Raw genomic sequence first — 70980 nt, 5'->3', positions numbered from 1 at the left:
GCGGACTTTCATTTTCGGGTACGTGTCTGTTGACGGCCATTATTTCCCATTTTGACCGTCAACTTCTCGGGAATAAAATGAGCTTCACACAATGTTCCATACATTTTTACTTATTTCTAACAAATTCCATAATTTTTGGATGAGTTGTGGGTGCAGGAACTAACATACCAAAAATGAGGCAAAACTGGGACAAACCCAGGCCGGCCGGCCTCACCTAGGCCGGCCGGCCTTGCACCTCCACTATGTGTGCCCCGTTTTTGGTACAAGAGTGAAGAGACATGTGTACAAAGCCTCTAAACCAAGGATTGCAAGTTGGTTTGATCAAATGGACCGAAAGGCCTAGCGCATGGATTAAAAGACCCACTTGCAGCACTTACCAAAATCTTTTGGGCCGGAACACCACTATAGACTTCATACACATGTGGATCAAGATGCCGGTGAAACAGGAGGCCGAGATGTGCCGGACCCAGGCCGGCCGGCCTACAATTTTCAGCTTTGAAGCCACGCAACACACACCGTCATCTAGAGAAGATCAGGAGCGTCCATGAGAAGGTCGGCACCAAACGGAGGGAATCCTAGGCCGGCCGGCCTAGGGGAGGCTGGCCGGCCCCACTTTGCAGCGTCTCAAGTTCATCTTCGCGTGGAAGCTACGTCAACCGACCCTCTTGCGTACAACCGACGCCTCGGCCAAATACCGACCTCTAGCTAGTAATAGGCCCCACATCCTCACTTGTGGGATACACACCAAAAAGGAGCTCTCTTCTCTCATTCTTAGTTTCTAGAGTAGGTTAGGTAGTCTGGGAGTTAGAGTTGAGTTGAGCTTGTCTCGGGATTTCGGAGTCGTCATCGAAAGTCGGGTATAAGCTCTTGTATCTTTTCCTTTGACATTTATCAATATAAGTTATCTTCTTTATCTTTTCGAGTCGGCTTTACTTCCCGCATTTATTTATCTTTCCAAGTTATCTTACTTGCGTGCGAAAGTAATTCTCTAGCTTAGGCTTTGTACCTAGCTTGTTTATCGGGATCTTATCTTACGGGTTTTCTCGCCCGGACTAGAGTAACTCAAGTTAGTTCTCTAGGTTGAGGGGGATTTCTCTTAAAGGCGTCAAGAGAAATCCTAACACCGAGTACGGACGGGGTGTCTGGGCTTAGTGTTAGCTAGAAAGTGTGTTCTACCCCACAGAACCGTTGTGTTGGTAGGTGGTGACAACCCTATCTGTCCTTTGTAGTCCACCACGTTCGGGTGTTTTCATAGCAGTAGTGCAGGTTGCTGTTGGACTCCCCTTTCATCCCTTTCTGAAGTCCTTTCTCTTCCAGCCGCCGAAGTAAGCTCTAGGTTCCCGATAACTAGTTAGAAGTAAGGTTTAGTCTAGAGAGGCTAGCTCGATAGTTTAGAAGTGTTTTAGGAATCTTGCTCGCTTGTTGTCCTCCCAGCTGCTTACCTCTCTAAGGATTAGAGTCTCCTGTGTCAGACGGTCATCGTCGGCCATTATCTTATCTATCATATCAGGCTTACCCCCACTAAGTTAGTTGGTTGATATATCTAGTAAAGTTTGTCATTCGATTCTTCGATACTCTTTAACCATAGTGCTTCCCTGAGGAAATATACGATACCTTGGAATACTCCAAGGTGAAGTGCTATAGCGGTGATTCTGTGCGCTTGCGGAATCCATATTCTATTGAGCGTATGAAACGCTAACAAGCATTTCTGGTGCCGTTGCCGGGGAAGCAATTGGCTAAAGATATCGTCGAATAGTTTGATAAAATTTACTAGTTTGTCACCGCTAATTTTTTGCGGGATTACCATTGCTCTTGGTATCTTTGTGATTTTTACAGAGCAGTGCAGGACCAAATTCGATCTACCATATCACTTCAACTCAGATCCAGAAAGAATTGGGTGAATTTGTTTTCTACTAGAAGAATTTTTCTTAGGATCAAGGTTTTACAATGCCAGCTTCAATACCCATGGCTCAGAAGACACTCCGCCAATTCTCAGCCCCGTCCAATAGCCATATCCCTACTGGACCTAACAATTACCAAGGCACTGATGGCTTTGAGATAAAGACTGGTCTTGTCAACATGGTTCAAGCAAGTCCCTTCTGTGGAAAGGCATCAGAGGATGCCCACGCTCATCTACAGAATTTTCTGGAAGTGAGCAGCATAATCAACCCAAGAGGCATTACGATGGATAATGTTCGTCTTCGACTGTTCCCATTCTCTTTGCTTGGGAAAGCAAAGACGTGGTTCTACACCTACAAGGACGCGTTCAACACTTGGGATGCATGCTCCAATGCTTTTCTGGTCAAGTACTTTCCGGTGGGCAAGACCAATGCCTTTCGGAATAGGATTTCCAGTTTTGAACAACTCCAGGACGAGACAATCCCGGAAGCCTGGGAACGTCTTCAGGAATACATTGCAGCATGCCCACACCACGGCATGGAAGAGTGGCTTATCATTCAAAACTTCTTCCATGGCCTGAACCAACGATCGCAAGATCACATGGACGTAGCAGCGGGAGGAGCATTCCTCTCCCTCGATGTTGTAGGAGCTAGAACGCTCATCGACAAGGTTGCTTCCAAGCAGAGTTGGAAGGGAGGTAGGTAGCCGGCTCATGCAAAAGGAATACATGAAATTGACAGTGTCAATGTGCTGGCAGCCAAGATGGATCTTCGCATGGAAAAGCTGGAATCTCCACACCAGTAGGTTAACCACACTATGGAGCCTCAGATGACATGTGAGAAATGTGGCAATACTGGACACTCGGGCAAATCTTGCCCATTCACTCAAGAGGGCGAGAACTCCATTGGGAACAACACTCCCAATGACTCAGACTGTCGTCCTCAGCAAGGTTGGAATCCTAAGCCCGACCTCCCCTTCGGCCAACAGCAAGGTATCAATTTTAATAATAGTTTTCAGCCCTCGCTTAAAGACTTCATGAATGGCCAAAAACAAATTAATGACAACATTAGTGAGAAATTTCTTGCTAATGATAAAATTCTTGAGTTTTTGGCTATGCAACTAGATGGGTTTAACTCTGTTATTAAACATCAGTTGAGTTTCAACGAATTGTTAGAAACTAAAGTAACTCAACTGACCTCATCCTATCTTAACCATGACACGGGGAAGCTATTCGGGCAACTAGAAGTGACCCCGAAAGAAAGTCTCAGTGCGGTAGCTGTGCGGGCAAGGCAATCCGCACAGAAACCACATTTTCCATAGTATGCAGGTATACCATCCTGCCTTAACCATGACACGGGGAAGCTATCCGGGCAATCGGAAGTGACCCCGAAAGAAAGTGTGAATGTGGTAGTTGTGCGGGCAAGACAATCCGCACAGAAACTACATCTTCCGTAGGATGCAAGTACACGGTGGAAGACCGTAACCGCCAGGAATACCTATGCTGAAGACGAACTGTTGGAGGAGGCCGAAGAATCCAACACCATTGCTACTCAGGAAGACCCCATGGAACCCCCTAGAACTTCACGGGACTATCACGATACAACCGCCTTACCGTTTCTAGAGCGGAGAAGGAGGCCGGTGGCCGATGAGCAATTCGGCAAGTTCGTCGAGGTAACTAAGAAGTTTTATGGCAACATACCACTTCTTGATACTATGCAGGTTCCCACGTACGCCAAGTATCTCAAGGATATCCTTGGCAATAAGAGGGTCCTGCCGACCACCGAGGTCGTGCAGCTTACGAATGACTGTAGCACAGCTATACTCAATCCTCTCTTGGAGAAGAAGAAACCAGGATGCCCCACCATCACATGTTTCATCGGAGCTCAACACTTTAAGCACGCTCTTTGCGATCTGCGAGCAAGCATCAGCGTCATGCCAAAGATAATTTATGATAAACTTAAACATCATGCGCTTGCTCCTACTGCCATGTGTTTGCAGCTAGCAGACCAATCAGTTCATCATCCCGCCGGGATCACCGAGGATATTCCGGTGAAAATACGGAATTTCTTCGTCCCCGTTGATTTTGTCATTCTCGACATGGAGGTCGACACTATGATCCCTCTCATATTGGGGAGGCCATTATTGAGTATGACAAATGCATACATTGATGCGGGAGTTGGAGTAATCCAACTCAACATCAATGGGCAGAAGGAGAGATTCGGTTTCAAACTGAAAAATGAAAAACGCTCACAGATCAAAAGTTTCAACCAAAAGGAATCCGTGAAAGAGCTGGAGAAGCCGTATTCCCTCATCGAATTCGTGGAGAATCTTCAAACTCGAGAGGAGATTAAGGTGTATAACTAACGGAACGTGAAGCGGAATATCCATCGTAAGAATTTTCTAGAATTTGGGAAGAAAGAGATCGAAGTAACTTTGCCTACACGGAAGGTGTAGCAGAAGAAAGCATCGCCACCAATGTCTCCATCAGGTGACGACGACCAAACCCAAAGTATGGATAGTCTTGCTCAGGACGAGAAACTCGAGCCCTTGCCATGAGGTACGTGGTAGTTATCCATTCTTGCATTTGCATATAGGATAGTTTATCTTCTTACATAGTCTTCCCTTTCTCATCATGGCATATTTAAATTCTCGCAAATGCATTCTTTTCACTTTACATTGCATACAAAAAAAATCTACCAAGATGGCAAACCTACTGAGCTTCATTCAAGCTTTGGGGGGGGGGTGCCCATGTATCCAGGTAAGTCATCCGACCTATCCATTCGTCTTGTGTAAAAAAAGTTAGTTTAAATCATTCAAAAACTCAACATAAAAGTAAAAGTATAAAATAAAGTAAAAACAAAACACAAAAAAAAAATGTTTCATGCTTTGAATAAAACTTCCAACTCATATGTGTGGAAATCCGTGTAAGCTCTTATCATGGAAATGATGTATAGTTGCTCTGTCCATGCTTTGCAAGCGCCTCGTATACAACTTTTTACTCTCCTAGTACTTGAACTAGTTGGCACATAAGTAGTTCCACTAAAATCTAGTTTGAGTGGGAGCATGAGCTTGATTTCCAAGTCTAAGTTGTTGTGAGATTTGAGATGGCCCGAACTGGAATAAAACTGCATGCTCTAGTAGGGAACCTCTCGGAATTTCTTTAAAATAAAACATGGTAAAGAATTCCCCTTTGGTTTGCATGTCCTAACCAGAGCCATAATGTTTTATCATATTAACCTATATAAGCTATCTTGAGTTATTTTGAGCTTTGCCGAATGGTGAGTTCGTTCAAGGAAGGTACTTGTCATCTACCGATCTTTTTCCTTTGCGTATCCATTGTTTTGCTACCCTCAAAATGTCTGGCATGTCAATTACCTACTCCGGGTATTGATATCCACCTTAGCCAGACAATTCCTTCACAACAAAACCTAAAATTTCCACAGTGAACCTATCCATCTCGAATGCTCTATCCAAGCAATGCTCCCTTCCAATAACTCTATCCTCATGGAGTATTGGTCATCTTCTTTAAAAAAAAAAACTGGAGCTGAAGCAATGAAAAATTAAGAGACAAGACCCATACCTCCACTCAAAAGAGTTGAAATAAGGGGCTCAAATAAAAAGACCAGAAATTCTCTAAGTGTGAGTCCATTTCCTCCCACTCCCCTAAACATTTTACCTTCCATAAGATCGGGATTTGATCGAGTACCAACCTCTTGCGAACCACTCTTCGGCTCGGCAACACAGATAAACAAGGTATGCTACACTCTCCCTACCTAAAAACTCCACATATCAGCCTTATAGTAGGAAGAAGATGGTCAAAATTTCCGACCATGGTGAGGATCATACACCTTGAGTCACTTGAGAGTACCATTGGGGAATTTTAAACCACTTTTGAAAAAACTTGCAAAAACTCCGAGATAGGAACCTGAACAGGAGGCAGAAAATATCCCGGTGAAGGTTGTTCAATCTCTCAACCGCCCAAGACGAGGGATGAAATGCGAGTAAGCCCCATCTCCAGAAACCAAGGTATGAGCCAACTTATTCAAAGAACATATGGGTTAGAGTATTATGTTGTGCATAAGGTTTCTGCAGGGTATGAGCATTGATGTAACTCCTGATCCACCGAGCCTCAGCTTTAGCTTTGCTCGAGGACGAGAAAAAGTTTAAGCATGGGGGGTGTTGACGGCCATTATTTTACATTTTGACCGTCAACTTCTCGGGAATAAAATGAGCTTCACACCATGTTCCATACATATTTTACTTATTTCTAACAAATTCCACAAGTTTTGGATGAGTTGTGGGTGCAGGAACTAACATACCAAAAATGAGGCAAAACTGGGACAAACCCAGGCCAGCCGGCCTCACCTAGGACGGCCGGCCTAGCACCTCCACTATGTGTGCCCTGTCTTTGGTACAGAAGCGAAGAGACATGTGTACAAAGCCTCTAAACCAAGGATTGCAAGTTGGTTTGATCAAATGGACCGAAAGGCCTAGCACGTGGATTAAAAGACCCACTTACAGCACTTACCCAAATCTTTTGGGCCGGAACACCACTATGGACTTTATACACATGTGGATCAAGATGTCGGTGAAATGGGAGACCGAGATGTGCTAGACCCAGGCCGGCCGGCCTAGGAGAGGCTGGCCGGCCTACAATTATCAGCTTTGATGCCACGCAACACACACCGTCATCTAGAGAAGATAAGGAGCGTCCACAAGAAGGTCGGCGCCAAACGGAGGGAGTCCCAGTCCGGCCGGCCTAGGGGAGGCCGTCCGGCCCCACTTTGTAGTGTCTCAAGTTCATCTTCGCATGGAAGCTACGTCAACTGACCCTCTTGTGTACAACCGACGCCTCGGCCAAATACCGACCTCTAGCTAGTATAAATAGGCCAACTATCCTCACTTGTGGGATACACACCAAAAAGGAGCTCTCTTCTCTCATTCTTAGTTTCTAGAGTAGGTTAGCTAGTCTGGGAGTTAGAGTCGAGTCGAACTTGTCTCGGGATTCCGGAGTCGTCATCGGAAGTTGGGTATAAGCTCTTGTATCTTTTCCTTTGACATTTATCAATATAAGTTATCTTCTTTATATTTTCGAGTCGGCTTTACTTCCCGCATTTATTTACCTTTCCAAGTTATCTTACTTGTGTACGGAAGTAATTCTCTAGCTTAGGCTTTGTACCTAGCTTGTTTATCAGGATCTTATCTTACAGGTTTTCTCGCCTGGGCTAGAGTAACTCAAGTTAGTTCTCTAGGTTGAGGCGGATTTCTCTTGAACGCGTCAAGAGAAATCCTAACACCGAGTACGGATGGGGTGTCTGGGCTTAGTGTTAGCTAGAAAGTGTGTTCCACCCCACGGACCATTGTGGTAGTCGGTAGGTGGTGACAGTCCTATCCGTCCTTTGTAGTCCACCACGTTTGGGTGTTTTTATAGCAGTAGTGCAGATTGCCGTTGGACTCCCCTCTCATCCCTTTCTGAAGTCCTTCCTCTTCCAGCCGCCGAAGTAAGGTCTAGGTTCCCGATAACTAGTTAGAAGCAAGGTTTAGTCTAGAGAGGCTTGCTCAATAGTTTAGAAGTGTTTTAGGAATCTTTCTCGCTCGTTGTCCTCCCAACTGCTTACCTCTCTAAGGGTTAGAGTCTCCTGTGTCAGACGGTCATCGTTGGCCATTGTCTTATCTATCATATCAAGCTTATCCCCAATAAGTTAGTCGGTTGATATATCTAGTAAAGTTTGTCATTTGATTCTTCGATACTCTTTAACCATAGTGCTTCCATGAGGAAATATACGATACCCTGGAATACTCCAATATGAAGTGCTACAGCGGTGATTCTGTGCGCTTGCGGAATCCATATTCTATTGAGCGTAAGAAACGCCAACAGTATCCACCGAGACAAATGTGCCAAGATTATGAGAGGATGCTAGGTTAGGGGCCTTGGGAAGAAGGAGAAAATGCTGACGACATGTGGCTAAAGATGGCGACATGTGTCCGGAAGTTGGCCTCAGAGGTGCTTGGCATGAGTAGGGGAGGCAAACAGGAAGGGAAAGACACCTGGTGATGGAATGACAAGGTGCAAAGGGATATTAAGGAGAAGAAGAAATGTTTCAAGCGCCTCCACCTTGACAAGAGTGCAGCCAACATCGAGGGCTATAAATTAGCGAAAAGGGCTGCAAAGCGAGCTGTGAGTGTAGCAAAGGGTAAGGTGTATGATAACCTGTATCAGTGACTAGGCATGAAGGAAGGGGAGGACATTTATAGGATGGCTAGGATCCGCGAGCGAAAGACACGGGACATGTCGGTGTTTACCGCCAAGCCTGCTTAGGGATACCCTTAGCAGTAGGGTTTGTAGGTAGGGATCGATGGCTCTGAAACTCGATGGTGCAAGGAACACAAAGATTTAGACAGGTTCGGGCCGCGAGTTGCATAATACCCTACGTCCTGTGTGGTGGTTTGTATTGCCTTAGGTGTAGATGTCTTTCGAGGGGGTCCCTGCCCGCCCTTATATATCCGGGAGGACAGGGTTACATGAAAACTCCTAGCCGAGTATAGTTGGAATCCTTCTACAACACAATCGGGTAGTTTCCTTGTACTGCAGCTAGTACTATGCCTATTCGGGTAGTTACAAAAGAGGTAAGGTATATCCATGAGATATCCCTTACTCTAGAATATTCTATGCCTGTGAGAAGTACCGCTGTCCCGGGTCTGACAGGACATCAACCAAATCAAATGCATCAAGGATGAGACAGATCGACTTCTAGTGAAGGATGACGAGATCATGGGCAGATGGCGAGAGTACTTCGACAAGCTGTCCCGGGTCTGACAGGCCCCCGAGCTCTTCGTAGCCGAGTCCTACAGGCGTCGAGTACTTGGCTGGGCGTCTTCGAGTATTTTGAGTAGTCAGAACATCCTTCCGGTTGCTTCTGGTCCTTCCTTCAGGTACGTCGAGTAGTGCTTCAAGTACTTCCGTTTGCTCCGAGGCTGTGAGGTGCTCAAACCCCGAAATCTTGATCATATATGGTGCGTGAAGTACTCGCGCTCCATATGGAGTAGCCCCCGAGCCTTAGGTTGAATCTTAGAATCAGGCTGAGGGTCACTTCAGTCTTTTTCTTCTTCTTTATTTTTCAAAAAATTTGAAAAATAAATCTCTGATACATATATTCCGCAGCCCCCGAGTCTTGAATTTAAATCCCTCCATTTAGATTTAAGAATCAATGTAAACTCGTGGCAAAAACTGAAAGCTTCTCTCAAAAGGAAAGAATCTGTTGGCATCCCAAATATTCACAAAATAGCCCCCCGAAGACCGTATAAAGCCGGTTGAAAACTTCCAAGGGTTTTACCCCTTGAACTCCTGGCAGCCATTAGACTCAGATTCACATTCGCCTCTTCTCAGTCAAAATCCAAAAGCTCCTCTCGTAAACCCCGAGCTAAAACTCATGACTGTGAGATGGCTCCCAAGAAGAACAAGTCCAAGATTGAAGAGGAAATGATCGCCAATATGTAAACAGGTTGGTGTAAAAGCAAGATGTCTGAATCATTAGTCCGGGAGTTGGACAATATGGGTCTCCTCCAAGAGCAGGGCGTAAGCCAGTGGCGCGCTGATAAAGGAGAAGATTACCCCATGGAAGGTACCCTTGAGACCATTATGTTTCGCGATTTTGTAGAACGTGGTCTCACTCTTCCCGTGTCAGAATTTTTCTTATTCAGAATCTTGCCAGCCAGTAAGTATATAATATTTTGTTGATTGTATCCCGTTTGCCTCAGCTTTCTTATTCAGAATCTTGCTTGGCTAGGATCCAACATCTTTCAGCGCATGAGAAAGATCAAGTCCAAGACTTCCGCAACTGGGTGTCGAGTGGTTCGGAAGGAACTAGTCGATCAGCCCCCGAATCTCCTGTAATTGGGTTGATCGAGACCCCTGCTCCCAATTTGCCAAGTGCAGACACAGCTGAGAATCCAAGCGAACCAAGCCCTGAAACATCTGATACTCCTGCGGCTGCTGAAGGAGCCTCCAATGCTGGTGGATCTGGGAGTAGTGGAGCAGAAGGGTCAAAAGGTCCTTCCGTTTGACTGGTACCATTCCAGTCTATGCCTTAGTCAGCCCAGGAAGAGTTGGGAAAGGAACTATTTGATGATCCTTTGTTGACTGTAGACAATATGAAGAAGCTCGCAGATTGTATGCAATGGAGCTTTAAATTTACCAAGGTAAGTCTTCTGCCGCTACTTGTCATCGTCGAGTAGCAATCGTTGTCTGATCAGACTTGCCTTGGATGTTACAGGATGTTGCCAATCGATCTTTCCTAAAGTCTCATGCTTTGTATAAGACTGTAGACAACTGAAAGATCTTGGAGGGGCAGAAAGCCATGATTGTCAAACGACTGGATGAAGCCCTTGGTGCTCGAAACAAACTTTATGAAGCAAGTCAGCAGCATCATCTGGAGGTTTGTGACATGAAGCGCCAGATTAAGAACCGTGAAGAAGAAAGATCAAAGCTTCAAGAGGAAAATTCCAGGCTTCAGAAGCAATTGCAGACTGCCCAAGCCTATAAGCACTCGATCTTTTGTCTTGATTTTGCTTTGTCAAATCAATTTCTGAGATATCTTCCCATCAAGTTCTCCGGAAGACCATACTCGACTAATAGCAGCAGCTCAAGCTCTTGTGGGTGTGGTTGATACTGAAAAAGAATCGTCAAGTGGCAAGTCCTTGGTGGAGCGTTTGGAAGAAGCTCCCCATAAATTTTTTGATGTTATGACGGATACTTCCAAGAATTATGTAACCCACATGATAGGAGTTGTCAAGTCGTACTTGCCTCAGTTTAATTTAGCTTCGATAGCTAAATGAATAGCTCCCAGTTGCTCTGATGAGAAATTCTGAGAGTATTGTAAGGAATCAGAAGTGATTGCGGAGGAAATTCTGAAGAACATGGCAGAGTAGACTGCTTGTAACAACTCTTATAATCTTCATTGGATTCATGTTGTTGTCCATAATTCGTATCATGTTGGTGTGTCTTCAGAAGCATGATCTAATACCGTAGGATAAATATGAACTAATCGAGCAGAATACTTGAATGGAGTAATCCATAAAGTTAATTATTTGGGGTGAGTCCCGTCAGACTACCCGATTTGAGAAACTTGTAAAGGTATCCATAAACTACTCGAGCAAGCAAATAGTCTTTCCTAACCAAGGACTGGAGTAATCCGTAAGACAAAACTGTTAGGTACGAACCCCATCGGGTTGCCCAAGACGTAAATGTCGTAGGGATATCCAAGGCTTACTCGAGCAAGGCGAGTAAGGTGTCCTTTGACCAAGGACTGGAGTAATCCTTAAGGCAAAACTGTTAGGTATGAACCCCGTCGGGTTATCCAAGATGTAAATACCAGAAAGATATCCGAAACTTACTCGAGCGAGGAAAGTAAGGTGTCTAACTTGTAGACTGGAGTAACTACTAAGATTGACCTGTTAGGGCGAACTCCGTTGGGTTGCCCAAGACGAACAAAATGTAGTAGTATCCATAACGTACTCGAGCAAGCGAGTAGTTTTGCCTTTACAACAAGGCTAGAGTTCCTCATAATTGACCTGTTAGGATGAACTCCATCGAGTTACCCAAGATGGACAACTAGTAAAGGTATCCAAGCACCTTTCCGAGCTAGGCAAGTAGGTTGCGCCCTTACATTAAGGGCAAGGATGCGGCTTGTGTAGTTATCCTGATGGAGAACTGTATAAGCTATCGTGAACTGGTGATGCTGTCAGACGAAGAGATTGCCTTTAATGTAGTCGATATACCGTTAAGGACCCTTGCTTCATTAAAGAAATCAACTGTCGACACTAGATTGCTTGGATCAAGGATAAAACTTGCGCAAGTGCTCGATGTTCCAGGAATTCGGTACCTCATTGCCATCTGCATTAGTGATTCTATATGATCCTGGTCTTGTAACCTTGGTTACGATGAATGGAACCTCCCATCTAGAATTTAACTTGTGCAGTCCTATCTCATCCTGAATCCTGCGTAGTACTAGATCTCCCACTTTGAAGGATCTTTGCTGGACATTGTGATCATGATAGCGTCTGACTCCTTGAAGATATCTAGCCGATTGAGTTAAGGCATTGATTCTAGCCTCTTCGACTGAGTCTAACTCAAGTTGTCGAGCTTTATCTGCTTCTCCTTCTTGATAGGCTTCTACTCTTGGAGATTTCCACATAATATCAGCGGGTAGTATAGCTTATGTCCCGTAAGTGAGAAAGAAAGGAGATTGTCCAGTTGCTTTGCTAGGCTGGGTTTGCAGCCCCCAGACTACGTGAGGTAGTTCTTGAATCCACTTGCCACCTTTCTTGGTATTGGCATCATAGAGTCTTTTCTTCAAGCCGTCGAGTATTAAACCATTGATGCGCTCAACTTTACTGTTTGCCCGAGGATGAGCTACTGAGGCATATTTGACCTCAATGCATGAGTTGTCACAGAAATCCCAAAAAGATTGTGACGTGAAGTTGGAGCCGAGATCTGTAATAATGGTGTGAGGAAAGCCGAATCGATGGATAACGTCAGAGATGAAATCCACTGTTATGTCGGATGAGATCTTGACAATGGGCTTGTACTCGATCCACTTGGTGAACTTGTCGACTGCTACCAGCACATGATTGAATCCTCCTAGAGCTACGGTTAATGGTCCGATCATATCCAAACTCCAACAGGCAAACGGCCATGATGGAGGGATTGTTATCAAGTTATGTGCTGGGACGTGAGTCTTCTTGCCGAAGAATTGGCAGCCAGGGCACTGTCTGACCAGGTCTTCTGCGTCCGAAATAGCTGTTGGCCAGAAGAATCCTGACCTATACGCCTTTCCGACTAGTGTCCTTGATGCAGCGTGATTGCCGCAAACTCCTTCATGTATTTCTCGAAGGATGTCTTTGCCTTCTTCAAGGGTAAAACACTTCATGAGGATGCCTGAAGCAGAGCGCTTGTATAGGTTGTTGCCAATGAGGACCAAACCCTTGCTACGCCTGATGATGCGGGCAGCTTCAGTGCTTTTAGGATCAACATGTGGTGGAAGCTTGAACTCCTTGATGAAGTTGATAAACTGAGTCCGCCAATCTTCTTCAATCATCAGCACTTCTTTGACTGTGGCCGGGGCCTCCGTGTCAGTGGCTTGTTGGCTTTGTTCCTTGACTGATGGGTGGTGAAGTTCATGGACAAAAACTCCTGGTGGAACAGCTGCTCAAGTGGACCCAAGTTTGGAAAGGACATCGGCTCCCACGTTGTTGTTGCGATTGACGTGGCGGATTTCCAATCCTGAGAACTTGTTTTCGAGCTTTCTGATTTCTTCAATGTATGCGTCCATTGTATCCTTGTTGATGTCCCATTTTTTATTGACTTGTTGAACGATGAGTAGAGAGTCGTCGTAGACAAGTAGTCGCTTGGTGCCGAGAGATACTGCTAGTCGGAGGCCGTGTAGCAATGCCTCGTATTCAGCTTCATTGTTGGAGACCTTGAACAAGATTTGAAACACATACTTCAATTGTTCTCCCTTGGGGGAGATGAACAAAACTCCTGCGCCGCCTCCGTCGATCTTGAGTGAGCCATCGAAGTACATCACCCAATGCTCTGGAATGTTCTGGGGTGCTGGAATTTGATTTTCCCGCCATTCAGCCAAGAAGTCGACTAGTGCCTGTGACTTGATTGCTGTTCTTGGCTTGAAGTTGATTTTCAAGGCTCCCAGTTCAACTGCCCACTTTGAGATTCGTCCAGTGGCATCCCGATTGTGGAGTATATCCCCCAATGGGAAGTCAGTTATGACTGAGATCTTGTATTCGTCAAAGTAATGCCAGAGCTTCCTGGAGGTGAGTAGAATTCCATACAGAAGTTTCTGAATTGATGGATATCTAACCTTTGATTCAGAGAGTACTTCGCTGATCAAGTAGACTGGTCTCTGAACACCGTAAGCGTGGCCTTCCTCCGGGCGTTCGACTACTATCGCGGTATTGACTACAAGGGTAGTCGCAGCGATGTAGAGGAGTAATTCCTCACAGGGTAGTGGAGCTGTTAGAATCGGCGGTGACTGGAGATGATGCTTGCGATTCTCGAGTGCTTCGGTGGCTTCTGTAGTCCACTCGAATTTATCTTATCGCTTTAGGAGTTTAAAGAAGGGTAATCCCCTCGCCAAGCCTGGACAAGAATCGATTCAAGGCTGCCATGCAGCCTGTAAGCTTCTGGATGTCCTTGATGGTAGCTGGAGCGTCCATGGCCATGATGGCATTGATCTTCTCTGGATTAGCCTCAATTCCTCGGTTACTGACGATGAATCCGAGTAGTTTTCCAGAGGGTACACCAAAGACGCATTTGGTTGGGTTGAGCTTCCAGCGGAATTTTCGGAGGCTGTTGAAGGTCTCTTCCAGGTCAGTAATGAATTGATCCTGGGTCTTCGTTTTGACAACGACGTCATCAACATAGGCTTCAACATTGCGATGTAGCTAATCGGAGAAGCACAGCTGTATCGCACGCTGGTAGGTAGCGCCAGTGTTCTTCAACCCGAAGGACATGGTCTTGTAGGCGTATGCCCCGTAAGGGGTGATGAAGGCCGTCTTGATTTGGTCTTCTTCTTTTAGGGTGATCTGATGATACCCTGAGTAGCAGTCGAGGAAGGATAACAGGACACATCCTGCTGTCGAGTCGATTACTTGATCAATACGTGGTAGCCCGAAAGGATCCTTCGGGCAGTGCTTGTTTAGATCAGTGTAGTCGACGCACATCCTCCACTCGTTGTTGTTCTTCTTCTGGACGAAGCTCGACAGCCTTGGCCAACCAATCAGGGTGGTAGACTTCCTTGCTGAACCCTGCTGCGAGTAGTTTTGCCAGCTCTTTCTTGATGGCTTCTTACTTGTCCGGTGAGAATGGCCGTAACCGTTGCTTTTTTGGTGTGGCTTTAGGGTTGACCTTCAAGGCATGCTCCATCAACTCCTTGGGCACCCCTGGCATATCCACGGGTTTCCACGCGAATACATCTCGGTTGGCCCTAAGGAAGTTGACGAGCTCGAGTTCCTATTTGTCACCAAGTCCTGCTCCGATGATGGCTGTTTTGGTGTCGTCTCCCTCTTGTAGCTGGATAGTCTTGGTGCCCACATCACCGGTTGGTTTAACCGAGGATTGGCTTGGCTTCTTTGAAGGCATCGGCTCTTTGAGTGAGAGTTTCTTAGCAACAGCAAGTATTTCGCTGACAGAACTAGGGACCCGGATTGTGGCCGCATGATCTATTGCTTTCTTGTCACACTCGAAAGACTTGAGGAGGTCCCCACGTAGTGAAAGGACTCCTGCGTTGCCTGGCATCTTGAGGAGCAGGTAGACATAGTACGGTACTGCCATGAACTTGGCTAGTGCAGGTCTTCCCAAGATAGCGTGGTAGGAAGATTCGAAGTCGGCTACTTCGAATTTGATATATTCTGTCCGGAAGTTCTGTTTTGTACCAAACATGACTGGGAGAGTAACCGAGCCAATTGGTGTAGAGGAATTCTCGGGGACGATGCCGTAGAACGGAGCCTTACTAGGAGTAAAAAGACTCATATAGTTGAGGCCCATCTTTACCAATGTGCTTGCAAAGATTAGGTTGAGCCCACTTCCGCCGTCAATGAGTACTCGAGTGAGCTTGGAGCCCTGAACGACTCGATCGAGTACTAGCGGGAACTTTCCAGGTTCAGAGAAGCTGGGCCACTGATCCTCCCTGGAGAAGGTAATGGGGACCTCGCTATATTTGAGTGGCCTCTGAATTGCTGGCTCGACTGAGAGGATCTCTCTGAGTAGGAGCTTCTGAGCTCGCTTGGAGAAGCTAGGATCTCCTCCAAATATAACGTTGACGATGTTTTGCTGATGTTGGAAACCGTCATGGTCTTTCTTGTCATCTTCATCATCTTTGTCTTGTTCTTTCTTTGGAGCAGCTGCAGGTGCCGACTGGAAGGATTTGCGCTGGATCGTGCACTCCCACATCGAGTGGTTGCTCTTGGGATGGATTGGACATCTCTTATTGTGGAGAATCTTGTCGAATTGGTCCTACGGCTTGTCGCCCTTCTTACCACGCGGGGTGCGATCCATAGTGCCGACTGTATCATCAGGCTTGCGCTTGCGCGCAGGATCCCGCTGGTTGCTAGGGCCTCCACGGTCGTTGTAGCGCTTCCCATTGTTGTCGTTGTTGCGGTGGGGGAAGCGACTGCGTTCTTCCTCCTCTTCGTCAGCCCAGCACTACATCATATCCTGTAAATCTACCACTATTTTGGGGCGATTATGCCCGAAGTCGCGGTACAGGGAATGGATGGTGATGCCGCTCTGGAAGTAGTCGATGACGTCGTCATCGGCGATGTTGGGGATGGTGGCTCTTGTGTCGAAGAAGCGCTTGACATAGGATCTGATCGACTCGCCTTGCTCCTGCTTGCACGTGGACAAGGCGTGTCGAGTAGCTACTCGGTGTAGCGACCCTTGGAAGTTGTCGATGAAGGCCTTCTTGAGGTCATCCCACGAGTGTATGGACTCGCGCGCCAAGCTTTCGAGCCACGTGAGGGGTGCGGGCTCCAGAGCCATTGGGAAGTAGAGGACCTTGGTGTTGGTGTCTCCCCCTGCAACACAAACAGTGGTCGAATATAAACATAACCATTGAGCAGGGTCTTGCTTACCGTCGTACTTCTGGATGTTTGTCGGCTTGAAATCCTTTGGGTACTCGATGTTGTCGAAGACTCTACTGAGGGCGGGGAAGCGATCGGAGTTGTCCGCAAGCTGTGCTCTACGTCTTGCGTTAATGATATCCTGTGCATCCATGATGGAGTTAGCTACCTCTTCCCTGTTATGCCCACAGTTGTTGTTGCGGTTTGGCTGAGGCCCAGGAGCTTGGTTTGCGTGCGGTTGGCCACCCCTGGGGCGATGACTGCTCGCAGCTTCCTAATCCTCTTGATTTCTTTGGTTTTGCTGCTCCTGCTGTTGTTGACGCTGGTGGCCTCCGGGGGTACGGCTTGCCTGAGGTATGACTGTTGCGGTAGCCCTTGATCGTGTGCCATGGAGTGACGACAACGGGTTTTGTCTCTCGTGTTGTTCAACAGCATTCTTGGTGAGATTTTTGACTCAGTCTATCTCTGGATTTTGGGGCATCGTCATGAGTCGTAGGGTTGCTTCTGTCATCGCAGCAATTGGTGTTTTGAAAACCGGATCTGCGACGTTGTTGAACTCGTTATTGAGGTTGCGTGGTGGAATTCGAGCATGTTCAGCTGCATGAACCCTGCGTGCTTCTTTTCGTTGATTCCTTGCCCTGCGGGCTATGCGAGTGGCTTTGTCTTCATCAGCTGGAGCGTCTTGGGTCAGATTGTCTGCTGAGATCCAAGGCTTCGTTTGGATCATGATGGCTTGGAGCACCCCCGGGCTGGATGATTACCGGAACCAAATGCTCGTGAGAGAAGCTTTCCAGGTCTGATTCGTAATTAGCTAGGACAGTTCCGCCGGAGCCAGTTTCCCTCTCAGTTTCGAGGGGAGTGCCGTGTTGAAACGGGAGATCATCAATGCTGGCGACTTCTCACAGATTATCGAGTAGTTCTGCGAGGGTATGGCCTCGGCAAGGTATGAGTTTCATCTTAGCCAGTGCATTGGTGATGAAATTCATGCTGTCTTGAGGTGACTCGACTGGATCTGGGTAAACATCAAAAAAATGGGCGCCTCCCGGCTAGTAGGCGATCCAAGCTATTTTCATAGGAGGATCTAATCATCTGTTTGTAAACAGACGATGAATTGCGCAAACCAAAGACAGGTTGCGCAATAAGAGTCTCAATCCGAGTAGAATTCGGCCTGAGATCGATCTGAGTCCGAGTAGAACCCGACTTGTCTTCGAGTTTTGGCTTGATCTCCTTGGCGAGGTCGGGAAGCAACGTGACGCCGCGATTACAGGATCTGGCGATCTTGTTGGAATCTTTTGACGTAGAGATCTTCGGTGTAGGAGAGTTGGTTAGGTGGCTGTCAAAACCACCCGAACCATTGACGACGCAGACCCACGAGCCGAAGATGAAGGTGGTGCCTCTGGGAGGCGTCATGGTGCTGAAAGCAAAAGTGGTCATCGAACTCGCCGATGAACTCGCCGAGTCCCCTACCTGGCGCGCCAGCTGTCGGTGTTTACCGCCAAGCCTGCTCATAGATACCCTTAGCAGTAAGGTTTGTTGGTAGGGATTGGCGGCTATGTAACTCGATGGTGCAAGAAACACAAATATTTAGATAGGTTTGGGCCGCGAGTTACGTAATACCCTTCGTCATGTGTGGTGGTTTGTATTACCTTAGGTGTAGATGTCTTTCGAAAGGGTCCTTGCCCGCCTTTATATATGCGAGGGGACAGGGTTACATGGAAAGTCCTAGCCGAGTATAGTTGGAATCCTTCTACAACACGATCGGGTAGTTTCCTTGTACTGCAGCTAGTACTACGCCTATTCGGGTAGTTACAGAAGAGATAAGGTACATCCATGAGCTATCCCTTACTCTAGAACATTCTATGCCTGTGAGCAGTCCCGCTGTCCCGGGTCTGACAGGACATCAACCAAATCAAATGCATCAAGGATGAGACAGATCGACTTCTAGTGAAGGATGACGAGATCAAGGGCAGATGGCGAGAGTACTTCGACAAGCTGTCCCGGGTCTGACAAGCCCCCGAGCTCTTCGTAGCCGAGTCCTGCAGGCGTCGAGTACTTGGCTGGTCGTCTTCGAGTATTTCGAGTAGTCAGAACATCCTTCCGGTTGCTTCTGGTCCTTCCTTCAGGTACGTCGAGTAGTGCTTCAAGTACTTCTGTTTGCTCCGAGGCTGTGAGGTTCTCAAGCCCCGAAACCTTGATCATATATGGTGCGCGAAGTACTCGCGCTCCATATGGAGTAGCCCCCGAGCCTTAGGTTGAATCGTAGAATCCGGCTGAGGGTCACTTCAGTCTTTTTCTTCTTCTTTATTTTTCAAAAAATTTGAAAATAAATCTCTAATACATATATTCCACAGCCCCCGAGTCTTGAATTTAAATCCCTCCATTTAGATTTAAGAATCAAGGTAAACTCATGGCAAAAACTGAAAACTTTTCTGAAAAGGAAAGAATCCGTTGGCATCCCAAATATTCACAAAATTTCGCCCGAAGACTGTATAAAGCCGGTTGAAAACTTCTAAGGGTTTTACCCCTTGAACTCCTGGCTACCGTCAGACTCAGATTCACATTCGCCTCTTCTCAGTCAAAATCTAAAAGCCCCTCTCGTAGCCCCCGAGCTAAAACTCGTGACTGTGAGATGGCTCCCAAGAAGAACAAGTCCAAGATTGAAGAGGAAATGATCGCCAATATGTCCACAGGTTGGTGTAAAAGCAAGATGTCTGAATCACTGGTCCGGGAGTTGGAGAGTATGGGTCTCCTCCAAGAGCAGGGCGTAAGCCAGTGGCGCGCTGGTGAAGGAGAAGATTACCCCATGGAAGGTACCCTTGAGACCATTATGTTTCGCGATTTTGTAGAATGTGGTCTCACTCTTCCCGAGTCAGAATTTTTCTATAGACTTCTTCAGTTTTGGGGAATTCAATTACACCATCTTACTCCCCAATCCATCTTGCATCTTTTGATTTTCACTCACTTCTGTGAGGCTTTCCTTGGAATTCTTCCCTATTTTCACCTTTTTCAACATTTCTTCTTCCTTGTTCCTGTCCCAAATGCCACCAATCCCGCCGTCGTCGGGGCATGTGAATTGGTACTCCGTCCAGAAACCCGAAGCGAGTACTTGGCTTATGATCCTGTGAATAAGGGAGCCGAATGAAAGAAGTTCTGGTTCTATGTCGGGAACTTTGAATCTCCACTTCCAGAAAGGATTGCTGGTGCCCCGCAAGTCCAAGAAAGCTGGTCAAGTAAAGGACCTGGTGGCAAGCAAGTTGAAGCCATTCTTCGTGCGATTGCCATTGTTAAGAAGAAAGGAGTCACTGGAGATCATGTGGTCTTCTCATTTATCGGTCGCTGGACACAGCCTCTCCAGCTGCGAAAGCATCCTACCTTTAGATATGAAGGCACGCAGGATCCCACTAGGATGTCCCCAGAGCCAATGGCTCAGTTTGAAGTAATAAAGAGATGCTGCAAAGTACTCGATAACTTCGACAAGTCTTTGACGCTTCCAACACTCTTCTCGGCACAAAATCCTCCTGAGAATGTCTGGGTACGTATTTTGGATACCATGTCGAGTACTTGTAGTTAACCATTTTTGATCTTCTGACTAAGTATTGGCTTCTTTCTACAGAAAAATTATAAATCCTGGTATTGTATACCTCCGACTTCTGTAAATGCTGATTTTGATGACAGCAAGAAACGGAAGGTGGCTCCCGGATCAATGTTGCAGAGGAAAGTTCCTCGTCTCCATGCCAGCCAGTAAGTATATAATATTTTGTTGATTGTATCTCGTTTGCCTCAGCTTTCTTATTCAGAATCTTGCTTGGCTAGGATCCAACATCTTTCAGCGCATGAGAAAGATCAAGTCCAAGACTTCCGCAACTGGGTGTCGAGTGGTTCGGAAGGAACTAGTCGATCAGCCCCCGAATCTCCTGTAATTGGGTTGATCGAGACCCCTGCTACCAATTTGCCAAGTGCAGACACAGCTGAGAATCCAAGCGAACCAGGCCCTGAAACATCTGATACTCCTGCGGCTGCTGAAGGAGCCTCCAATGCTGGTGGATCTGGGAGTAGTGGAGCAGAAGGGTCAAAAGGCCCTTCCGTTCGACTGGTACCATTCCAGTCTACGCCTCAGTCAGCCCAGGAAGAGTTGGGAAAGGAACTATTTGATGATCCTTTGTTGACTGTAGACAATATGAAGAAGCTCGCAGATTGTAGGCAATGGAGCTTTAAATTTACCAAGGTGAGTCTTCTGCAGCTACTTGTCATCGTCGAGTAGTAATCGTTGTCTGATCAGACTTGCCTTGGATGTTACAGGATGTAGCCAATCGATCTTTCCTAAAGTCTCATGCTCTATATAAGACTGTAGACAACCGAAAGATCTTGGAGGGGCAGAAAGTCATGATTGCCAAACGACTGGATGAAGCCCTTGCTGCTCGGAACAAACTTTATGAAGCAAGTCAGCAGCATCATCTGGAAGTTTGTGACATGAAGCGCCAGATTAAGAATATTGAAGAAGAAAGATCAAAGCTTCAAGAGAAAAATTCCAGGCTTCAGAAGCAATTGCAGACTGCCCAAGCCTGTAAGTTCTATAGGACAGCGATTCACCCGGAGATGTTATATGGTATTGAATGTTGGCCTACAAAAAGAAGACATGTCCAGCAACTGAGTGTAGCAGAGATGCGCATGTTGCGGTGGTTTTGTGGGCATACAAGGAGGGATAGAGTCCGGAACGAAGTTATTCGGGAAAGGGTAGGGGTGGCACCAATTGAGAAGAAACTTACCCAACATCGGTTGAGATGGTTTGGACATATCCAACGGAGGCCTCCGGAGGTGGAAGTGCGTAGTGAGGTGCTAAAGCGTGTTGATAAGATAAAGAGGGATAGAGATAGACCTAAACTGATTTGGGATGAGTCGGTTAAGTGAGACCTTAATGATTGGGATATCACTGAGAAGTTAGTTTTGGATTGGAGCGCTTGGAGACTAGCTATCAACGTGCTTGAACCCTGACCTTTGTGTCTTTTGGGTTTCATCTCTAGAGCCGGATTGGGTGACTTGCCTCTCCTCCCTCCATTCTCCATCCAACCACTCGCAACCATTCAAAGCAACTTGGCCGTGGGCCACTGGCCGCTCGGCTGCACGCCTGCGCGCCGCTCGGCCGGTCCACCCGCGTGCCGCTCGCCGCGTGCCTGCTAGCTCGCGGCTCGCCACTCGGCCACCTGCCCGCGCGCCACTCGCCGCTCGCCGCTCGCCGCGTGCCTGCCCGCTCGCGCGCCGCTCGGCCGCCCGCACGCCGCCCACGCTTGCCAGCCAGAACAGGCCGCCTGCCCGCGTGCTTCGTGCCGCTCGCCGCGCGCCTGCCTGCTCACCGCTCGCCCGCGCGGTGCCCGCTCGCCCGCGCGGTGCCCGCTCGCCGCCGGCGCTTGCAAGCCAGAACAGGCCCCTGACACCACCGGCCACATCGTCCTCGCCCGACGAGGGCGATTGAACTCTTCGTTGAAGTCTTCCATGGCCGCGTCGGGCGTGGACTTGGTTGGCAATGTTGCTAAGCGACACGAACACCCGTTCCCTGGGGTTCATTCTCCCATCCGCGCCGGCTGCGAGAAGCCGCCCTTCAGCTTGCCCGGCTCGACGAACAAGTACCTCTGGCGGCTGCTGGGCGTCCTCGGCTTGTCCGCCATCCACCGCTGCGACGCCGACTGCGATGTCCCGTTCTGCAGGCGTTGATCGAAGCCGTGGTCCGGCGCGGGGGCGGTCTTGGTGGACGACCGCGGGCGTGCTGCATGCCGTGGACGGTGGACGTCGCAGCGAGGAGGATGTTAAGCTCCTCTAGGCTGCCCTGCGTGGCGGCCTCGCGGACCTTGACGCACTCGTATTCATGGTGGAGGCTCTGCAGCGCGGCATCCTTGTCGGTGACGACATTGTTGAGGCGCACATTCTCGGCCTTGGCGAGCTCGAGCGCGTCCTTGATGGCATTGGCCTCGGCAGCGGCCCGCTTGAGGATGTCCCGGAGGCGCGCGATCTCATCGCAGATGACGCGCTGCGGTTCGACGAGCTTGGTGTTCTCCTAGCACACACGGTTCACCGAATATGAGGTCCTTGACCCATCGCCGGTCCGCGGCGTCGACGCCGCCGCGCCGGGCCGCAGCGCGGCGATCTCCATCTTGGCCTCTTCGAGCAGCGCGTGGCCCACAGGCGGGCGGCCGACCGGCGAACGGTGAGCGGGCGGGCGGCCGAGCTGCTAGCCGCGACCTAGCAGGCACGCGGCACGCGGGCGAACAGCCCAGCGGTGAGCGGCGCGCGGGTAGGCGAGCAGCACATGGGTGTGCAGCCGAGCGGCGAGTGGCACGTAGCCAAGTTACTTTGAATGGTTTTGAGTGGTTGGATGGAGAATGGATGGAGCAGATGGGGGCGCCAGTTACTTGGTGACTTGCCAGAGGCAAGTCACCCAATCCGGCTCCACCCCAACTTGTTTGGGACAAAAGGCTATGTTGTTGTTGGCCAGTAGCTTGTACAAAAAAACATTTTCTTACAATTAGATGCTAGCACACCAGGTTCAGAAATGAGTTAATTGTGCTGAACCAGATGCTCTACCAAAGAACTTGCATAGCGCATCAGTCCCCCCCCCCCCCCCCCCTCTATTATTCCAGGCAGTCTTGTTGCATTTTAGTATATTATTCAATACTTTACAAGTTTGACTACACATTTAATTGTCTAAAAGACATTTTATGTAGCTATGTTATACTTCTGTTATGCTCTGCTATTCTTGTTAAAAAAATCATTAGGCCATGCGCTCATGCTTGACGCCAAATAGTTTTAACAGCCGCTCATGCTCTGATCCTTCAGGTGCTCCTGCAGTTCTGCAGATTAATAAGTTTAACTTGGTTTTCAGAAAACCAATCAATTTCTTTGTGCTCGTTTTATATATTTAGTGATGAAGGTTCTGTTTGTGTTTGTTTCACTGGAGCAGACACAGGGGGACTGGGAGGTATGAAGCCCACCTATGGGACAATAGCTGCAGAAAGGATGGGCAGGCAGACAAGGAACGGAACGCAAGGTTGATATGTACTACACATCCAAAATAAATGATGTAGCAAAATTTATGCATTTATAACTCCTTCTGACATTTATAGCTCCAAATTATGAAATATAATTTATTTTCTGTGCTTCAGGTGGTTACGACACTGAAGATAAGGCTGCAAGGGTTTCATGTAACAAAATGGGAGTGCTGATGTTTATTTATTTAATAAGGTACAACACGCTTTGTTTGGAGGCCATGTATCCATTCTTTCTTAGTAGAATTATGGTATGACATGGTTATTGGTTAGCTGATCCTAGTGTATCAACTGTCTAGTGCCCATTGCCTCATGAGAAAATACTGATGCTAGTGGTGACAGAAGGGAAATACTGATGCTAGCAAATTTGCTTGTGATTGCTCTTAAGAACAGAATCAGCTGATTAGTACTCCATATGGACAATGATGGGAATAGTGTGCATGCATGCTCATCAGTCATCACTCATGGTAGCTAATGCAAGACCTTTTTAGGCAGTGTCTGATCTTACAGCTTTGAGCCATGACAGACACTCTGTCAAGACTAGCAAATTAACTGGTATGTCTTGCACAAAAGTTTTCATGCTACCAGCTGATTCCAGCTCAAGATAGCATCTTAATTTTCTAAGATAGCATCTTATCTTTTTCTGATGCATTTCCTACATGCTTGTAGATAACAGTGGCCTTGTTTGGATGCGCGCTAGAATACTAGCGCTAGAAGAGAATATTTCTCGCATGAAGGACTGAATGAAGTCTATTTGCAAAAAAATTTTAGGGATGGGTGTAACTTTTCGCGACGAATCTAATGACAGTAATTAATCAATGATTATCTACAGTGATGCTACAGTAGCCATCCTCTAATCGCGCAGTCAAAGGCCTCATTAGATTCTTCAGGGTCACTAGCACGGGGGTTTTGGAGTTGGTTTTGTAAACTGACTATGTTTGACACCGTAATAATCGGTCAAAGTGTCACTATTCACTAGCGCGCTACAAAACCAAACGGGGCCAATAGGAGCTCTGAACTTTGATAAGAGCTAGCTTGTAATGTCTATTCTGCCATTTTTGTTCACTTTTTTTTTTGAAAACAGAGCTCTGAACTCTGCAATCATGTTTGTCAAGACAGAATGGACCTTGCATCAAAAGGTTTGACAGCACAACAGCAGAAGGCAACAATCACTCTTGTATTATCTTGGAGAGAGCCCTGGTGTTTATCTCAGTTACATAATCTATAAATGTTCTGTGTATAGAATACGTTAATTCTGTTTTGGATTAAGCTATTGGTGAGCCATTGTTCGATTTGTTCTTCTCAGAGCCCGGAAATGATTTCACTTTGTATAGAATACGTTAGTTCTGTTTTGGAAATATAATTGATTTTGGATTTTGGCTATAGTGCAGTGGTCGCTATTAACAAGGGCAAACTGCTTGTCTGTCTTGCATGTATAGGTGCTTGCTTCTAGCAGCAGGCAAGCAGGCTGCATGAGGGCCGCAAAATTACTTAGCGATCACCGGGGGTTTGCGGCTGTCAAATACTGCCCGGGATGGCACCACCGGGGGAGAGCGCACCCCCGGGGTCCGATCGTGCAGGGGGCTCCCCCGTCGGGGAGCGATGCCCCAGGGATTAGCCCCCTGGCTTTTCCAAACTAGCCCTAATAGGGGAGTCCGCGTGGTCTCGAGCAGACGGGCGTCGGCGCTAGCAAGACGCGCGTCGGTCGCGTGAGGGCCGAGCGGATGCGGGATGGAAGGGAAATTGTAATTTTATTTTACAGACCTATGTGTATGTTTGTTGGTCTGGGCTTAGGGTATGCAGCACCAGGCATACCCGTGCAGCCCATTGGATACACCTATGCTTCCTCCATTTCTAGCAGCTCCTACTATTAGGTCTTTGTTTAGATGCAAAATTCAAAATTTCAAATCTATCACATCGAAAGAGAATTTTACATACATGGAGTATTAAATTTAGATAAAATAAAAAATGAATTGCATAGTTTGCTTGTAAATTGCGAGACAAATCTAATGAGCATAATTAAGATATGATTAGACACTAAATTGTGAGTACACATGCTCTAATGATGGATTAATTAGACTCATTAGATTCGTCTCGTAGTTTACAGACGAGTTCTGTAATTAGTTTTATGATTAGTCTATGTTTAATATTTTAAATGTGTAAATATTTTATTTCAAAAACTTTACGCACGCAAGGCCTAGATGATCTAGATCCGATGTCTGTCAAAAAGGTCTGCAGTGAGCGTGTGACAATGGTAACACCGCGGTGCAACGGTGGTGTGGCATGCAGAACAAGTGTTGTGGGCTGTGGAAAAATTGTAGGATAAAAGAAGGAGCCAGGCCTGTTAGAGAGATTGGGCCTAGCGAGAGAAGTGGGCTGACAAAGATGGGCCTTGGGCCTATGAGGGAATGAGGTAAAGCTAGTTTTTGGGTAACGAAAATAGTTTTGAAGTGATTTTAAGTATGCTACTCTAGCGGGTCCACATACTCTCTTATTGTCTTAGTAACAGCTACCACTGAGAACATCGACCTCCACGATATCTCCCTAAATCTAACAATATCAGGTATCCCAATCCCTAAATCCCCTAAACTAGACCCCATTTTATTTTGATATTTTCGTAACATATAGATTTTGCAGAAAGATCTAAGTCAGCTCTAAATCTATTCAACCTCCTGCTAGAAACCTCTCCCTTCTCTGTCATGCAGAACCTATTTTAAAACAAAGTGAAGTCGCTAGCTTTTACACAAAGCTCTTTGCATCTGTTGATCATTTCATAGTACGTGGCTGGTACATCACATATGTAATGCGCTTCTATTCTTCCTGTATATCAGCTTGTACAACATTTCTTTTCCTCCTGATGAAGGAACCTTTTACACTTGCCTCAAAACACTCCCTGCTGCAACATTCATTTCCTTCCAAATCACAACCTGCAACCAACACTGCTACAATAATTCAATTCATCACTCCAACTCCATAGCCGTGTTGCTTCCATACCTGCAAGCCCATGGTGTTGGAAATAAATATTTCAGTTAAGATATTGTGATCTTCACTATTAAGGAAGCGTTTAAACCATCTAAACGCGATTAAGGAAACCTAATGATATAACCCTAATGGGCTGTGATCAGCAGGCCCATTAGGCCCGTTTCCAGAGACTGGCCCCCAGCCCCACAGTGCCTATAAATATAAGGTCGTGGTTAGCACCTTAATTAACCTATTCACGTCATTCTAAAACCCTAGCCACCGCTAGTCTGATCGCTAAAGGCACTGGAGGAGTTTGGAAGGCCAAGCACTCCCGTTGGCGCCCGAAGGACGCCGATTCGCTGCTGCATCTTCTACACCGACAAGAACGCCTACTTCCTCTACGGATCAGGCGTAAATGGCTGCTACAACTGCTAACGCTGGTATAATGTTTACCAATTTATTCCGCATTAGATTGATTTGTCATGAACTAGGTTATGTTAAGATCTTGGGTTATTAGCCTCTAATGTTTAAGCCTGGCTAATTCTAACAATCGGTATCGTCGGTTTAAGATGCAAAACGTGCTGTGCAGATTAGATCTTATTGCACAGTTAAGTTTGATTCGCGGTTTAGATGCAATTAGATCCTGCAGAATGGCTTTTATGTGTTAATCATGCGCGATTAGATCTAAATCATGGTTAATTAAGTTTCTGATCACGAGATTAGATCTAATCTAATTCAGTTTAGGTCAAGTTTAAGATTAATCTTGATCTGTTAATGCTAAGTGTCTCGGATTAGATGCAAATCATTAATGTTTATGCTAATTCATGGTTAAACCGAGACAAATTGATGATTAGCTATGCAATTAAGGTTAGGGTTTACTGCTACTTAATCTGTTCCCCAAATTAGATCTCTGTTCATGTTAACTTCCGCGAAATTAAAGCCAAACTCATGAGATTGATGCATCAGTGAGCATTAAGAAAGAGGGGAAAAGCAATTTCATATTGCATAAGAAAATTCCCAAATCCGAACCCTAACCCTAAGATTAAGGAGCACTCACCGGACGCCATGAGCAACGCCATGTGCAGCACCCTAGTGGAGCCCCTCGACGGAACCACGCGCGACTTGATCGCACGCGGCGCCGGCGGGAGGGCCCACAGAGGCGCATAAGTGGCGGCTGGCGTTCAAGGCGTGCGCCGCACGCGCAGATCCGCTGCATGAGCAGCGCGAGGCGCACGCATGCTCCAAGGCGGCGGCCGGCGCTCGCGGCCGGGGTGGGCGCGCTGCCGGGCCCGCGCATCAGGTGGCGGCGGCCCCAGGCTCCCGCGGGCATGAGCGGGGCGCGCAGCTCCCGCGCGTGGCCCAAGGCGGCGGCCAACCGGCCCGAGCCGCAGAGCGCCCCAGGCGCAGCTCCCAGCTGCGTGCGAGCGGCGGCAGCCAGCACCGCCCGCGCGTTAGGCGCGCGTCAGGCGGGCCTGCCTGCACCCACGCGCTGCGACGGCCGGGGCCAGAACGTTACTGCCGGCCAAGGCACCGAGCGCATGACGCTGGCGCGCAGCGCTGGACCTTGAGGCGAGCGGCGGCTGCTGTCTGAGGAGAAAGTGGAGAGTGGAGTGAGGAAACTAGGGTTCCGACCGCACGCACTGTTTTATACTGCACCACATCAGTTCGTGGCCCTTAGATCATGACGGACGATCCAGATTCGCCCGCAGTTAGGGTTTTCGCGGGATGGGCCAAATGGGCCGACTGTGCAGTTTGGGCCGCGCGCATGGGGATGTTTTTGGGCTGTTTTTCATGAGTTTTAGCCCATTTAATGTTAAAGTCTTATTCTTTTACTGTTTCTTATGATTTAAGCTTAATTTTAATTGCTGTTATGTTTAAAGGATTTAATTATTTCTGTTGCACTTATTATTACCAGCATTATGTTTATTTAATTTTCCATGAGTTATATAAATGCTTTTAATCATGTTCTAATTGCTTTTATTCACTGAAAATTATATTCATCCACCATAAGCAATTAAGATGCACTCTATTTAAATGGAACCATCGGGAAGTTTATTTAGAGCACTTGTAATTAATTCTGACCATCGTTGATTTAATTATGAGTTTTAATGATAAATTTCGTTTGTTTTCCCCATCGGTGATGCAAATTGAAATTTATGTATGATTTTAATCAGACCATCGTAGGGTTAATATCATACTTCTTATGCGCATCTTAATTGTGAGTTTAATTAAGTTATTGTTCTCATGATTTTCAGTGAACACTGTGACGGGCTACCTGAAGTCCATTGAGCCCCTAAATGGCACCAACTACCCCAGCTGGTATAAAGATGTTCAGATGGCCATTGCTGTGTGCGAGTATGATCTCGCCTTACGTCAAGACAAGCCAGCAGAGCCCGCTGATCCCAATGGTGATCGTACTGCCATTGAGAAGTGGGAGAGATCAGACAGGATGGCCAACATGATCATTAAGAACACGATCACTCCGGCCATCTGTGGTGCTATTCCTGATAAGGACAAGGATGGTAATGATCTGAGCGCCAAGGCATACCTTGCCAAGGTGGAGGAGAACTTTAAGAGTTCTTCCAAGACTTATGCTAGCACCTGATCATGAAGATGCTGACTTCACAGTATGATGGGCAAAGTGGAATCAGGGAGCACATTATGAGCATGTGTGACATGGCAAATAAGCTGAAGACACTGGATATGGCTATCTCTGATGGTTTTCTGGTGCACTTCATCATGACGTCTCTGCCAGTACAGTACAATCCCTTCAAAATAAGCTACAACACACAGAAGGCGACTTGGAGCATAGCTGAGCTCATTAGCTACTGTGTTGAGGAAGAAGAAAGGCAGAAAGCTGAGAGGATGAAGGATGCTGTCAACATGGTCAGCGAGCGCTTTGGGCGTGTTAGCATGAGCAACACTCCTAAGCATCAGGCTGAGTCTGGCAGCAGCAGGCAGCATAAGAGAAAGTTTAAGGGCCATAAGAGCAAGGCCGTGTCACATAAGAAGACCTCTAATGAGAGGCTGTGCAAGTTCTGCAAGTCACCTAAACATGAGCAGAAGGATTGCCATGGATTTAAGGAGTGGCTTAAGAACAAAGGTACAATTACTGATTATGTATCTTTCATTGATGAATCATTCTTAGTGAATTTTTCTCCTAATACTTGGTGGATTGACTCAGGTGCCACTGTGCACATTTCCAATTCACTGCAGGTATTCAGTTCGATCCAAACTATAAGAGAGGGGGAGCGAAGTCTAAGAGTGGCTGATGGCAATGAAGTGAAGGTTGAAGGCATTGGGAGCTTCAATTTGGAGTTACCAGGCGGCTTCAACCTTAGTTTGCATGATGTTCTTTATGTTCCCAGTTTGAAGAGAAACCTTATTTCTGTTTCGTGTTTAGATAAGTCGGGACATATTTGTGAGTTTGGCAACTCTGTGTGCAACATTAAATTTCATAATTTAAGTGTGGGCCTTGGTCATTTGCAAGGCGATCTTTATTTTCTCTCTTGATAAAGTTTATTCTGCAATGAATGTGGATGATGTATCGCATAAGCGTAAGCGTGATGATGAGACTTCTTCGAAATTGTGGCATTGTCGTTTGGGCCACATTTCGAGGGGGAGAATTGAGCGTCTCATAAGAGAAGAGATACTCCATTCATTAGATCTCTCAGACTTAGATCAACAATGCGTTGATTGTATTAAGGGGAAATTCGCTAAGACAATTAAGAAAGGAGCTACTCGAAGTTCGGGCCTATTAGAAATAATTCATACTGATATTTGTGGCCCGTTCCCAGTAAAGTCTGTTGATGGTTTTGACTCGTTCATTACTTTCACAGATGACTTCTCTCGTTATGGTTATATTTACCCCATTCGTGATCGATCCGAGTCATTAGATAAATTCAAAATATTCAAGGCTGAAGTGGAAAATCAGCATAATGTCACTATTAAATTAGTGAGATCGGATCGAGGTGGTGAATATTATGGGTGACATGCTCCATTCGGCCAAGTACCTGGACCATTCGCTAAGTATCTTGAAGAGAATGGTATAAAGGCCCAGTACAGTATGCCGGGCGAACCACAGCAAAACGGAGTTGCTGAGCGTCGTAATCGTACACTAATGGACATGGTACGTAGCATGCTTAGTCATTCTACTTTGTCTGTGGAGCTATGGATGGAAGCATTAAAAACAGTTGCGCACATACTTAATCGTGTTCCTTCCAAATCCGTGCCAAAAACACCTTATGAGTTGTGGTTTGGGAAGAAACCGTCGCTTAATTATTTGCGTGTGTGGGGCTGTCCAGCCGAAGCTAAGTTATTTAATCCATAGCAAAAGAAATTAGATGATAAGACGGTGAGCTGCTGTTTCATCGGATACCCTGATAAGTCTAAGGGATACCGATTCTACTGTCCTGATCGTTTCACTAAGTTCGTTGAGACCAGGCAGGCTGTATTCCTAGAGGATGCAGGAATCAGTGGGAGCTTTCCGAGGAGGGAAATAAATCTTGAAGAAATACGGGCTGAGCTTCCCATCCCGGTGATTCAAGAAACAGTAACACCTTAGTTAGTGCCGCTGTTTGTTCCTTCCATTCAGAGTACACCTTCTGTTCAGATTACGCCTTCTGTTCAGAGTACTAGCGCTGCTCCGCCTGTTGAAGTAGCTCCTGAGCCTGCGAGCGAACAACAAGCTGAGCAAATGGCACCTAATGCTGAAGTTGAGAACCCTGTCGAGGTGCCTCAGACTGCACCTCAACCAGCACCTCAGCCTGTTGAACCATTAAGAAGATCACAGCGGGCTAGGAAACAGACAGTTTTCACTAATTATGAGACATACTTAAGTGAAGACATGTATGATATTGGGAAAGCTGATGATCCTAACTCGTTTAGAGAGGCAGTATCATGTGAGAACTCTGCCAAATGGGTTGAGGCCATGGAAGAAGAGCTTAAGTCCATGAGTTCCAATGATGTTTGGGATCTGGTAGATATTCCTAATGGAGTCAAACCAGTAGGCTGTAAATGGGTCTACAAGACTAAACGTGATTCTAAAGGGAATGTCGAACGATTCAAAGCAAGGCTTGTAGCCAAAGGTTTTACACAAAAGGAAGGGGTTGATTATAATGAAACTTTCTCCCCTGTGTCTAAGAAAGATTCATTCAGAATCGTTATGGCGCTAGTGGCTCATTATGACTTAGAGCTACATCAGATGGATGTCAAAACTGCGTTCCTTAATGGTGACTTGGATGAGACCATCTTCATGGCACAACCGGAAGGTTTTGTTGTGAAGGGCAAGGAACATTTGGGATGCAGACTTAAGAAATCCATTTACGGGCTTAAGCAAGCGTCAAGACAGTAGAACCTTAAATTCGATCAAGTGATTAAGAAATTCGGATTTAAGGAGAATGATGTGGATAATTGTATCTACACTAAGATAAAGGGTGGTAAATTTATAATTCTAGTGCTTTATGTGGATGATATCCTATTAGCGAGCAGCGATAAGCATATGCTGCATGAGACAAAGGGATTTCTTTCATCCAATTTTGATATGAAAGATCTTGGTGAAGCCTCTTATGTTTTGGGCATTGAGATACACCGAGATAGGACCAAAGGAGTACTAGGATTGTCTCAAAAAGCATATATTGAGAAAATGCTTAAGAGATTTAATATGGATAAGAGTAAGGCCACACCTGTTCCATTAGCGAAGGGTGATAAGTTTAGTGAAGCCCAATGTCCTAAGAACCAATTGGAATCAGATGAGATGAAGGACATACCTTATGCTTCAGCTGTCGGAAGACTGATGTATGCACAAGTCTGTACGCGTCCTGACTTGGCATTTGCTACCGGAATGTTTGGAAGATATCAGAAAAATCTTGAAAAGGTCCACTGGGTTGGTGTCAAGAAGGCATTACGTTACTGCCAAGGCACTAAAGACTTCATGCTCACATACAGAAGATCAGATAACCTTGAAGTTGTGGGTTATACTGATGCTGACTTTGCTGGATGTGTGGATAGTAGGAAATCTACATCAGGATATATCTACACGTTAGCTGGTGGAGCTATATCATGGAAAAGCTCTAAGCAAAGTTTAGTTGCAGCGTCGACGATGCAAGCTGAGTTTGTGGCATGCTATGAAGCAACTGGACAGGCTGTTTGGCTTAAGAATTTTATTCCGGGCCTCAGGGTAATTGACAGCATTACGGAACCTATAACGTTATACTGCGATAATCAGTCTGCAGTATTCTTTTCGAGTAACAACAAGTCAAGTGGTGCTTCCAAACACATCGACCTTAAGTATCGTGTTGTGAAAGAAAGATGCCAGGATCGAACCATTAAGATTGAGCACATAAGAACTAATTCTATGTTAGCGGATCCGCTCACTAAAGGCTTACCACCGAACGTGTTTAAGCAGCACGTTACTAATATGGGTTTGGTGGATAGTCTTTAGGTCCTGGTTTAGGGCCATTATGACTCCCGACTAACGAATAAGCGTTCTACCGAGGTGTTTCAGTGAGACTGTGGGTAATGGGGTCCCAGTAGTGCATCAAGCTACTGACGACGCATTGGTCCGGTACTTTCTGTTACTACTAAGGGTGAATATTAGTATGATACGAACATTAGCCTTAACCGTTCGATCAAGTGGGAGAATGTTGGAAATAAATATTTCAGTTAAGATATTGTGATCTTCACTATTAAGGAAGCGTTTAAACCATCTAAACGCGATTAAGGAAACCTAATGATATAACCCTAATGGGCTGTGATCAGCAGGCCCATTAGGCCCGTTTCCAGAAGCTGGCCCCCAGCCCCACAGTGCCTATAAATATAAGGTCGTGGTTAGCACCTTAATTAACCTATTCACGTCATTCTAAAACCCTAGCCACCGCTAGTCTGATCGCTAAAGGCACTGGAGGGGTTTGGAAGGCCAAGCACTCCCGTTGGCGCCCGAAGGACGCCGATTCGCTGCTGTATCTTCTACACCGACAAAAACGCCTACTTCCTCTACGGATTAGGCGTAAATGGCTGCTGCAACTGCTAACGCTGGTATAATATTTATCAATTTATTCCGCATTAGATTGATTTGTCATGAACTAGGTTATGTTAAGATCTTGGGTTATTAGCCTCTAATGTTTAAGCCTGGCTAATTCTAACACATGGATCACTCCAATTCCAACCTCCGTGATCTTTTGGGCCTCCTGATCGAAGCTGCAAGTGTCGTCAATGAGGATTCAGCCAGCTTGCCGGCGGGACAGCTAGTGGAGGAGGCTAGCGACGGGCATCCCGAAGTTCTGATACACCCTGATTGTTTTAGTGAATCCTTCACGTGCTGCGAATCAAATCGAATTTGTGTGTTGTGAATCAGTTCTTGTGCGAAATGATTGGCTGTGTTCTTGTGTGATTGTCATGTGGATGAACATGTCTCTTGTTTCAATTTGTGAAGCATCATTTGATTCTTGCTCATGATTCGATTGTATCTGTTGTGTAATTGGAGCTTGAGGCACAGCTGCAGGGGTGGCGGTAAGCAGGCAGACGGGTGGGGGCAAATTTTTAACCCTTTATACTAACCGGGACTAATGATTTTTAGTCCCGTCTGTGTCGGGACTCTTTAGTCCCAGTTACCTAAGTCCTGGTTGGTGGTATTCGAGAGCTCGAGCTATAGCTCTCGAATACCCACCAACCAGGACTATAGAATGATTTCTCGAGTGGTGTTATTTGGCGTGCATGCAAGACTTCAAACTTCATGTTTGGACCATAACCATCACAGGCTCATAATACAGTTATTTATTAAAACTTAAAATCTCAATTCCTCCATCATCAGGCAAGAGACAAGTCAATGAAGCAGCTGATGGAGAGGGATGGAGGTGAAAGAAGTTTAGCGGCAGCAGCACGCCAGGCCCCGGTCATCCATAACGCATCCTACGAAACTCATAGCAATGGTCCTGCACATTGAGGTACACAATGCTTCCGTACATGCATTCACTATTTGGCATATGGTAGGATGGTTTGCTTCCTGCTGGAAGGAGTCCCTGCTGATGGACACTGCCGAAACGAGGAGACACATCAACAGCTGAACAACAACAAAAGTAGTACTACTCTTGGAGAACGCTATGAAATGTGCCATGAGGTGACAGCTAAGACTTCGTTCGTAGGGGGAATAATGGTTTCTTGCTTGTCCTCAATTCCATAGGTACATACTTATATAAGTGTAGCCATAAGTGAAGTAAAGGTGGTACATAATCAATTCCTACCATTCACTCTTAAAACTTAAATGCATGCAGTTTATTTTGTTCCAGTATTATACGTATTACTTTTAGTGATTATTGTAACAATATTAATACGAGAACCACATCTTTATGCAACTTCTTTTTTTATATGTATGCATTTACAGCCTGCTACCAAATAAGGTATCTCTTCAATTAGGTACTATTTTTTCCAGTGTTATCATAAATGCTAAACGGTCGGTCACCTGCTATTTAGCCTATTATTTGGGCAAAATGGGTGTTTAAACGGGTAAAACGGCTGTTTAAACGGTCAAAACAACCGATTAAATGGACACAGCGTACCACTGTGTAGCGTTTAAGCGGTGTGTAAACGGGCTAAACAACCATTTTGGCGAACTGTGATTTTTTCTATGCCAACCTATTGCATCTAACTTGCCAAATGTTGACGGACACTAACAGACCATCTTTCAAGCCTACTTGAGTCAAACTCCAGCACGTCCTCTCCACCCCACCCCTAGACCTTAGGGTATCTAGGGAGTCCTCCATTTGTGGACCCCACTCAACAACCTCCTGTTGGATGGATGGGGGCTGAAATATGGAGGCTCTTACTGAACTTGGATGCATTATTTGGAGGCTGTGAGATGGGGGCCAACCCCAAAAGCTATATAAGAGCTGTGATTTGAGGGCTAAATGACTCAATCTAACAATATCATGTGTCCCAATCCCTAAATCCCCTAGACCAAACCCCATTTTCTTTTGATATTTTGTGACATATAGATTTTGCAGCAAGATCTATGTCAGCTCTACATCTATTCAATCTCTCGATAGAAACCTCTCCCTTCTCAGTCATCCACAACCTATTTTAGAACAAAGTGAAGTCGCTAGCTCTTACACAAAGCAGTTTGCATCTGTTGATTATAGTATTGATTGGTACATCACATATGTATTGCACTTTCTATCCTCCGTGTATATCAGCTTGTACATCATTTTTTTCCTCCTGATGAAGGAACCTTTCTACAGTTGCCTCAAAACACTCCCTGCTGCAAAATTCATTTCCTTGCAAATGAACCTTCAATCGACACTGCTACAATTCAATGCATCACTCCAACTCCATAGCCGTGTTGCTTCCATACTTGCAAGCCCATGGATCACTCCAATTCCAATTCCCATGATCTTTTGGGCCTCCTCAAGCTGCCAAGTGTCTTTTTTTTTCTCGAAAACGCGGGAGAGCTGCAAGTATCAATGAGAATTCAGTCTGCTTGCCGATCGGATACAGCTAGTGGAAGAGGTTGGCGACAGGCATCCCGAAGTTCTGGTACACCCTGATCTCCCCGCCGCGGCTCGCCGTCACCACCACCATCCCCCACGCGTTGCCGCCCTCCGCGCCGCCGTGCCACCGCGCGGACGACGACTCGCGCCGAGACAGCTGAGGCAGAAGGTGCGCGCCGGGGTACCCCATCGGCCCGGACTTGGGCCGCCGCGGCGCGGCGCCGCCGTCGCCGGCGTCCTGCTTCCTGGGCGTGTCGCTCCTGGCGCCGCCGCCCCGGGACGCCGCGTCGCACCGCAGGGACGGCGACCCGGGCCACGGCACGGCCACGGACACGTCCCGGCAGAAGAAGTACTCGTAGGAGCGGCTGGTGAGCCAGGTCTTGGCCCGGACGCCGATGCCGCCCCCCGCGCCGCCGCCGACGGCGCCGGCGCCACCGCCGGGAACCCGGCGCCACACGTAGACGTGCGAGTCCTCGCTGGCGCAGACGACGTAGCGGCCGTCGGCGGTGTAGGACGCGGTGATCTGGCTGCTGGTGTTCTTGAACCCTGGCAGGAAGAAACACGGGTTCCCTTTGGGTTGTGGAGCTTGCGCGTGGCGTTCTTGGTGCGGGGAAGGGGAAGGCTGGGGCGTGAGCTTGCCGCCACGGCGCGCTTACCTTTGAACTTCTGGAGGACGGTGATGCCGTTGAACACCCGGATCTGCGAGTCCGCCGACGTGACCAGTATCTCCGACGGGTTCCCCGGCGCAAACTACACAGCCAACTACACAATCAGCTCGAACTCATGCCACGCAATTGATCTGAAGTCTTAACAGAAGCTTGTTATAATTGTCGTCCTGAATCCTGATCCTTTCAGAAAAGAATGTCGTCCTGGACAAGTTGTAGTACCTGGAATCCGGTGATCTTCTTCGCCTGCGACCGCCGCTTCTTCGATATGCTCATGTCGATTTGTGCCTCCTGGTTGAGCTTGCAATCTGACATGGATCAAGTGCTGATCATCAGCACGGAGACTGAATGAATCAGCTGAGCTCTGCTGTGCTTGTAATACCTGTTGTCTTGTAGAATCGGCAGCAACCCTTGTGGGACCCGATGATCGCAGCCTTGGAAAGCCGGTAACTACCAGGTATCAGTGACGAGGCCACTCAAGAATGAGAGAGCTAGTATGCGTCGGCCACGCACCTGGCCGTCCGGCGTGTAGCACCCCGCGGTGACCATGTCGTTGAGGTCGCTCCAGTCGACGACATGACGGCCCGGCACGCTCCAGATGCGCACCTTGCTGTCCAGCGAGCCGCTGATGAAGTAGCCGTCGTCCACCGGGTTGAACTGGACGCAGGTAACTGCGTTCACCGGTGACCGTGATGAGCCCGTGATCAGTCATGGCCCTGCTATGCAGCAAGAGCAGCTTGCACAGTATGTGGTCGCTCACCGTAGTCATTGTGCGGGAACATCTTCAGGCACGTCTTGGTGTCCATGTCCCAGAGCCGCACCGTCTTGTCCATGGACGACGACAGCAGCTGCTGCAATCGAGACAACAATGGCGCGTTACGGAGCAGCAGCAGCAGCAGGTTGCAACAATGGCGAGCGAGGCGTCCCCGAACCTGGGACTTGGACCACGAGAGGTCGAGCACGTCGTCCTGGTGGCCCTCGAAGGCGCACGCCGGCTGCTCGGCGAGCGCGAACACGGACTCCGGCACGACGATGTGCTCCGGGAGCGCGTCTTTGGTGCTCCTCCCCCTCCTCATCCTCCTGGACAGCTGCGCCGCCAGCCCCGGCGCCGCTGGCCTGCCGGCGTCCGCGGAGGCAGGCGGCGGCGGCTGCGGAGGCTGGGACGCCGGCGAGAGCTCCTGCGCCACGGCGGCGGACGCGCCGCCGTCCGCGTCCACGACCTCCCAGACGCGCACCACGTGGTCCTCGCCGCCGCTGGCGAGGAACCGGCCGTCGGGGCTAAACTTGATGCTCCAGATGGAGCCCTCGTGCGCGCGCACCTCCTGCCGCTGGTACAGCCCGGTGAGCTCCTTGCTGGACTTGCCGCAGTGGTGCACGTGCACCTTGGGCCGCTCGGGCCCCGTGGCCGGCGACACGGCGGCGTTGGCCGACGCCGACTTGGACATGGTCGCCGCCGGGGCCGCCCGCGCCGACCTGCTGCCGCCGCCGTCGCCGTCCTTGTCCTTCTCGCTCCTGAGCCCGGCGGCAGAGGCGACGAGCTTGATGTTCCTGAGCCAGCGCGTTCTCTTCTTCTCGGGCGGCTTCTCGCCGCCCTTGGCCGGCGCGCCGGTCGGCACCGGCTGGCTCTGGCTGCGGCGCATGAGCTGCTTCACGAGCGGCGTGGAGCCGATGAACCGCTCGAACTCGTCCAAGTTCAGCGGCACGCCGCGCTGGGCGACGTTGATCTGGGCGTTCGCCGTGCGGCAGTCCTGGGCCTTGGTCGTGACGCCGGCGCCGCCCGTGTCGCCGGCCTTGCCGATCCCAGCGTCCTTCGACGCCGCCGACGGCAGCGGACGCGCGCGGGGAGCCTTGTTCGCAGGCGGCGGGGCCTGCAGGAAGTGCGGCATCGAGTACACCCGCCGGAGCGACGGCGGCTTCCTGGCGGCGCCGCCGCCGCGGACGGCGAGGCGGGTGTCGGACCGGGACCGGTTCAGGACGGCGCCGGGCTGGCGCGTCGCGATCTCGGGAGGAGGAGGAGGCGGCGCCGCGGCCGCCACGGCTGGCGCATGGATCGTCGCGCTCGGCGGCGCGTCGCCTGCGGCGGTGGGAGGCTGCTGGTGGTGCCGCCGAGCCGCGCAGCGGGGGATGTCAGGCGGAAGCCTCGCCCTGGCGTTGCGGCTGCGGAGGAGGTCCCTGCTGCTGGCGAGCCCCATCCCCTGGAGCAGCCGGCGGCGGCGCTCCTGGATGGACGCGGGCTCGGTCGACATCCACATGCCGTAGTCATATCTGGACGTGTCCTCCTCCTCCCCGTCCAGGTCCAGCTCAGCCTGCTCCTCGAGGAGACGGTCACCGTCACCGACAGCGGTGGCGAAGGAGCAACGGACGTTGTCACTGTCGCCGCCGCCATCCTCGTCGTCGGAGGGGAACTCGGCCCTGGCGTCGTCCAGATGCACCATGCCGGAGGGCTGCTCCTGGTCATCAAGGCACTGGAAGAAAGGCTCCTGGCCACCACCACGCTCTCCGTCTTCCTCCGCACTGGCACCGGCCCTGCCGCCACTGGTTGTGCCACGGTCGTGCTGTTCCTGGACACCATGGCTGTTGACGACGACGCCGGCAGCCTCCCCGTCGTTCTCTTGGCTCATGGTTCGTGACGGATCTTGCATGGTAGTGGCGAAAGCGAAACGAGTGGCCGACCGCCGGAGCCCCCGCCATTGCTCTCATGTTTACTAAACTTAGGTGGACATGCTTTTGTAAGGCTGCGGTGTTCGTTTTCCCATGGCAGCCTTAATCCAGCACGAGCTAATGATTTTTTGGAGGGAACACTGAATATTATTTCAAATTTACACTGTTTAAGGAAACGTAGTGTTTTCTCTTTCAAATATTGAAATTTCTCTTTCAAAGCGGTGGTCAAGTTGCTTCAGTTGGCACTGTTTTAAGATTAATCAGATTTGGAGGGCAAGGTTGGTTCTCATTTTTATCCACCGGCATTGCAATTCAACTTATTGGATATGAAATTAATGTGAACTCTTCCAAAAGGAAAAAAAATAAACAAACTATGCGGCTCTCTTCCATCATCTAGCCATTGCACATTATTTACACTAGTATAGTGCCCGTGCGTTGCTACGAGTAATATAAATTTTAGCCAGATCTATATGAGACCACCAATTTAACTTATGCTCTTTCACTCCGTGTAGCCGTAATTATCAGGGTTTTGATTGGGATTCGAATTGATTTGTTCAGGTTCCGATTAGGTAAGGAGAGACCACTGCCGAGTTTGGCCCACGAATCAAAATGCGGGCCAAGCCTAAAACGGACAGAAGAAACAATCCTTGCTTTAGAAATAGATAATGATATTACGTACAATTCACACACCCCGGCAGTTGAAACAGTGTAGAAAGGAACAAATATAAACTCAAATATCTGAAACAATTGCAGACACGGTACGAACACGATCCCTGAAGAGGTTGCATACGACCACGGATATTCTGCTTACTTCATTTGTAATATTTACAGAACCAATCCTTAATAACCAACTAATGAATCCTTAATAACCAACTAATGAATGAATCGAAGCCAATAATATACAAAAATCATGCTTGACCTGACATCCATCGAATGGATGAATACATCAGTAGTTGGTACACTAGCATTTCTAACTCTAAGAAACCAAACCCAAGAAACCTACATATATAGTGGCCTACAATTCAATTGAGGGGATGTCACTAGCCTGTTGATATGTATGTACATACATCCATGAACTCGTCGCTCTTTGGCGGCGACGGCGACGGCACCGGCAAAGGATCGGCGGGCATTGCTTTCATGGTCTCTTTCGCCTTCTGCTCCCTGAGCTTTACAACCTTCCTATGGCGATTGGAGTGCTGGTCGCTTCGGAAGCTAGGAGCAGTGGACGGCCGGTACTCCGGTAGCAGCTTGTTTGCGGCGTAGCGGATGCCGCATGCGTTGCAGAGGGTGCCTGGCCCGTCCGGGCCGGCGCGCCACTGCGGCGTGTCTGGGGAGTGGCAATGGCTGCAAACCCTTTGAGCCTGCCGGTTCCTCTGTCGTGGCACGGGGCGGCGCCGGCGGATACCACCGCCGCCACCAGCATTGTCGCAGCTGTTCTTGGCTTCCTCGTCGCCGTTGTTGTCTCCGGGATTGTCCGGAGGAGCCGCCGGCAAGGCGTGGAGCGGGAATTCCAGGCACCAGGGGCGCTTGCGGCGCTGGACTGGTGAGCGCCGCCTCTTCCTCGGCACGACCCACGCCAGGGGTCGCCACACAGGCGCCGGCGACGAGGTCTCCGATGTCGTCGGAGTCAGGCAGCCCGAAAACGCGCGGGACGCTGGCAATGCCCAGGGCGACGGCGGGGCGAGCGCCCACGACGGCGCCGCGTCGTTAGAGACAGCGCCGCCGACCAGCGCACGGCATGCGTGAACTAGAGCACCCGCGGGCACGGGCAGCGCGACGTCAGAGGCAACGCCGACCGGCGCGCCGCACGAGTGAGGAGGAACGCCACCCGCTGGCATGAGCGCCAGTAACGGCGGTGCGACGTCAGAGACAACGCCGCCGTCGAACGCGCGGAACGTGTGCTGCAGGTGAAGCGCGCGCGCGGACACGGGCGGCAGCAACGGCGGCGCGCCATTGGGGACAACGCCGCCCAAAGCGCCGCACGCGCGAACGCCGCCAGCTGGCACGGCCGCCGGGACGCCCCCCGTGTCGCGGGCCGGGTTGCACACGGCCGCCTCGCCGCCGCCGTCCGGCGGGACGCTCACGAGGTACTTGCCGACGTCGACTGGCACCGCGTCCTCCGGGGCGCGGCTGGACTCCGGCTCCCCGCAGCCGCCGCCGCCAAGAAGCCGGACGCCCCCAAAGCCGTTCTCTTGGGCCCACCCCGGCAGGGGAGGCGGCTGCTCCTGGCGGCGCGGCGAGCCGCGTATCCCGAGGGCCTCCAGGGACGCTTCTTGCGGGGAGGGGGTGGAAAAGAACTGCAGGACGAGGTCGAGCGGGTCGTCGGGGCAGCACAGCCCGCCGCCGGGGCGGAAGCAGCCGCCGTCGCAGTCCGGGAGGTCCTCGGGGACATCGAGGAGGGAGAGGTGGAACCGCGTGCGCATGCGTGGCGGCGGCCGGCCGTCGCGGCGGGAGACCAGGCCAAGAAGCAGCTACCTCTCACCTCCGCTCCTCAAACCGAGTCCCGAATGTCTAGGGTTGGCATCGGCGCCCAAGATATCCGGAGGGGAGAGAGAGAGGGAGGGAGGGGAACGCGATGTTTCGGTTCGAGGGGAGAGGGAAGAATTATGGATTTGGGGGAAGCTTCTAGAGACATCTCAGTTTTTGTTTCACATTGACACGGTTTTAATTCCCGATTAGCAAAAATTCTCCGTGGTCACGGATAAAATCGAAAACTTTTCCAGGACTTTTGAGTTTTCCGGCAACGAAATTTCAAGAAAAACTATTCTTAGAGTAAAGTCTCAACACACATCCTATACTCGGACACCTATAGGCGGCTGGGCAGTGAAGGTTACAGGATCGCCGGACTTAATTAAGGCGCATGTTTGGTCATGTATTAAGATTGTCATCATTCGCCACATGATCTTATCAACCTGTCTAAGGTTGGTTTTAGGGTGCATGCAGTACGCGTAGCCTTGGCAATAGTGGTTGTTGGGCTAGCTGTGGTTGATAGTTAGTGTTGATTTATTGTGAGAGAAAAGTATTTTTTGGCCAGTTCGTAGCTGGCGTTGATTTGGTAGAAGAGAAAACTGGCTGACAAGCCAGCCGAACAAAATCATATTTTAAAAGGTCACCTCTTAAAGAAAAATGAAGGATCCAGCCCTAATCTTTTCAGCAATATAATCTGATTCTATGTTCTAGTAAATGGCAAATTTAGTAAAGTGAATTACCTCCCTAATTTGTGATTTATCAAACCAATAGACCTTGCTCCCAACCCCGGGGGGCTCTAGACGTGATCCTTTGTCGTGCTGGGTTGGGCCAAAAAGCATTTTTCCCTACATCCTATGTATGGGTGGGCAAATTACCCGAAATCCGATCCCCGAACTTAAAAAATTCGAGCCCGAACCCGAAAAACCCGAGTCCGAAAAACCCGATCTCTACTTCGAGTTTCAGACCACGGTACTCGAAATTATTATGGTTAAATCGGGTAGCAGACCACGGTACTCGAATTGTCCGAATAACCTGAAATTAGCCCAGCCCAAGTACTTTCAGAGCCCAGCCCACCAAGCCTTTTATCTCCGTCCGAGTAAACCCTACCCCAGTCCGAGTCCTGCCGCCCCGCCCCCAGCCCCCACACGCAGAACCTCTAGAGGCCGTGACGGCGGATCTCGTCTTGACCAGGCGACCCACTCGACGGACGCTACGAGCCCGCCACCGGCGCCGGCGGCCACCGCGGCACCGCCCAGCGGCAGATCGAGCAACCACCGGCCGCCAGCAGCACAAGTGTGCGACGGCGACGGAGGCGCTGTCCTTACCCCGGCCTCCTCGTCGACCTGCAGGCCAGCAGCGCCCCCATCTTCCCCATCGTCATGTGCATCTGGGGCCCATGTCCGCACGGCGGCAGCGCATGCGCATGGCCATTGCTGCCTTCAAGTCCATCGGTATTGGCCTGCTGGTCATCTAAGCACAAGGTCTTCCAGGGAAGCTAAGTCCATCATGGATTTCTTGCTTGTTCCTCCTATTCATTCTTGGCGTGGCGTGGATAGGTGATTGGCGGTGGCGGCCGGATCCGAACAAACCACCGATTTTTTTTTGACCCTAGCATTTTTCGACCCAATGGCCCGACACGTGGTTGGATGGTCAGGTAAAATCTGATTTTACTGTGCACAAATTATAATGGTACACTACAAACCTCCCCCACTACTACAGATCGGGCCATTTGTCCCAGTTCCAAAGGGCCATTTGTCCCGGTTTTGGAACCGGGATTCGGTTGCCGGAACAAAAGCTCTGGAGGCTTTTTGTCCCGGGTGATAGAATCGGGACAAAATGTCCCTCACGCTAAAATTTTTTTTGCGCCCTGCGGGATTCGAATCCAAGACCTATTGCCTGGCGCATGGCTTCCTTGACAACTCACCTAAGTAGTACATGTGACTCAGTAAAGAATAATTTCCTTTTGAACTATCACGTGGAGGAGTCTTTTATCCGGATTGGTGTTACCAACCGGGACAAAAGGGTCCTTTAGTCCGGGTTGGTACCACCAACCGGGACAAAAGTGTCACTCTTTAGTCCGGGTTGGTGTTACCAACTGGGACAAAAGTTTCTTTTGAACTATCACGTGGAGGAGCCTTTTGTCCAGATTGGTGTTACCAACCGGGACAAAAGACCTCTGCCCCCCGCTGGCCCGGCTAGCCGTTGGACCCGGGACAGAAGCCACCTTTTGTTCCGGACCCAAAGACAGCCGGGACAAATGATTTGGAACAAAGACCTGTTCTGTAGTAGTGCCAGCACATTGACTGTGTCGGCCCAAGTCTTAAAGAACGTTGATCCTGTCAGGTCGAATTGGTTTTTTTTTTCAGGTCTAGTCCAGACTTTGTGATGCCGATAGTGGCAACCAAGCGCACGTAGTATATTTTTGCAAAGGAAAACAAAGCAATAACACTAAACAGAGACATGTTGGAAGTTTATACGGTTTAATAAAAGAAGATCTATCTTGACTACTAACAATTTAAAGACGGTGACGGTGTGCCTGGACAGTCAGCAATGTTCACCCAAACGCTAAAGGGTCACCCCTCGAGTAGTGAGTAGGCCGCATACACATCGTGTGAACGGTGTATCCGGGCTACACGATTTGTATGGCAGAAATAAAATTCATGTATTTATACAAGTAAAACTTGGAAAATCTAATATTTTATCAACCAAACATTACAAATTACCAATTATAACTATTAAATAAACCAAATATGTAATCATATGATCATGTTATCAATGGATCATTCCTATATGCTCATGTTATCAATTGATCATTCTTTATGTGACAAATCACAATTTACAAATAATAAATGTCATACAGTTTGTTTTAAACGGTCTACTCGTTGTGTGAAACCATGTAGTTGCCGTTTTTTTACTTGTGTAGCCCTGTTTTTCATCGGGTAAACGGTTGGACCATGTAATTACCGTTTAGGCCTTAAACTGCACGATAGCTTATCAAGTACTCCTTCCGTTCTAAATTATAAGTCATTCTAAGAATCTTGGAGAGTCAAACTATCTTAGAGTTTGACCAAAATTATAGAAAGAAATATAAATATTTTTGACATCAAATAGGTATACTATGAAAATATAGATAACAAAGAATCTAATTGTACTTAATTGGTATCATAAATGTTATTATTTTGTTATATAAATTTAATCAAACTTAAAATTTTTGACTCTCCAAGATTTTTGGAATGACTTATAATTTGGAACGGAGGGAGTAGCGTGTACACGCGCTACATAGCCGTTTACGGCAACAGTGACCATCGACCCCCTCCCACACGTTGTAGTCCCCCTAATGATTTTCACCCATGTGATCAAATCGGTTCGACACTCGCGAAATCAACGCTGAGGCTCCTTTGGTTCACGAAATCAACCCCTCTTCCCCCTGCTCTCGCTCCAGTCCCCTCTCCCACACCTGCCAATGTAGCCGCCTCTCCTGGCCTTGTCGAGCACCTCTTTCTCCCTGGGCCCGAGTTGTGCTCCTTATCGCTGCCACCATCCCCAAGCTTGAAGAAGAAGACGAAGACGGCGTGCGCAGGCGAGGCCACGGTCCCAGCGAACACGGTGGCTGTGGAGGCGTCGCGCGCGGGGATGAGTCCATGGCGAGGTGGTTCCCGTCACCACCGCGGAGCAGGAACATGAGGAGGAGTACAGGAATACGAGCAGGAGCGGGAGGATGAGGAGTGGGGGGGGGGGGCGCTTGGGTGCGCCTGGGCCTTCTTGTCGTCGGGCTCCGAATCCTCGACCACCATAGCCTGGAACTAGGATCAGTTCCACACCATGGGGAGCACATGAGCGAGGAGGGCGTGCACGTCAGCTTGCCCTCGCCGCCATGGCCGTCCATCCCCCGCCGCCGCCGCCTCGCTGCTGCTGCTCCCCAGCCCCGACGCCTCCGTCCCTATCCTCAATTTGCAGCGTTACTTGTGTTCATGTACCCCTCCATCTTCCCTACTGCCACGGGGTCCGAGGCGGCGCCGCCCCGCCTGCTCGGCCTCAACTCCACCCTCGCCGACGACCCGGACTGCTCCGACCTCCTCCCGCCATTCCCCATGCTCGACCAGGCTGTGTTCAGTGGCGGAACCAGGATATTTTGTTGAGGGGGGTCGAACAAATGTGATAGGTGTGTCACAATATATACTATAAAAGAACCTACATAAAGCTAATTGTATGCAAGCTAAATGTTTTATTACTTAAAATTTAAAACCCGTTTGGGAGGTGTTGACACATAATCTGGCCAAACACACTTGAATATGCTAGAACGCACACAAGATGGTCAAAACGGTCAACACCAACGAAATCATGTGCCGCCCGGTCAGACCGGTGGGGCGAATCGGTCATACCGGTTATGCATAATTTCGTGTAGAACATACCACCTCGAGCTCCGGAGGTACCCTGTCGGAACTTGGGGGTCTAGGGTTGCTCTAAGGTCGACAGGCTACTTAGAATGCCTTCGACTGCCGTAGAGACGAAAGAAGAACATCATATGAGGGTTGGTAAAATTTGGGTTTGAAGTACAAATGGTAAAGATAAGTTGATTTGATTGATTGGATGTCCTCAATCGGCCGTAACCCTTCATATTTATAGGGAGGGGACATCTTGCCCCATTAGGAGTCAAAATCCTAATTAATTTCATGTCAAAATACAACTCCTAACTTAGACTGGGTTGTCCAGACTGATCTGACGGCCTCTGTAGACCAGTCTGTCCTGGGTGCAGACTTCCCGAGGCCATATCTCTCCCATCTGAAGTCCAAATAGGACGTTCCATATGCATTTTGATCTTCTCGATGATAGCTGTGCAATGGTGAAGTCCATTTTGCCTTTTGAGCAACTTGACCAGACCGGTCTGATTGGTTTTGAGGACAGATCTGACTGGTCCTCCTAGTCGTGCCACTTTTGGGTGCGAACAGATGGTATTGAGTCTGCCTTCATATCTTTTACGCAAATTGAAGCACCAGAGAATGAAAACCATTTTACAAATCGAGACGAATTTGAACTAGAAGCAAAGTGAAGCAAAGAAGGCCATCGCTGCCGCTACTTCATCGGCCTCTGGCTCGAGCTGCAACCATGGTGGAAGATGAACCTCAAGAGCAAAAGAGAGAGAAATTGAATAAATTGTGAATCATATGCCATCTTCTCCTTCCACAGTTCCGTCGCCATACCCGCCGGTTTATGATATCAACAGGCTTCCACATGATCCAGGTGAAAAGACTTTCTATTCAAAGCTATCTCGTTAATGATCAAGATGCAATTAGAAGAGCATATATTCAATACCAATTCAAGGCTTATGCACATATTTATCCAAAATGGAGAATTGGAAATAGAGATCACCAATTCAATTTTGCGTGGTTTTACGAGCACGATAGTCTTGAATGTAGTATCAAGAAGGATTCTAAGTTTTGCTTTGTACTACTTGTTCAATTGTTTGTATTTAATTTCTGCAATGTTTGTGCTTAATTGTTTTCAATTATTTGGCGATCGTGCGCCGCGACAATAAAGCAGCGAACGAGCGCTCCAACTTGCAAGCAGTGCACGTGCAATACCAATAGTCGTAGCGAATAAATATTTGATTTACTAGTTCCGTGCTCTACTCTACCTTCTACTCTATTCTTTTTTTTTTCGGGACAGCGGGTGTGTGGGTGAGTGAATGGGCAGGAGATTTTCACATCTATATGCATGTAGAACTAGCAAAACTGAGAAAAAATTGTATTTAAAATATTGTTGTACATAAAAAATATTAAAAATAAAAATAAAAGGAGAATGCAAATGCACTATGAATTTTGGGAGCTTTGTATTTCCAAATATAAAACATTGTTATTCTACACTATATGTTTAGATACATAAGAATTTACAGTTGCTAAACCTTTAAATCAGAAAAATTAAGTTTATACTAGCACATTAATAACTTTGTAGTTGTACAAAGCTTTCAAATCTGAAAATTGTGAAACCTTGTACTAGCACATTAATAACTTTGTAGTTCTAAAAAACTATAAAATTTGAAACTATAAACTTTGTACTATAATAATAATAACTTGTTAGTTCCAAAACTTTCAAACCTGATGTTGTGAACTTTTTACTATCACATTAATAAATTTTATTATCTCCGAAAACCTACTTTTAGCCCCATTTTAAATTTTGTACTCCCATATTCAAAATTTTAATTCAAACCTTGCACTCTAAATTCAGAAACTTTCTACTAATATACTTTCAAACTTTCTACACCAGACTCGGCGACTGTGTAATTCCAAAACTTTGTACACAACATTTCGGAATTTTCTACAACTAAATTTAAAACTCTATACTATTAGATAAGAAACTTTATACATGGATATTTGAAACGTTTTACATAAAAACTTTCTACTGAAATAAAAAAATAACACTAAATTCGATAAATTTGGACTATTAAAAAATTAGTAAAATAAACTCTGAACTTTGTATCCCAAATTAAACAATTTTCTACTAGCATGTTATAAACTTTGTATTCTCATTAATGATAGAACATTTAAAACTTTATCCTTTTAGATCTAATACTTCATAATTAAAAACATTTGCATTCTCGTATTGGGAACTTTATTCTAGCCTATCATAAACTTTGTATCTCTCGGTTCCAAAACTTTATTTTAAAAAAATATTACAGCCCTAAATATTACAACACATGAACTTTAGAAAATTAAAATTACTAACTTTGTACGACAAACTCAAAAACTTTTTAATTACAACAAATTTAGCATCCAAATTTAGGAACTTCATACCAACGTATTTTCAAACACACACACTAGAACTTTGTGCTCCAAAATCAAGAACTTTTTAAATAAAAACTTTGTATTCTGAAATTGGGGGCTTTGTACTAGCCTATTATAAACCTTTTAATCTTATATATAAAATTTTAACATGTATATGAAATATTTTCTATATCTCAATTCTCATATTGCACTTCAAAACCTTTGTACTGGAATGTTGCAAACTTACAATTTGTAAATGTAGAACTTTGGTCTAGCATTCAAACTATGGGTATAAACTGAAGAATTTAAGTCCCGTCGCAAACTTTAAGCTAGAAAATCTAAAAAATTTGAGGTTCAACTAATGGGGGTGGGGGGATAATATACCATGGTTGGGGGAAAGAACATTGTGTTTAGTAAAAAAAATAAGCTATGTCTGTGTTTAGTATAAACCTTTTATTCTAATCTTTACATTCTATATTCAGAGGATTGCTGCTTGCACATTTCAAAACATTGTACTTATGGAAAAAGGCCTTGTAATTCCAAACTTTGCACTATGAATATATGGAACTATGTACCGCCAAATTGTAAACTATGCACTCCACGCTACAAATATTTACATATATTTGACTCTTAAAGTTCTACATATGGCACTTTATAGTAGAATCTTGAAAGCTTTTGGCTCTTGTGTGGAAAACTTTTATAGAATACCTAGCTTCAAATGCACGTATTTGAAATTTTATTTGTGAAAAAAACTATGAAGCTTATAAAACATCACATGTCCAAACTTATATATCAAGCTTTTGGCTCTAAACTGACTACTTGAAAACTTTGAATGCAAATATTGAGAACTTTCAAATCATGTATATAAAAACTTTGGATAAATGATTACAAAAATAATAAATATATCAAGCCATGGACTAAAAACTTTGAACCCCTCAATTCACAGCACTAATTAAACCTATATGCCTAACAAAAAAGATTTACATGTCATAATGTGGAGTTTGTTTTGGAGGGGGGGCACAACTTTGGACAGATATATTGAAAACTTTGTACCTAGAGATGTAAAACTTTGAAATTAGTGTACAATAGCTTCCAGCACATATAACATAAACTAATTTATTTTAGGACCCTCATCACAAATTGACTAATAATACACACATCTCAAATTGGAACAAAAAACAAAAAAAATACATATATATCAAGAAACAAAAAATATAAAAAAAACTGGACCCTTACACATATCGCCGACGAAGCAGGCGAGACGGAGTGCGCGGTGAGCTGGCGCGGCTGCCTCCTCGACTCCGGCGTCGACCAAAATGCGGTGGAGCTCGGCGCGGCGGCTGCCTCCTCGTCTCTGGCTTACTCCCCGATGAAGCAGACGAGACAGAGTGCGCGGCGAGCTCGGCGCGGCTTCCGCTCGCTTCCCGTGCGTACTCCGCCTCGGCGCGGATGAATTGCACGGCAAGTGAGGCTCATGACGTGGAGATCAACGCGGGTCTCTGGTGATTCGCCGCCCTGTCTCCCTCGAATCTCTCAAATCCGGCGATCCCCTTTCGCCTGCAGCTCGAGGCCGGGCCAAAGGAAGGGGAAAGGGGGAAAAGTTAGGAAAAATGTGCATATATATACGAAGCGGTAGCTGAGATTCGGTCGATACGGGCTGAATCCGAAGCAGAAATTGGGAAGTAGTATCTCTAAGTAGCGACGCAGTACGGGCTGAATCCGAAGCAGAAATTGGGAAGTAGTATCTCTAAGTAGCGACGCAGTGGCAATAAGTAGCGACGCGCGCGCGCACTATAAGGAATTCGGCTTGTGGTATTAGAAATCTGAGATATGTGTGTATACAAAAGCTCTACGAAGACATTCCAACTTATAAAAAAATGCACTGTTGGCGTGTTGCTCATGTCGGTGAGAAAAATCAAAATAGAAAAAAAATGAAAAGATGATAAATGAGAGGACATAAAAGAGTTCACGTGGTTCCAACTAGAGCTGGCTCGCCATTCGCTGCTACATATGCAAGCGAACACCAATATTCCATGAAGATGTCCGTTGGCGACAGAGAATATAATCAGCTAAAATAAAAATATTAAGACTAGTATGTCTGTTCGCTGCTATGTGCTAGCAGCGCTCGCGCGCCAACTAAGAAAATCGGCTATGTCGCGAGGAGAGGCATCAAAATCCCATCAGGCGATGGGCAGACACCAGCCTGCCGCGGCAGCCCAGGCACGGGCCCCAGGCGCTCCTGCGCCGCCGCCGTCAGCGCCCCCGCTGCCGCCGGGATTGGCCGAGGATGGCGAGTTCGTGGACGTCGAGCTGGGAGACCAAGAGCGGCGGCGCCCGTCCACCGCGGCGCCACGGCCGGAAACCCGGCCGAGCGGCCAACAACGCGGAAGCCACGATGGAGACCTCTGCTGCAATGTGCTGATTTTTATGCTGGTGCTCCTTGGCGCCGCGGTCGTACTGGGGATCTGGTTTTTGGCTATAATTGGACTCCACTCTCTCGTAGACAAGGAGTGTTGCTAGATACTCCTTCCGTCTTGTAAGGAGTCTTTTTGTTTTAAATTTGTTCTAAATCGATCAAACTGTTTTGAATTTATAAACAGAAGCATTAGTCTTTATGACACAAAATAGATATAGTATGAAAATAAATCTATCTATGTGTACTTCTACTATACTAATCTGTCCGTAGTTCCACTCTAGCCTGTGCTCCTATGACCCCAAATTAATGTGGTAAGCTATGGGAAAAGATTGGATTCATTAGAGCAACTCCAAGAGCAAGCCTAATTAAAATTGCTTGGATCGGTAAATAAAAAAGAAAACAAGGAGAAATCCGCATCTAGTAGATTGGCTATCTTTGTCGTCTCGCTATCTTGCTCGAAATACCGCCGCCCCCCTCGCACGCTTTCTTTACCGAGCGGCACCGACTCGGCATCTGGCCTCCTGCACGAACAGTCCTGCTTTCCCGCCTGCGTGCCCTCCCGCTCACGTGCTCCTGCGGCTTCGCCCTCGCCGTCCCATGCCCTTGCCCTCCTGCCGTCGCGCCCTCCTTGCCGGCGTGGTGGACCTCGAGGTGGATGATGGGGGCAACATCGAGGCTTCGGACGAGGAGGCGGGAGGAGGCGGCGGCGAGGGTGAGCCAGTCGTCGGTGTGGCTGGTGAAAAGGAGGCAGTCCGGGCAGCGCGGCGAGAGGTAGGCGAGGAGCTGAGCGTAGTTTCTGGCAGCCGCGGCGTGTACTAGAGACGTGGACCCGAATGAGCAGGTGGGTAGTGTGGGGGAGGAGGAACGACCGGCGGTACTGGACGCACGTGGCCCATGGCCTCGCCGGGCGCCAAGAAGGAGGACGGGGACGCGCACGCCGCGCTGCAGGGGCATGGCAAGGAGATGACTTGGAGGTGATTTCAATATAGTTAGATAAGGGATTTAGAGAAGCTGTTGGTTTATTCAGTGCTGGGGAACCTTTCTATTTCTTTACGGACCTTCTAACTGGCTAAATTTATCTAGAATTTTTGCTAATCTGTTAGAGTTGCTCTTATGTCGAAGGGAAAAATGATAACTGAAAACAAGCAAAGCTACAAACAAGTCTCTCACATGCTCTTTGTTCTAGTCAATCTCCCCATCCGAGTGCGAAAGATGCAGGCATATTATCCTGCCTAATCCGATGAGTATCTAGTCAAACTTTACGATGAGAGCATCTCCAACAGTCCCCAATAAACATCTTCTAATAATATATTATTAGAGTATCCTAATACCATTTTCATGGGTTATCGGGGGAGATATTTTTATAGTTCTCCGATAATTTTATCACAGTACAACTAATATATTAGGAGAGCTAAAATTCTCTCTTTATTTGAGGGGAGTTGAGGTGAAATATTGGGACAACCTAATAATTAGTATTAGGGAAAGAGAGGTATTGTGGAACTGTTGCTGGAGCATATAGTTTATAGGGGAAAGGGAGACTGCCGGAGTGCTCTCCGTAACTTCTCTCAATCCTAGCTATTCGATCTAATCTGCTCAAGTTGAAATTGATTCAATTTTCTATGATTTTTTTCTGACGAATTTTGATTTGATGATTTGTCATCTAATAAGTGGATATTTGGTCTATGAGGTAAGATCAAAGTCATTTTAACCTTTCCATCCATCTACATGGAAAGGCTTGGAACACACGCCCGGGCAAATGTTTCTTGTCCGCTAATAAAGTGTACGTCGTCTCTCCAAAAAGAATAGAATATTTGGTGCATATATTTTTTCAAAAGAAAAAAGTCTATATGAATACCCAACAAAATACGGGTATTCATTTGGAATCGTGGAGCCCTAGAAGATGCCTTTATATATACTAGCGAAGCCATGGGCCACGTGCGTCCAGTATATATTTGGAATCGTCGAAAGGGATGGTTTTGGTTTGTGGTTTTAACTCCTTCTAAGAGCAAGTCAAAGAGACTCTCTATATTCATCCTAATTATTAGAAATATTCTATTTTGCTTACCATTGTCATTTTACGGGCCATTAGATCTACCTGAAACGATCAAAATCAACTTATTAGAGTATATATTTTATTTCATCCAACCAGCTGGAACATGTTTCAAATGAAATTAGAACTTTTTTCATGAAAAAGCATTTCTTTCTTGCGCAATCATTACGAATCGATCTGACTGTGTCCAAACTCCAAATCGACTAGGGAGAGGCGACGCCGACGGCCTCGTTTCACACGACAACCCGTTTCTGGGCTTCTGGCAGCTCGTTGATCGGGGTCGGAATCGGAGAGCCAGCCTGGCCCCCCTCCGACGAGGCGACGACGGTTTTATACTCAGCAAAACCGGCAGGTAGGTTACATAGCTGAAGCCGTCAACCAACTTCCGTTCTCGCACGACGATTGCACTGCTCTTCTTCGTCCTCAACGAGATCAGTGGATGATGCCACATCCGGCAGCCGCAGCCGCCAGGGCCGCGGCGCCACCGATGTTGCCGGGGTTGCAGGAGGAGGGCGAGTTCGTGGACGTCGATCTGGGAGGACAGCAGCACCAGCACCAGCCAGCGGCGCCCGTTCCACGCGACGCGTCGCAGCAGCAGCCGGCGAACGCCTGCCCTGCACGGAGCTTCTGCGCGGCGGTCGCGGACGTGTTCGGGTGCTTGCTCTCGTGCTTGTTCGACCCTCCGTGCGACAGGAAAGGGGTTAAGAATCAGTAGTCTTTGTTTCGAAAAAAATTAGTAATCTTGATGGAGGGAGAGCACCAATCTTAACTGTTTTAGGTGCTCTAAACATATAGTAGAACGATGATTTTGCTCCAATGCAGCGTTTATATTATTTAGGTTTTTGTGTAATGTATATAGATGCAAAACATATAGATCGAGTTGGAAATTTGTAACCATCGTCACTCTATCCCGCGAAGCACACATGCAAATAGGGTTGAAAATGGTCGGGATCCGTTTTGTTCCACTCCGACTTCTATATTTTACCGTCTTGTTTTCATATTTTCAGACAAATTCAGAACTAATACAAAATACAGGATGTCAAATTCGAAAATGGATCGAAAATGGTTTGGCTTTTTTTAGATTACACAGTACAACTTAGACGCTCACAATGCACACATGTACTCACACCCCTATAAACACACGTACGCAAACACTACCCCTATAGACATCTTCGAAGACTGAGTCGGCATATCCTCGAGATTGACGAAGTCACCACAGGCGCCTCGCTGTCAACGGGAACATCGTCTACCACTAAATGCACAACGTCGTTAACTCCCAGAATATTCGCTCCCAAGGAGAGTCGAAGCCAAGACCTCAGGTGCTACCGAGGCTCTTGTAACCATTAGGCTACAGGCCTTTTCACAAACGGTTTGGCTTCTATCCCGATCGTTTCCATATTTCTCGTATTTGATCGGGATATCCCATTTTCATAAATTCGGAATATATGGGATTTTACAGCCCAAACCCAAGCAGATGTTAGGTCCTCTTGATGGCCCAGCCCAAATCAACAAGGTGCCTCTCCGCTTCTCCGGCTCTCCACCACACGCCTCCGCCTCCCTCCCATGTCAGTCGCCACTTCTCTGCCTCTCAGGTCTTCAGCTCTCCCTCTCTGGTCTCACCCGCCAGGCGCCAGCCACCCAACACCTCCTCCGATCCTCCCCGAGCCGGCCACCGAGGCCTCACCGCCGTCTCACCGCACGTCTCCGCCCCCCTCCCTCGCCTGCCACACGTCTCCGCCCTCTGATTCTCCCTGCATTCGCCATTGGCAGGACGCCAGCCGCCTGTTTGTGGATCTCTCCCATGAGGCCTCAACTCTGGTCCTCCCCCGCCCCTTCTTGGTCCTCGCCGCCAGTCCCTCCTCCGGTCCCCCCAGACGGTCAGCGAGGCCTCACCGGCACCACTGACGTGCATGGCTGACAAGGGCGTTGCAGCCTGCAGCCGCAATGGATCCGCCGTCTCGTCCGGGAACGAGGTGCAGGGTAAAGACCAAGAGCGTCTGCCATATTCTAGACCCATCGCCGCCCCAGCCACCAGCATCTAATTTAGGTACTATCCTCCGGCTTCTGTCTATTTTAGTGATCCATCTTCCATCGAATGTGCTTGTGCTGTTGACCTGCGAATTGGAAGTGACCTCCTGGTATGTACTTGGTACTGATTTTGCATTTTTTTTTGTTGCTCTTGGTAGAATCTAGGTCTAAAAGGGCTGCAACTGAAAGTGTCACTGCTAGTTCAACTCCAGCATCATCATCTGTAAATGTCAAAACAAGCGGCATCATCATCTGTAAATGTCGAAACAAGTGGCAGTGGGGTTGGCAGTGGCACACAAACTATAGATGTGCAGATAGATGAGCATAATGTTGCATCTGCAACTCGAGCTCCAAAAGTTGTTGTTGTCAATGACCAAGAGGATGAGGAAGACAAAGAGCAAGTTCACCTTACCGGTAAAAGGAAGAAGAAGTGCACATCTGATGTCTGGAACTACTTTACCAAAAAATTTGAGGTTGTAGAGGTGAATGGAAAGCAATATGAACAGTTGTGGGGGTACTGCAATTTCCCTAAATGCAAGAAGAATTACAGAGCCGAGGGAAACCATGGGACGACTGGATTCAAGAAGCATTTGAGGTCTGCGCATGGTATCGTGAAAGGACAACAGCAGCTCAATGTTGGTAAGGATGTTGGTACTGAAATTGCGCATATTCAACCTTAAAAAAATGACCAAGAAGCTAGCTTAAAGAAATTAAATTTGGCAATAACCATGCATGAATATCCTTTCAATATTGTTGAGCATGAGTATCTTGTTGATATCATAAAATCTCTCCGTCCTAGCTTCCCGATAAAGTCTCGTGTCACAATTAGGAAAGAAATAATGGAGAATTTATTGGAAGAAAAGGATAGATTGTATGCATACTTGAAAGCTATGCAATGCCGCTTTAGTGCAACCATGGATATGTGGATCTCATGCCAAAACAAAGGGTACATGTGTGTCACCATTCATTGGATAGATGATGATTGATGTATGCAAAAGAGAATTGTCAGTTTCTTCAATGTAAAAGGAAGGCATACCGGTGCTAAGTTGTCGGAGTCATTCACCGAAGTTATGGTCAAATGGTACATTGAGAATAGACTATTTGCTTTGACTTTAGACAATGCTGGTTCAATTGTAGTGGCAGTCCAAGATATAAATTCAGATCTGAAAGAGAATGGTAATGGCTCCATAGTTTGTGATGGAATTTGTTTCTATGTTACATGTGCTTGTCATATACTCAATTTGGTTGCTAGGGATGGGCTGAAAGTAATTTCAGGAACAATTGGGAAGGTCAAATCACTTGTGCTAGCTGTGAAAGGATCTCCATTGCAATGGGAGGAACTTACGAAGTGTGCCACTGAATCTGGATTGGATACAAAGAGGGGTATCTCGCTGGATATAACAACTATGTGGAATTCTACCTATCTAATGCTTAGAGATGCTTTGTAATACAAGGATGCTTTTACGAGGCTTAAGTCTTCAAATCGTCGTAGGTATGCAAATATTTCTCCATCTAATGCTGAATGGGGCAAAGCTCTTACCATTTTTCAGTGCTTGAAGAAGTTTTATGATCTTACTGAAATTCTCTCCGGTACTTCGTATCCTATTGCAAATTTGTTTTATAAAGGTTTATGTGATATATAGCTCTTGCTTGATGATTGGTCATTTAGTAATGATGCCACAATTAGTGCAATGGCTATTTCCATGAATGAGAAATTTGAGAAATATTGGCAGCAGTCCAACATTGCTCTAGCTGTAGCATGTTTTCTTGATCCTAAATACAAGAAAAAGCTTATAGAATACTATGAGGAAGTTCTATAGTGATTAGTATCAAGTTGAGCTTGATGAGTTTCAGGGCCGTCCCGGTAGAAACCAAGGCCCTGTACAAAAGTTTAAAGTGGGCCCCACTTGACTAGCAAAATGAACATAAAATTAATGAATACAGTATTAGTTATATTAAATAGCAACGGAAAGCATCTAAGAGTCATACCTATTTAATCTTGGTTGCATAATTTTTACTTGAATAGCATCTTTTCGTGTTTCTTGAAATGAAATTTTCAATGATAAATTCATAACCAATATTTTCCAGCATACCACTTTCAAGTGCGCTATGCTCCTTTTATAAGATTGAGTTAAATCTTCTATTTTTTTTGCATTTTTCTACGCTTTTCATAACCCGAATTATATTTTTAGACTGATTTGCAGAAGACATGGTTTGAATCTTGAAGCAATAAATGCTTAGATCAACTGATGCGTGCATATAAAAAACATCAAGCAATTATGGATGGATTCATCATTCATCAATTAAATAAAAAGAAATATCTTGACTTGTAGCAGTAACTAGCACTTACTGACGGCTCTTGAAGTTTAAGCGCCCACTAGCTTGAACAGTGAGCTGAGCACTTGCACATGCATTCACTCGTCCAGACTTGAAGCGCGAGAACTTGAAGCATCCACAAGCCCCAGGCGTGCGAGAACTTGATGCGCGTGAAGTCAGCCGGTCCAGATGGCGTGCCGTCGTGCGGCCTGCGCCCCTGCCGCCAGATGCCCTACTGCCCTAGTCATGCAATCGTACGTGCGAGCTGCGAATCGAGAATACGAGATGTTGTTGAGCGGCGACGGTATGGCTGGGCGTTTGGGTTACCCGAAAAGTTCGGGTCGGGTATTTCGGGTTTCGAAAATTTCGGGTTTTGAAAAATAGAACCCGAAATTCGCTGGCAAAAACCAGAACCCGACATTTCGGGTACCCGAAAATTTCGGGTTCGGGTTCGGGTTACCCGAACTACCCGAATTGCTGCACTCTGAATGACAAAACTGAGTAACTGAATAAACATGTCCAGTCGCTAGTATACATGTTCAGAGATAAACATGAGGTTTTCAGAGATAAACAACACTACCAGTACATGACCAAACTGACAGTTTACACTTCAAATATCACAATTAATAAATATAGTTTTGAAGCACCCAACACTCCAACAGAGATAAACATGACTCCCATGAAGATGAAGCTGCGCCTCCACCCTCCAGGCACCAAAGTCCAAACCACCCAGGCAGGCAGGCACCCACCAGCAGTCCAGCACCATGCACCACGGCACCAGCCTACATGCAAAGGCACACAAAGCAATAAGACAGGGATGCAAATTAACAATGACAATGATAATATTACCTTCTAAGATGTAGACGACCCGGGTTTGGAGATGGACTTGGAGTTGCTTCCTGTTGGTGTTGCTTGTGTTTTCTCAGTGGAAGCCTCTATTTCTTTCCCTTTTCCTTTGCCAATATTCTGAGCTTTATGGTTACCAAATTCTTCAATTAACTCTACAATGATAGGAATCCAAGCAATGAGTAAAATTTTACAATGATGCAATGCAACAAATGCATAAATGAGTTAAGTAAAATTATGTACCTTTTTCCATCATTTCTAATTCCTCCATATTCTCTTGGATGTCAATAGGAGTTCCTCTCCTCAGCCAATCCTGTGCACAAACTAGAGCCTCTACCATGAATGGAGTAAGAGAAGTACGGAAATCATCTAAAATGCGTCCACTTGTGCTGAAAGCGGACTCTGATGCTACTGTGGAGATAGGTATAGCAAGCACATCACGAGCCAAGTGAGCTAAAACAAGGATGTCAATCTTCTTGTTCCTATCCTCTGTATCTTCACTAAGATATTTTTCAAGTTCTGATTTTGCTGTGTTGGTGGAACCACTTTCCATCCTCATCCTCTTTGCAATTTTTTCAGCAAGCATGCCTTGTCTAGCTCCACTTGATTGATTGGGATTATTTACTTCAGTTTGTACTTCACTTGGAGCATGAATTTGCCTATATTCATCAAATAGCTCACGGAGACAAGATTTAATAGCTGCCCAAACTAGCTGTCCTCTTTCCTCACCAAAGATTTCTTCAACAGTCAATTTGGTATACAAAGATAACTTGTATCTTGGATCAAGAACTGCAGCAATGAAAATCAGTAAATTAATGTTCTCCTTTGCTTTTCCCTTCCCCCTCCCCCTCCTCTCACTATCCCTTTCACTCTCAGCCTCTTGCTCCTGCTCTTTATTGGTGTGCCAAACTCCCCAATATTTGTCAAATTTATCTTTCATTCTCTTGCCCATTGATACTTGTAGATTATTTGTACTATTCATCCAAGCTTGAATCAGCAAGTGCACTTCCCCAATCTCTTGAAAGAATGTATTAGAGGTGACATGGAGACTTGAGGAGACACGGATAGTAAGATCATGAAAATGCTCTAGAAATTCTGCCATTTTCTTGGCCCTATCCCAATCAGATTCATCCGGGTGACCAGGTCCTTCTCTCTCTTCAGATAGGTCAATAACAAAAGAGTAGTCATCTTCAACAAGCCTTGTAAACACCTTCTCATAGGTTATTGCAGATTTCAGCATAAGGTATGTGTAATTCCATCTAGTTGGGACATCAAGCTTAAGAAATGCCTTGCTGTCCACCTTCTCTTCCTCAGCAATTTCCCTAAACTTTACCAATCTTGAAGTCCCATTCTTAATCCATTTAATAGCAGCCCTAACACGCTTCACAGAGAGGTCAACTTCTTTCAATCCATCTTGCACAATGAGGTTAATGATGTGTGCAGCACACCTCATGTGCAAATACTTGCCACCAACTATGTTGGTCCCCTGCAGCTGTCTCCTCAAAAAAGCCACACCATTGTCATTAGCATTGGCATTATCAACAGTGACAGTCATTACTTTGTCCAAACACCATTCAGTCAAGCATCTAAGCAAGTTTTTCCCAATATCCTCTCCCTTATGCCCTTTTACCTTGAAAAAACTGATCACTTTCTTATGCAGCTGCCAATTATCATCAATAAAGCTCGCAGTGACAGTCATATAGCTATCTTGCTGCTGAGAAGTCCAACCATCCGTTGTTAAGGAAATTCGCTGACAAGAATCTTTAAAAAATTTCTTCAGCTTGGCTCTTTCTTGAAAGTAAAGACGTACAATATCCCTGGTGCAGGTTCTTCTAGATGGTAATTGGAATCGTGGGCAGGCTTTGCTCATAAATTTCCTAAAGCCTGACCTCTCACCCATAGAAAAAGGCTCCTCATCTTCTACAACCATCTCAGCAAAAGCCGCTCTAAGTGCATCTTGATCGAACCTCCATGTGGTAATACCTTCCCCTTGCAATGTGCCTTGTTTTGGGTCATTCTCGAACTTGTTAGGATTTCGTGAGCAAGTTTGCAAGTGTCGAGACAACGAAGATGTACCATGTCCCTTTGATTCAGCCTTCATTTTGCGAGTGCAATATTTGCATTGTGCAAACTTGAGAAAACCCTTGTCATCCTTGATCTTGTTGAAATGATTCCAAACATTTGACCTTGGTGCCATTTGCTTCCTTTCCTTCTCTTTCCCTGTGTCATTCTCAAGATCAATGACCTCCTGATTAGCAGCTTGTCCATTCGACTGTGATGGCTGTGAATCTTGAATCTCCATTGGCACAATTGATTTATCATGGCGAACCTCAGTGTTCATTGACTGGGTCTCAGTCTCAATATTATCTTCAGTTTCAGGCATCTGAAAAACAAAGAACACTCATGTTCTACTGTGGTAATCTCTGATCAAATCAACAGAAAAATGTCCGACTAATGTTCTACTGTGGTAATCTCTGCTCAAATCAACAGAAAAATGTCCGACTAATGTTCTACTGTGGTAATCTCTGCTCAAATCAACAGAAAAATGTCCTACTAATGTTCTACTGCGGTAATCTCTGATCAAATCAACAAAAAAATGGTCTACTAATGTTCTACTGTGCCACTGTGGTAATCTCTGATCAAATCAACAAAAAAATGGTCTACTAATGTTCTACTGTGCCACTGTGGTAATCTCTGATCAAATCAATAGAAAAATGTTCTACTAATGTTCTACTAGATCAAATAGGTGGACTGTCTACGATTTGTTATCACCTGCTGACCTGCCTAAGTATCATGTCATCTGGCGAACAATGTTCTTGATATACATCTAAATTTCATTCTTTATACATGTTTTAATCTAGATCTATTTATTCATATTTATTTATGTTCTTCGTCATGCAAGTCTTACGAACACTGCAATCAAAATCCAATTATCCAAGCCACCAAACATGATATATGACACAGAGCTACGGATGAGCGCTCAACCTCCTCAGAGCAATCCAAACCACCAAAAATGATATACTTCGTTTCACATCGCTGATTCTACCAATATATCGAGACCACTAATCTGTAAAACCAACATAGCTCTACACGCGACTAACCACGAACATGCGTTTGATCGAACGACGAACTCAACTCTGAATCGATAGGCATGTACAGATCCGAAGCAAAATCAAGCCCATCGCGAAAACTGCTCAACCGAACACCATCACCAGCACAGAAGGCACTCACGGAACACGGGACGGACGAACACGGAATGGACCATACTAGATCTAGACTACCATGAACAAGTAGAAGAAAAGTGAATGACATACGTTGCAAGATTCCTCCGTCGGTGGTGCCGTTCTTCGGTCGTCTTCCCGGCTCGAGGTCTTGCGGAAGCCGGAGCCGCCGGGGGGACGCCGGGAGGGGGCCTGCAGACCGGTCAGAAGCGCCGGGGGTCAGAAGCGCCGCTGGTCTGCACCTCGCTGCGGCGCCTTGGGGGGAGGCCGGGAGGGGGCCTGCACCCTGCAGACGGGCGGCGTGAGCCGGTGACGGGCTGACGGCGGTCGGCGCGCGAGGGGCGGACGGGACGGGGAGAAGGGGCCTCGGCAGTTGGCGCCTCGTTGGAGTCGCTGCGGTGCCTTGGGGGGAGGCCGGGGGGGACCTGCACCCTGCAGACGGGCGGCGTGAGCCGGTGACGGGCTGACGGCGGTCGGCGCGCGAGGGGCGGCCGGACGGGATCACGGGACGGCGACTCGCGAGGGGAGGGGCGCTGGCTTCTGGCTTGTGGCGGCGTGACTGCCTGACTGGGGTGGGGCGGTGGCGTGGGGGACTGGCCGACTGGGGGTGCCGCCGTGCCGGGGTGGGGGTTAGGGTTGAGAGGATTGATGGGCTGGGCTGATTTCATACAATGAGTAAAAACACATCTATGGGCTGGGCTGATTTCGGGTAGTTCGGGTAATTCGGGTACCGTAGCCCAATACCCGAACTACCCGTAATAATTTCGGGTACCGTGGGTTAGAACCCGAATTGGGGTTCGGGTTTTTCGGGTTTGGGTTTTTCGGGTTCGGGCTCGGGTTTTTCGGGTTCGGGCTTCGGGTTTCGGGTATTTTGCCCAGCCATAGGCGACGGAAGACAAACCAAGCTCTCATAACCTAACCTGCAACCAGGAAATAACATGTGACTGTTTTAAACTTTCAATAGGCCCGATGGGCTACTGCTCTTGAATTTGGGCCCCCCTGAAAATTGGGGCCCTGTTCAAGTGAACCGGCTGCACGCCCACCAGGACAAGCCTGATGAGTTTGTTAGTGTGGTCAAGAAATTATATCAGTTTTATGAGTTTGTTAGTGTGGTCAAGAAATTATATCAGTTTTATGCTAGTTCTGCTCCTGCATCAACAAAACAAAAGAGTAAAGCAGCTAGTCGTAGTAGTACAACAGATGTGTTAATGGAAAATGTAGACAATGACCTTGAAGCCTTCTTATATAGTCAAAATCAACCTGGTATGATTGAGTCAAATAAGTTGGAGAAGTACATAGCAGAACCACTTCTACAAATTGCTGGTCAGTTTGACATCTTAGCATGGTGGAAGAACAAGAGAGAAGAGTATCCTATCCTTACACAAATTGTTCGTGATGTGATGTCTATACAAGTATCAACTATTGCATATGAGTCCGCCTTTAGTGCTGCTGGTCGTTTTGTTGATCCCTACCGAAATCATCTTGATCCAGAAATTATAGAGGCATTGATTTGCACCAAAGATTGGGTAGTTGCAGCAAGAAAAGGTAAAGATCATACATTTGGTTTAGCGACAAACTCTAATGTAGCAAATAAATGCACATCTGATTTTTCCTATGTTTTTTTTGTCTTCAGATTCTAAAATTGTTGGCTTAATTGTGAATGATCTTGACATTGAAACTTTATCTATTTCCATGGCTAACAAACTGAAGGTTGAGGTATGTGTGAATCAATTGAATTAAGTTGTGTTTCTACCATTATGTTTGTCAAGTCTGCAGGTCTGCTTGCTGTCTTGCTCTAGCTGCTAGATCTGATTATTCTTCAATTTTGTAGGACAAAAATAAGGAGGGGATGAGGAACAAAATTAAGATGGAAATATGGAAAGTGATCCGGATATCATGCCTGATGAAGATGAGCTGTAGACTACTGTAGCTTTTAATCAAGATGCTTGTGTTCGGTTGAGACTTTTGTTTTATTCTATGTATGTATGTGGAACTAATTAAACTATTTGTCTCTGAGATTGTCTCCTTTCTGTACTACTATGTGTGCAGCATAGTCGAGTCATGGTTCTGAATTTGTTCAATGTTCTATCTTTAAGTGTGGGCTTGAGAGTTGTGGTTATGACTTGTGACTACCGTACATTACTGTATGGCTGTGAACTTTTGAGGTTGTTAATTATTATCATGTTTACAAATACTTGTGCTATTATCATTTCTCTATATGTTTTCATGTACGCATGTCAACTTTGTCGGATGATTAGGTACAATTGTACAGGATCGGTGTTTCCATTTTGCCTTTCCATAGTATGTTCGCTTTCGACACATTTCCATTCGAATTGGTTCGTTTCAGATATATTGTGAGACCGTATTCGTATTCGTGTTCGAATTATTCGTTTTCATTAAAATGTAAAAGTGAAAATGGTAACGGGGTTATCCTGATCGATCCTGACCGTTTTCAACCCTACATGCAAAGCAGTAACCAAGCATCTCATAGGAATGAGATGTAGGATTCAAGGAGTCTAGGTGAAACAAAGTGGCTATGCAGGTTCATCCCGTAAAGATAGAAAAGTAAAACGGAAGCATTATCTAGCAAGCAATTCCTAACGAGTTCTCAAATCATAAATGGGTGTGAACATGGCAGTTCTTCGTAGTCTTCTCTATTTCTGGGGCTTCTAGTCATCCGAGTAGTCCTTCTGCGCATTAAGGAAGTCCTCCAAGGTCTCCTGGTTGTCCGGGATGTAGGTCAACTTCTTTCCATAGGGACCTAATCATAATTCCATATAAACATAGGGCCTAAAGTGCAAAAATACACTAAAAACAACTAAATTAATATCAAAATCATGATAAAACCTATTCTAACAGGAAGATCATGATTTTAGAAGAATTATGAAATTTATATCATATTTTTCGGAGGTCTAGTTGATTTATTATTATTTTTCAAAGATAAAAAATTTCCGAAATTAATATTATCGAAAAAAGAAAATCATTCCAGGGTGACATTTGGCAGCTCCTAGCTGCGCCATGTGTCATGCTGACGATAGCATGACGTCACATGAGGGGTCCAGTCTGCTGACGTCAGTAGTGGGCCCTGCTGACATTAGCGTTGACCAGGTCAACATTGACCATTGACTGGTCAACGGTCTGGGTGTGGGGTCTGCGGTTACAGGGGGCCCACTGGTAAGTCTCGTAGCGAGGGTGATAGTCGGGTCCACGTGTCAAGCTTAAAACGAAAAAAAGATAAAGAAAGAGAATACCGTGCTTAACGCGCTCAACGGGCTAAAAGGGAAAAAGGCCGGCGCAGAGGTTTTGGCTTGTTGGGCTGGTTTCGGCCCGGTCCAGTTCGCTTTTCTTTTCTATTTTCCTATTTTCTCTTCTCTTTCTCTCACTGATAGGGCTGACCCACACGCCAGCCCACTCCTTCCTCTCTCTTACACGTGGGGTCCACACATCAGGCCTCCCCCATCCCTTCCTCGCTCTCTCTGGTCACTGCGCCCCGGGTGTCGGCGTGCCTGTTGCCACTGGCAAGCGGGGCCCATGTGTTGGTGGCTCGTGGGGATCTCGTGTGGCCGTGGGGAATCCGGTGCGGCTTATGAGTGTGCGACTGTGTGTGCGGCGGCGAACAGCGGCGAGGCGTTCCCTCGACGGCGCTTGGTCCAGCGTGGCGGCGGCGGCAACTACGGCGACAAGGGCTAGTCCCGTGGCTCTCCTCTTCTGGCGGCGGTGGTGATTCCTTTTTCTTCCCTTCTCTCCCTTCTCTTCTTCTCCTCCTTTCCTTTGTTCCTTGGCGCGGCGGTGGCCTATCAGAGCGGCGGCGGCGGCTCTTTTCTAGCGGCATTGGCGATGTTAGCTCGGCGGCTTCTCTTCCCCCATTGCGATGATTTCTCCTCCCCAGGGCCCACGGCCTCCCTCCGCAGTGTGGCGAATTGGGCCGGCGGTGAGGCCAGTCTGACGGTGAGGTTAGCTCGGTGGGGCGGAAAGTGCTGGCGGTGGAGCGGCACGGTGCCTTGGCGAGCATGCACCTAGGACAAAGGCGTGGCCTTGGCCCGGCGGCATGGCCCTACTCGTGTGCACAGATGCTCTGGTCATGGCAGGAGCACGGCGGTGGCGATTGGGAGAGCTCCGGAGTGGCTAGCAACATTAGGACGCGGTGGAGCGGCATGGCGAGATCAGGCGAGGGCCAAGACCCATGCTTAGCTTGGGCCGGGTACGCGCACACGGGCGCTGACGATCTTCGCCCGTGGCAGCGTTGGCAGCTGGGACGGCAATGCTAAGGCGACTGGGGCTTCGGGGTTGCGCACTCACGGGGGCTGGCATCATAGGCCCGCGGCGGTGTACCTACATGATGATGGCAAGGCGATGGAGTCACGGGCTGAGCCCGCACGCAGTGGGGGCATGTTCGCGACACGCGCACGATGTCGCGACAAGGCACGCGGTGACTGCGTGCGGCAGGCGGAGTTGCGCCGTGCGCACGCACGCGTGGCCCCTGGAAAGCTAGGGCCACGACAGCGGCCAGGCATGCACCGGCGGCCTAAAGCAGAGCAAACGAGGATGGTGGCATGGCAGGGAGACAGAGGCAGACAGTGGCTAACCGGTTGGAGGCGTGTAGGTCAGAGGCGGCACTATGGTGAGTTGGAGTAGGGGCATGGTGAAGCCGTGCTGGCAGAGTGGGTTCGTCGGTGTAGTCGTTCGTCGCTGGCATGGTGACGTCGCTTCGGTGGCGGTGGTCCGACCCCTCCTCCTAGGCTCCTTCCTTTCTCTCCCTTGCTTCTTCTTCTTCACTGGCGGCGGCGATGAAAGGGGAAAAGTGAGCTCCGGGCCTTCGGGTTAGGAGGTGGCAGACAGGGGCTTTATAGGGCGGCGGTGTTAGGGTTTGGGGTTCGCGCGCGAGTCAGTCCGGACGGCGGTGATCCTCGGCAGTCATGCCGAGGATGCATGGCATGCATCTGGATGCTGTGCGCGGCCTTATGTTGGCGCGTGCATGCAAGCGCGGTGGATGACCGCGGTGGCAGGCGTGATGCGAGCCGTCAGCGCAAGACACGGCGGCAGCTGCGGTTCCTTTGTCGCGGAGCGGGGCGGAGCGGTGGGGCGCGCAGCGGTCGAGCTCACGAGAAAGGAGGCAGGCGACAAAAGGTGGAAAGGGAAAGCTACAGGTGGGCCAGAGCGGTCAGCGGCTGCGGCGTAGCAGTTGGCTGACAGGCGGGGCCCACCTATCAGCGGTGGCGGCAGATGAAGGGCCCACCTATCAGTACTACCAGTTCTATATATATGACATAGAGCATCTCCAAGGCTACACAATATATATTTGTTCTAGTCAATCTCCCCGGAGGATTGCAAAGTTAATTAGAGACGAGCCGCTAGTGCAAAGGATGCATGTACTGTCCTAGAAATGGATTTGTAGGGGCGGGTGAGGCCCCACCAGCCCCTACAAATGATTTTCCAATTTATTATGAAAAATTATTTAATTCTAAAAATAGTAAAACACATAAAAAAGTGGAATTTGTACCCTATAACCATATTATGATCTATAGAACCAGGAAAAAAATATAACAAACATGTTACAATATATATATATTGATTAAGATTGTTAAAAACATAAAGTGATCTTTGAGTAGTATGAAGCATATTGTGACCTATAGAATCAGGAAAAAAATATAACAAACATGTTTCAATATATATATTGATTAAGATTGTTGAAAACATAAAGTGATCTTTGAGTAGTATGAGAGTAGTGTGGGTTAGCTATTCATTTTGGTTTCGACACTTTTAACTATTATTTACATTGTAATGTGGCTTTGAATTTTTTTTAAGTTCTACATGTCACAATATGTTTTAAGTAAAAATTTCACTTTTCTTTGATGTGTTTGCGTGTTTTAGGTTTCTCTGATTTTAGCCCCTGCATTTGGATCATTGACACGTGGGGCTGACAAGTGAGGCTGGACCCATGTGTCAGTGTCTGGCCCAAAGTGAGTGAGCAGTGCTGGATTGCTGAATAACATCACATTATTTATAATGGCGACTTCCAAACGGAACAACAAGCTGCTGACACGCGAGCTTAGGCTCCGACCTTCTCCACACCGCAGAACTCTTTGAGTGGATCCTCGAACTTGAGCCCTGCCTCGGAGTAACGCCAATTGCTGTACTCCTCGTGCCTCAAGGGGTTGTACAGCAACGGGTGCTCCGCGTCAACGAGGTCGTCCAGCGCGCGCACCGCGACGCCGTCCTTCTGCTGGCGGTAGCACAGCACCGAGAACCGCTCGCGGTTGCTCGGCGTCCGCACGCGGTGGAGGCATGCCGGCACGCGCCCGTTCGTGGCGACCTGCGCGCGCGACGGGCACACAACAACTCAGAGTCAAGGAATCGGCGAATCGTGATTGGCTCCGGCCTCCGATCAGCGAGGAGAGTGGCCGGTGGATCGTATAGTATGTACCCTGAGCTGCTCGCCGGCGACGAAGGCGACGGTGCCGGGCTCGGCAGGGACGGCGGCCCAGCGCCCGTCCCCGACGTGGACCTCCAGGCCTTCCACGTCGTGCTGCACGATCGCGGTGAGCATGGTGATGTCGTAGTGCGCCTGCATGCTCACGGCGGTCTCCGTGTCCAGCGGCGCGCCGTAGCGCCACATCCTGATGCTGTCGCTGAGCATGTCGAAGTGGGCGCCGATGCTCTCTCCCCGGACGCCGAGGCCCTCCAGGAGCAGCGTCTCCACCATCTCCTCCAGCTTCAGTATGTTCTTGGCGAACGACACGATGGTCGCACTAGAGGCGGACATCAGAAGCAAGAGAAAGAGAGCATTGCAAGATGACAGCAAAAGGCAGACGCGAAAGGATCTACTGTGCTGTGAGTCTCACCTGAACTCCGGGTTGCCGTCCGGCCACAGTAGGTCGGCGAAGCCGCGGACGCTGGCGGCATCGGTGGGCTCCTCGACGCCGAGGCTCTCCCAGTTGGCGCCGGGGAGCGGTCCGATGTAGCCCCTGAACTGGCCCTTGGTGTCGTTGCGCTTCTTGGCCTCGAGCGGGAGCGCGAAGAGCTCCGGCAGGGCGCGGGCGAACAGCGCCCGGCGGAGGTCGGCGCCGAGCGCGTCGTGCGCGACGACGACGAAGCCGTGCGCCGTCATGGACGCGGTCACCGCGGCGCGGGCAGCCTCCCACCCCGGCCCGCCGGACTCCACGCCGCGGAGGTCGATCTTGGCGACTTCCATAGCTTGCACCTCTTTGCGCCGAAGATCCAGTAGAAGCCGGAGCGAGAGGTGAATCTTTGCTTCTGTTATAGGGTGTGTTTAGATGCCCCAACCCTCCCCCCACCCCCAACCAAATTCAAACTTTCCATCACATCTCCATCACATCAAAACATTAAATATAGCAAATAACTTATGCATAGAGTACTAAATGTGGGTAAATAAAAAAACTAATTGCATAGTTTTGATGTATGTTGCGAGACGAATCTTTTGAGCCTAGTTAGGTCATAGTAGGACAATATTTACCACAAACAAACGAAAAGTGTTACAGTGTACTACAGTGTCCGATGTGACTTTTCGCATTTTTTTCCCTCCATCTAAACATAGCACAAGGAGAACTCAAAAACTGGAACTATGCGCGCATCAACCACTGCCTTTTATTTTTTTTAAAAAAAAATTGCTCCGCGTGCTTCACGTGGTTGGTTGGTAGTGTGTCCGAAGGACTACATGGATGGAGGCAGCATCCAACCATCACCATTCATTGCGTTAACTATCGTCCAGTACGCCAGCATCCGGACAGATCCAATTAGAGCAAGTATTGTGGCGGGCGAACAACGGGCTGAATCACCGGTGGCAGAGAGAGAAAAGGAGAGAAAATGTCGAACGGGCGTCTCGCAAAACGCCGGGCGGAAGCGGGCGAACTGTGATGTCCGCATGTGGCTGCATGTGCTGGAGCGCAGCTCCCGATGCTGCTACCTGCCACGGTGGAGTTTTATTTCGCCGGTGAGGCGGCGGAATCATTGCCCTTGCTCTTAATTGACTCCCTGGACCCCACGACGCCTGCGTCGCTTTGGTAATTAAAGAGCACTGCAACGTGTATACGTGAATATTTGCATCCATAAAAATATTCAAATAGTTTATTTTGCTCGGTACCATTTTTGAATAGATAGATGACGTGCCCAATAGCAAATTATTTCATCAATTTTGATATCTCCGATTGAGTCCCTCGAAAGTGCAGAATTATTTGTTTATATTTATAGGGGTGAGATCCGCAAAAAAAAATATTTATAGGGGTGAGAGTGCATATGTATATATAAGCATCTAAATCATATTGTATTTTGAGAAAATAAATTAAAATGTTTTCTAATTATCCGATCGATGTAATGGGCACAAAGCAAATTAAACCGTTTTCACCATGGTTTCATTCTTTCATGACGACCAAGTGTCTAGATCAAACGGGGAAGTAAGCACTGCCATAGTGGCTTCACAATAATTCTGATGTTAAGCTCCAACCACTACGACCGCCTAATAATAAATGTGAATCCACCTAACAAAAACACCGTTCAAGTCCTCCTAGAATAAATTGTTGTCCCGTCCACATCTAAGAATAAGTATTATGATGGGCGGATAGCCAGCTCATACGAGGAGAGAGAGGAGGAGAGAGAAACGAATCCCGCAGGGGTGGGTGAAAATGCGCTGCGCGCGATGCAATTGGGTGGGCAAGAATCTTTGCATTGAAGACAGCAGCACCCGCTCCTCTGGCTCATGCCTCATCGACCACAACTGGCGAGGAGCGGACGTGACTATTAAACATGCTCAAAATCAGAACTGCACAAAAGATCTAATCTATGTAGCAAATTTGCCCCCCCTGAATACTTTGATGACCCGCAATGTAATGCCAAAAAGAAAAGAAAAGGTGGTAATAATATAGCAGCAATACAAGGCTACACAAAATAGGTCAGATTTGGGGAAAATGTTCTTTTTTTGAAAGCACCCAGGAGCCCCGGGGAGTCATGTAAGAATTTTAGACGTCCACGCTGACCGGACTCAGCGCAGACGAGACTGCCTGAGAAGTCTCAGAACGCGTCATACCGAGACTTACGCACACCACCTCACACAAGCACACACACTAGCACACACGCACACCACCTCCGTACTCGATGAGGCACGCGGGTTGCGATTCCCAGGAATCGAACCCGCGCCCGGCTGCACGCTCACCTGGCGAGCGGACCAACTGAGCTATGCTAGTTAGATTTGGGGAAAATGTTCTGAAAAACTTGTTTCTACATCTAGTGACAGTCCTACCAGTTATATATATATGACATAGCAAAATGAGATGGAACACTGTTTAGCCAATTCATCATAACCACATCTTTTGCTTAATCCATAAAGATAATATTGCCTAAATAGTAAATTTCTACCCATATCATTACCTAATTGAGAAACAATATTGTTGCCAAAATGAAGTGTATTGTTTACCTAATTCAGAGCCATATTGGTGCCTAATGAAGTAGTATTCAGGATTATGCTCAGCATTATTATTTCTGTGCTTTGTACTATAATACTGCGTTATTGTGTAATGAAAT

At 47.5% G+C, this 70980-nt stretch overlaps 3 protein-coding genes and 1 non-coding gene across 4 annotated transcripts; all 4 read right to left on the bottom strand.

Annotated features, from left to right (window-relative positions):
- Positions 1–2329: 2329 nt before the first annotated feature.
- On the bottom strand, positions 2330–2438 carry LOC120687045. The gene has a single exon (XR_005680547.1). It is a non-coding gene; the product is annotated as a small nucleolar RNA R71 (small nucleolar RNA).
- A 33194-nt stretch (positions 2439–35632) lies between these two features.
- Positions 35633–39398, bottom strand: LOC120684724 (WD repeat-containing protein 44-like). Its single transcript, XM_039966614.1, has 8 exons — positions 38214–39398; positions 37611–38114; positions 37439–37529; positions 37192–37349; positions 37061–37112; positions 36901–36986; positions 36670–36763; positions 35633–36559 (listed from the first exon to the last, which is right to left on the bottom strand). Exons 1-8 carry the CDS (start codon positions 39318–39320, stop codon positions 36021–36023), a joined length of 2631 nt encoding a protein of 876 aa, XP_039822548.1. The 5' UTR covers positions 39321–39398; the 3' UTR covers positions 35633–36020.
- Positions 39399–57868: 18470 nt separating this feature from the next.
- LOC120685693 (zinc finger BED domain-containing protein RICESLEEPER 2-like) lies at positions 57869–59701 on the bottom strand. The gene is made up of 2 exons (XM_039967743.1): positions 58469–59701; positions 57869–58380 (listed from the first exon to the last, which is right to left on the bottom strand). The coding sequence occupies exons 1-2, from the start codon at positions 59676–59678 to the stop codon at positions 58232–58234; spliced, it is 1359 nt and encodes a 452-aa protein (XP_039823677.1). The 5' UTR covers positions 59679–59701; the 3' UTR covers positions 57869–58231.
- Positions 59702–67409: 7708 nt separating this feature from the next.
- LOC120685691 (probable inactive 2-oxoglutarate-dependent dioxygenase AOP2) lies at positions 67410–68705 on the bottom strand. The gene is made up of 3 exons (XM_039967742.1): positions 68289–68705; positions 67871–68195; positions 67410–67759 (listed from the first exon to the last, which is right to left on the bottom strand). The coding sequence occupies exons 1-3, from the start codon at positions 68636–68638 to the stop codon at positions 67496–67498; spliced, it is 939 nt and encodes a 312-aa protein (XP_039823676.1). The 5' UTR covers positions 68639–68705; the 3' UTR covers positions 67410–67495.
- Positions 68706–70980: the final 2275 nt, after the last annotated feature.

Source organism: Panicum virgatum, chromosome 8N (genome assembly GCF_016808335.1).
Source record: "Panicum virgatum strain AP13 chromosome 8N, P.virgatum_v5, whole genome shotgun sequence".
Taxonomy (NCBI): Eukaryota; Viridiplantae; Streptophyta; class Magnoliopsida; order Poales; family Poaceae; genus Panicum; species Panicum virgatum.
This window is presented reverse-complemented; position numbering and strand designations above follow the sequence as displayed.

Excerpts from the sequence above, each read along its gene's own strand:
- LOC120685693 (XM_039967743.1), bottom strand. The coding sequence starts at position 59,678 with ATGAGGTGTGCTGCACACATCATTAACCTCATTGTGCAAGATGGATTG. Across the intron at positions 58,381-58,468 it reads ATTAGAAATGATGGAAAAAG|AGTTAATTGAAGAATTTGGT; the intron begins GTACATAATTTT and ends CTATCATTGTAG.
- LOC120684724 (XM_039966614.1), bottom strand. The coding sequence starts at position 39,320 with ATGCAAGATCCGTCACGAACCATGAGCCAAGAGAACGACGGGGAGGCT. Across the intron at positions 36,987-37,060 it reads CCGATTCTACAAGACAACAG|ATTGCAAGCTCAACCAGGAG; the intron begins GTATTACAAGCA and ends GATCCATGTCAG. Across the intron at positions 36,560-36,669 it reads CGTCCTCCAGAAGTTCAAAG|GGTTCAAGAACACCAGCAGC; the intron begins GTAAGCGCGCCG and ends TCTTCCTGCCAG.
- LOC120685691 (XM_039967742.1), bottom strand. The coding sequence starts at position 68,638 with ATGGAAGTCGCCAAGATCGACCTCCGCGGCGTGGAGTCCGGCGGGCCG. Across the intron at positions 68,196-68,288 it reads GACGGCAACCCGGAGTTCAG|TGCGACCATCGTGTCGTTCG; the intron begins GTGAGACTCACA and ends GTCCGCCTCTAG. Across the intron at positions 67,760-67,870 it reads TCGCCGGCGAGCAGCTCAGG|GTCGCCACGAACGGGCGCGT; the intron begins GTACATACTATA and ends TCGCGCGCGCAG.